The following is a 72,089-nucleotide window of genomic DNA, read 5'->3' on the forward strand; positions in this document are numbered from 1 at the left end:
CAGGGTTAGACAGCAGCTGAGCCGGGGTTTGAGAAAGGCATTAGCACCTACATACAATATTTTCCCAAGAGCCTTTGTGGATCTAGCCTGGAAGCCTTTTTGGAAGATGCTTTAGACAAACAGAAGTTAAGGTTCAAAGCCAAGGGGACTAGCTGGCTACATTGGAGGAAACAGTCTAGTTCACGGATGTCCACCTTTCACCTTTCAAGAACCCTTTCCTCCTGTCTTTGTTTAAGGAGCAGGGTTCCTACAGAAAGCTTATGCTCAAATAAATTTGGTAGTCTCCAAGGTGCCACAAGTACTCCTTTTCTTTTTGTGAATACAGACTAAGACGGCTGCTGCTCTGAAACCTGCAGAAAAACAGTTTTTTATCTGTTCTTCGCATCCTCTAGTGGGTCTAGTGTCCCAGCTGCTTGCCCTGCTAGAACCCAGGCAATGTCCCTTGCTTAGGTTGCTAGCAGCTCTCGCACCATGGTGGGAGGAGAACATGGTGTGATGCTGTATGATTGAATATGACCATTTTTATCATTGCTACCATGGTTCCTACCACGGTTATACAATTGCAACAAATGTTGTACAAAGTATGTCCTGTCAGGTGTCAGTGGGTAAGTTATGATTTGCTAAATATGATTATCCTGTTTATATGCATGTATCACCTTTGTATCTGAAGTTATTAATATTGGCCAGAGTCTTGTATCTTATACATGTGTTGTATTCTTGGGTAAAACCCCTCACATAGAATTTATATGAAGGCCACACATCTATGTGCTGATAGCCCTTCAAGGACACTTAGCTCTCACAATGGGCCATCGAAGAAACACACTCAGCAAAAATATGGGCAACATCTGCCCCCATGAGGCACTGAAATATATAAGGACATGTGGTATGCTCAGGTGACCCTGGACTCCCTCTTGGGCCTGTAACTTTCCACAAACAGAGACAGTGATTTTTGTTTGGGACAGTAAAATTCCATGCACAGAGCAGAGGATATAAAAGGACCTCTGAGACATCCCCACCTCGCCTTAATATCCTCCTTCAGTTCTCTGGTTTGGATTTCTATCAAGGAAGTTCTGAAGAAGGACTAATGATCCCCAACCTGTTTGGGTGATTGCACAGAGACTTTTGCAAGTGAGCAGTTTATTCCTTCACTGCTGTGGTCCTGGTCTCTGAACACTGAAACATCACTTGGGTGTATCTGATCTCTCAACCATTTATAGCTCTTCTTCTTTTATTTTATTTTTAACGCTTTAATATTTAATTGCTAAGGGATTGGCAGTGTCACGATTATTGGATAAGATCTGAGTTATATATTGACCTGGCTAAGTGGTTGATCTCTTGAGGTTAGAATGAGTCTATACGTGGTGAATCTGACTACTCATCATGGAGTCCAGTATCTTTGGTGGTGAGCCGAGTGCTGGGATACCTCAGGAGACTGCAATTGTGGCTTCCAGTTAATCAGTGTGGTGAGACAGAAGTTAACATTTGTTGCCATAGGCGGCGAGTTATATGGGCCCGTGGTGCCCAGGCACCAGGAATATTCCTGGCCCTGGGGCCTGGCTCCAACAAAGTTCAGGGCCAAGAATCTCTCCTGGCCCCACCTGCCACCCCTCGCACGTTCCCTGGGGTGTCCCCCTAACCCACCTGCCGCCCCTGGGCGATTTAACGTGGCCCAGGATGCCCCAGCTGCCAGCACCAGCAGCGCAGTGGAGCTGAGCGGCTTCCTGCACGCTCGCTGCAGGTGGCTGCTGGCCCGTCCCTGCTGTCCGGGGGCGGCTGTGTCTCCCCGTTCTGCCCCTGCTCTGAGCACCCCTGCAGCCAGCGGGAAGCTGCGGGGAAGGTGCCTGGGGGCAGCGGTGCATGGAGACCCCCGGCCCACCCTACCTAAGAGCCGCTGCCGGAGGGGGTGCTCCAGGTAAGCACCGAACCCCCCACCCTCTTCCAGAGCCTGTACCCACATCCCCTCCCCCCACACCTCCTGCACCCCCACTTGCTCCTGACACACTCCCTCCCATCCCCAAATTCCCACCTGCACGCTCACCCCCTCCCTCCCACCCTTCTTGCACCCAAACTCCTTCCCAGAGCCTGCACTCCTCACCCCCTCCTGCATTTCCACCCCTACCCAGAGCCTGCAACCAGCACCCAAATTCTCTCCTAGAGCCTGCACCCCAGAACCCCTCCCTGACCTAAAGTCCCTCCCGGAGCCTGACCTCTCCCCCCTTCTGCACCCAAACTCCCTCCCAGAGCCTGCACCATGAACCCCTTGTGCACCTCAATTCCCTGCCCCAGCCCAGAGCCTGCACCCCAACTCCGTCCCAGAGCCTGCATCCTCCTGCACCCAAACTCCCTCCCAGAGCCTTAGGAAGTTGGTGGGGAGAGCTTGGAGGGGGGCAGGCTCTGGGCATTCTGGGCACCACCACAATTTGTACAAACCTGCCACCCCCATTTGTTGCGGGCTTGGTAGAATCTGTGGATAGAACAATCACCAGTCCAGGGTGGGGCTGCCCCATTTCTCAGCAGGTTGCCTGAATCTGGCATCCTCAGCTGCGTCCCACTGAAGCACGGTGACATATGGGCACCACTGACACAGACTATTGCTCACTAAGAGCTGTTTGGACGCGTCTTTCCCCCCCAAAATACTTCCCAAAACCTTGCACCCCACTTCCTGGACAAGGTTTGGTAAAAAGCCTCACCAATTTGCCTAGGTGACTACAGACCCAGACCCTTGGATCTTAAGAACAATGAACAATCCTCCCAACACTTGCACCCCCCCTTTCCTGGGAAATGTTGGATAAAAAGCCTCACCAATTTGCATAGGTGACCACAGACCCAAACCCTTGGATCTGAGAACAATGAAAAAGCATTCAGTTTTCTTACAAAAAGACTTTTAATAAAAATAGAAGTAAATAGAAATAAAGAAATCCCCCCTGTAAAATCAGGATGGTAGATATCTTACAGGGTAATTAGATTCAAAAACATAGAGAACCCCTCTAGGCAAAACCTTAAGTTACAAAAAAGGTACACAGACAGAAATAGTTATTCTATTCAGCACAATTCTTTTCTCAGCCATTTAAAGAAATCATAATCTAACACATACCTAGCTAGATTACTTACTAAAAGTTCTAAGACTCCATTCCTGGTCTATCCCCGGCAAAGACAGACCCACAGACCCTTTGTTTCTCTCCCTCCTCCCAGCTTTTGAAAGTATCTTGTCTCCTCCTTGGTCATTTTGGTCAGGTGCCAGCGAGGTTACCTTTAGCTTCTTAACCCTTTACAGGTGAGAGGAGCTTTCCCCTGGCCAGGAGGGATTTCAAAGGGGTTTACCCTTCCCTTTATATTTATGACAGTCCTGTTTAAGAAGGACAGCAACGCCACTGATCATGACACACAAATAGCCTCAGTGCGTCTATCACAACTAAGAGGAGGGGTGGGGTATGGGTCAGGATTCCCTATTCTCACCTCTACCACTGACTTATTGTGTGGCTTTGGGTAAATCAGTTTATCACTATGTGGCTCAGTCCCTCCAAGACACGGGGATAATACTGCCTAGCAGCCTAGCTAAAGAGCTTCTAGATGTAGTAACCAGAAGTGTCATGCAGAGCGTATGTAAGACTCAGCTTCACAGTTCAGCTTCAGCCCCGGGCAATGGGTGTACCTGTCGTTCCAGGTAAGGTGCCGTGTACATGTGTAAATACCCGGCTAATGGCAGGTGGGCTGTTTATCTCCCTCCCTATGACCTACCGCATCCACCCCGGCCTCTGCCCAGCATCCCACCTTCCCAGCTAACGCGAGGGCTTACCCTTCCACCTCTCTCAGCTGTTGTCCTCCTAGCTTCAAAGCTGATTCCTTGCCTTGCCTGACCGTCCAGTCAGTGCTTCAGGCCAGCTCTGCACAGAGCTTGGTCTGAGAGCCAGGGCACCAGGAGACAACTTTAGGTCTCTTTTTGAGTAAAGAGCAGGAGCACCCTGTCCCGGATCTGTTTGGTCCTAACCCCGTAAATGATGGGGTTTAGCATGGGGGGCACCAGGAGATACACGTTGGCAATGAAAACATGGAAATGCAGATCCACATTATGCCCAAACCGGTATGTGAGGGAGGAGAAGAGAGCTGAGATGTAAAAGGCTAAGATGGCACAGAGGTGGGAGCTGCAGGTCCCCAAAGTCTTCAGCCGGGCGTCCTTTGTGGGGAGGCTGAAGATTGCTCTGAGGATCTGGGTATAGGACACAGTGATAAAAAACACATCCAGACCAATCACAGAGAATAGCACAAAGAGGCCGTAGTAACTACTGAGGTGGGTGTCAGCACAGGCCAGCTTCACCACGGCCATGTGCTCACAGTGCGTATGGGGGATGATTTTGTTACTGCAATATGGCCACCGCCTCGCCAGGAGGAGATAAGGCAACACAAAGAAGCCTCCGCGCAGCACCACGGCCAGACAGATCTTGGCTATCATGGGGTTTGTTAGGATAGTGGAATGTCTCAGGGGATGGCAGATGGCCACGTAGCGATCCAAAGCCATGGCCACAAAGATCCCAGACTCCATCACTGAGAAGCAGTGCATAAAGTACATCTGGGTGAGGCAGGCATTGAAATCGATCTCCCTGGAATTGAACCAGAAGATGCTCAGCGTTTTGGGCAGGATGGACGTGGACAGGACCAGGTCGGTGACGGCCAGCATGCAGAGGAAATAGTACATGGGCCCATGGAGGCTCGTCTCCCTCTTCACAATGAACAGGATGGTGAAGTTCCCCAAGATGGCTATGATGTACATGGTGCAGAAGGGGATGGAGATCCAGACGTGGGCTGCCTCCAGGCCAGGAATGCCCAGCAGGATGAAGGTGGAGGGGTTGGTGAAGTCGGTTGTGTTGGAATCTGACATGGAGTAGGGGAGCAAGTGTCCAATGCTGAGGCAGAGCAATATATCTTGCATGTACTGTACGTTCTCCTGACTTCTTGTATGTGCCCAGGGTCCAGGGTGATGGTCTCAGTACAAGTGCCTGGGGGGAGAGACAATGTGAATCTGAGACACTGCATGCATTACTGGGGCTCTTCTCATGTATGAAGCAGACTGGTCACTCGTCACACACTGAAAAATGGCATTTTCATTATTCAGAGAAATGAATTATGAAGCACTAACCCTACTAATGCCAATTCCATACTTCATGGTGCTACATGTGTCAGTAATTCCTACACATCTTGATATGAGAAACCTTAATAGGCACTAGCAGGAAAAACGAGTGTGGATACTAGTTATCCATCATTGTTTCTTAATACAATGAAAGCCAGGCTAGAGAGTCCATCATGGAGGGAGTTCCCTATTCTCCCAGTTGCTCAAAATCTGAGAGTGGAAACAAACCCCAAACCTTTGTCAAGATATGTGCTGGGGGATACACCCCATCTAGAACAAACTTCAGGGAAAAGATCGGGGCGTCACCGATAGCAGCTCCATGGAAACAACTGCTCATTCGCAGCAGAGGCCAAAACAAAGACAATGTTCAGATGCCTGAGGAATGGGAAGGAGAATAACCTGCTCTGGACACACACTCAGTTTTGGTCACACAGTCTCTGTAAAGGATATAAAAGATCAAAAGGAGTTTTACGAGACAGGTTATAAGAATGGGAGAGGCTGTCAGTCATGGACAGAATGAAAAGTCTGGGACTCTTTAGTTTAGAGAAAAGACAAAGAAGGGGGTATATGACAGAGGAGAGGAAAATAAAAGAATGTAAGTAATTATACTCATATGGACAAACAGAACATTTACCAACCAGTAATATCTATAGACACTTTGTGCTTCAAAAGGGATAAATATCAGCAAAACTCTTGGGAAGGAAAAATTTGGAGAGAAACATGGGAATGAAACTGGGAGTTCTTTAAGAAGAATTTATTAGACAGCTAAAAAGCCACAATACCACAGTCAAGACAGCGGACCACATGGGTAAAACCCCGGTCTGACACTACACCCCATATTATGCTTTGATCTGTTTGACATCCCTTATAATGACTTAAAATCTATCTTTTCTAGTTAATAAATTAGCTTTTGCTTTATCACAAACCAGCGTATGAGAGTGATAACTTGGGGCAGATCTATGCAGAGCAAGACAATATAATATTGTTTTGCACTCCAGATGGAGCAGCTGGGCACTTCCTTAGCGGTAGTCTCCCCATGTGCAGGCGATCACAGCAGTCTGTAAGTTCTGCAGCTGGGTGTGTCCCTACCTGTGTGCTTGCTGGTGAAAGAGCAGGCTTGGCGACTTAGCACAGAACCACAGTGTGAGAGGGAGCCCAGCCTGGGGGGTCGGGGGGGCTCAGTGGCACCGCAGCTGAATGCAGCAACTGGGGGCGGGGGAAGCGACGTATGAAAAATGGGGGAGAAGACAGCAAGCAAAACATAATGGAATTCATGAAAATGGATAAAGTACGTTAAAGACATCAGGGAAAATCCATGCAGGGCTAAGGATGAGAAAAAGAAGATTATTAAGTATATTAAGAACAAAAGAAATGCTAGGAAAGGTTTAGGTCAATTCCTAGAGGGATAAAGGAAATTTATTAATATTGCAGAAAAAATAGATGTGTTCAAGAGGTATTTTTGTTCTGCATTTGGTACTCCTATTCCAGGCGATGATGAAATACTTTCCAGCCCTTTAGCAGTCATGGAGGATATTAAACAGCATCTATAGTAGAACCGTAGAGTTACAAACACCAGAGTACACACGTATCTCATCATTCGGAACCAGAAGTGTGCAATCAGGCAGCAGCAGAGCAAGAAGAAAAAAGGGCAAATACAGGACAGTACTGTGTGAAAGCAGTTATCAACTGGCCATTGTCAGTGATTGGGGCTGTTTCTAGCAAGGTTCTTCAGGGATCAGTTCTGGGCTTGAGGCTATTCAATATGTTCATCAATGATCTGGAAGCCAATACAGAATCACTACAGATAAAATGTTCAGGCAACCTAAAGATTTGCAAAAAGTTTAACAATGAGGCAGCCAGGGCAGGCATACCGATGGATCTGAATTTAGGAGTCATTGTATACACCCAACTCATTGTGAGCTTCCAGTGTGATGCTGAGGCCAAAAGGGCTAATGCAATCCTTGGATGCATAAACAGGGTAGTAATGAGTTGCAGCAGGGGAAGGGTTTTACCTTCGCAAACGTCACTGGTGAAAACTGATTGTGTGAATTTCCAGGGTCCACATTTTAAAAAGGAGGTTGAAAAACTGGAAAGGGGCAGAAAGGAGCCACAAAAAATGATTGCAGACAGGAGATAATGACTGAGAAAGAGAGAGAGAGAGGGAGAGAGAGAGAGAGAGAGTTGAAGAGCTTCCTCAATTTATTTCATCAAAAAAATGTCCAAGCTGAGATGTTCCTTGCGAGAAAACCCTGGGTAATAATGGGTTCTTTAATCTAGTGGAGAAAGGCAGAGCAAGGCCCAATGGGTGGAAGCTGATGCCAGGCAAATTCCAATCGGAAATAAGGGCCAAATGTTTAGCACTGAGGGCTATTAACCATTGGGATAAACTGCAAAGGGAAGTGATGGATTGTCCATCACCTCATCTCTGGATGAAACATATGCTTGAAGGCTTGTCTATATTTAAAACACTACAGTGGAATTGCCGTACAACTTCAGTGTGAACACTACTTATACAGATAGCAGGGTTCTCCTGAGAGTTGGTAGCTAGGTTGAGGGAAGAATTCTTCCCTGAACCTCATGCTTTCTACCCTGGGGTGAGGTTGATATTGCTACATTGCTGAGGAGGGTGGATTTGTTTGCTACTGCAAATACAATTTTGGTTGTATTAACAGAGGCATAGCTTGCAAGTCCTGGGATGTATAACTACCACTCTATTCAATGCTGGTTAGACCTCAGCTGGACTATTGTGTCCAGCCTGGATTACCAATGTATTGGAAGGATGTAGATAAGCTGGAAAGGATCCGGAGGTGAGAGACAAAGAGGATCCAAGGGATGGAATTCAAGCCATGGGAACAAAGGCTAAAGAAACTGGGTATGTTTAGTTTGGAAAAATGGAGATTAGGTGAGGACAGACTAGCGGTCTTCAAGTACTTGAAAAGCTGCTATAAAAAAGATGGAGAATGATTGTTCTTTCTTGCCAAGGAGGAGAGGACAAGAGGCAATGGGTTCAAACAGCAGCATAGAAGATGTAGATTAAATCTCACTGTAAGAACAGGATAACAATGGAACAGACACCTCAGAAGGTTGTGGAAGCTCCTTCGCTGGAGGTTTTCCAAGGGATATTGGACAGCCATCTGTCTTGGGTGGTTCAGACACAACAAATCCTTCCTTTTTTGGTAGGGGGTTAGACCGGATGACCCTTGTGGTATCTTCTAACCCTACAGCTCTATGATTCTGTGATGCAAAACACCAGTATAGACCAGGACTTAGTCACACACAAGTTTCTGGGCTCAATGTAGGAGTAACTGGGTGAAATTTAATGGCTTGTGTCATACAGGAGATCAGGATGGATGACCTTAAAAACTTTCTAATAGTCCATATGAATCTATCAATAAAGAAAGTAGATCAGGCATTTATATTTACTGTGTCTCATGACACACAACAGGGAGCATTCAATGATACTGAAAGTCTGAACATACAACACTGATACAATAAAATTGTAAAAATAATATATATTTGGCCTGTGGAATCCATTGCCAGCGATATTATGGGAGCAAAGATTTTAGCCGAATGGGATTCACACATAGATTGGCCATTGTAGTTCAGCCGACTTCTCCAGTGAAGCTAGGAGAAAATATGTCTTGCTCATGTTGAATAAAGATTTTTTTTTTCATTGAGAAGCCCTAGCACCTTCATGCATTCCAGTAGATAAAGGTCAGGTAACAGCCCCCTGTTTACAGCCATAGCCCTGAAATGCAAGAGAAGGAGGTGACAGTATCTGTGCATTAACACACAGTGGGTTCGTGGGGTCTTTTCTCCTACTCCAAGGGGAGTTTTGCCTGAGTGGTTCCTGAGCAAACTATGGGGTATGACCTCAGAATTTGTCCTCATACTGTACATCTACTAATAGCTTTCATCCTGAAATTCAGCCACCTTGGGGATGAAGACCATCAGTTGTGGGGCAGGGAGGGCAGCACAGCATACAGGGAAATTTTGGCCCATGGTACTGGAGGAAATTCATCACCTGTGGCCAGGGCCTGGGATGTTTAATGGGTGTGCAGAGCATAAAGGACCACAAAATTACTCTCTATCCCATCATTCCCAAGTTATAATAGGTTTGTCGAGAAGGTGAGCTCCTCAGCAAGAGATGGGTACCTGTGAATCCTGAGAAGGAAGTGTCTTTCCTGGGAATCCCCCTCAGGTAGCCGTGTCCCATACTGCTCTCAGCCCAGCATCTGCAGAAGTGTCCCACGTTGAGATCTGACACAGGGGTGTGCACCATTTATAATAGAGCTCCGTGCAATCCCAGAGAGGCTTGCTCAGCCTCTAGGAAGCAGTGGGCATCTGAATGTAAACTGGGTGGAGACAAGCCTCTCTGTGCTTCTGTGTTCCTTATCCACCTTTAGGAGTAAACAATAATTAAGGGACCTTCCCAAAGGGAGCTGAGAACTGTGGGGCTCTGTGCTGAGTCAGAAATGAATTGGCTGCTCCGTGTATTTCTGATATTAAAAATTATAGTTGATTGATAAGAAAACTAGGGATAATGCCTAGATCTCCAAATGGTCTGATACCATGTAAATGCTAAGGAGGTCTGGGTAGATAGTAGATAGAGAGCTCTGGAGAAAGATGGCTGAGGGAAGACACAAACACTTTCTGCAGACACACGGGGCTGTTGCTAAGAGATCAGAGATCAGTAATTCTCACCAGTAAAAATCATCATACTGTGCAGCACTTTCTATTGAAGGATCTTCAAAAGACCTAGCAAGGGAAAGTCACTATGAGCATATCCCCATTGTACAGATAAGTAAACTGAGGCACAGGGAGATGTGACTCGGCCAAGGTCACACAGAGAATGACAGACGGAATCCAGGAGTCCTGACTTCCCTGCCATAACCACATTCTCTCCATCAGTAACTGAGTGCATGAGAAGAGGGAAACGGACTCATGCTCTAGCAGGGCCTATTTATTGGGTGGAGGTGATGGACTTCTCCATGGTGCAACCACCAACTGGGGTACTTCTGACCCCTCTGGAATTCCAGTCTGGGTCCCTCTCACACTGTGAGGCTGTGACAAGCTGCAGTCCTCTCCATGTCTTGAACATACACAGTCAGAAACACACTCAGCTGCAGTTACATGAATTAGTTCACTAGCCACTCATGAACCAAAAATAGAGAGGCTCCAGCCAATTCCCCCAGCTCCCCCGCCAAGGACCCAAACGCTATACCGTCTTGCCCTGGTCGAAAGCCTGACCAGTGTAATTTTATTATCCATTCCCCCTCTCTCTCAAGGGGAGAGGACAATGCACCAGCTCCATTTCCTGAGCAGATTTCTCTTTTACATTTCAAACAACACACTATATTGGCGGGAGGTGTATTTCGTCAGTTGGACAATGACTTTTTCATGCTATCTCTTTTTGCAGATTCTGGAGTCAAAGTGTAAAGCGCATACTCATGAACAGCTTGGGCAGACAAAGTCAGCCATGAGCGCCTTGGTATCTATTGCAGTATGATGCTTTTCCTTGGCAGCTAACAATCGATTAATTCTCTCCTCTTCAAAGGTTTGAAAAGCTCTGAGTGTTATATGTTGCCATGCAGATCTATTGACAATAATAAAACAGATTTATTAACTAGAGAAATATAGGTTTTAAGTGATTATATGTAATAGCGAACCGATCAAAGTTGGTTATCTAAAAAATAAACAAAATCACAGTGTAAGTTTTATACATTAGACAGGATTTGAATCAAGCAGTGTGTCACCCTGATGGGACAAACAGCCCACCAGTCTTCCATACACAGGCGAGAAATCCCTTCAGCCTGGGACCCCATCCCCAGTTCAGTCCTCGTTCTTAATGTGATTCCAGGCGTTGAGCTGTGGGGGAATAGGGGCCATGTGATGATGTCACTTCTCTATTTCATAGCTTTTGCCATGTGATGGTAATATCATTTTTCCAAGTGGAAGTCCTCCCCGTACAGTTAGTGGAAAAGTACCGGAACAAGATGGAGTCCAGTGTCATATGAGCTGGCCACATGCGCTTGCATGCTTCTATGAGCCATAGCAAGGGCCATTACCCATATCTGGGCTAGAACGTTCACAGGAAACTCCATCAGGTGGAATATGCTTCTTCTAAGTCCTATCGTATTTCTTAAGGAGCCATTACCATGAATGGTTCATCCACAGTGTGCTAGCTAGACTGCACGTAAACTATCTTGTGTATGTTAAGGAGCAAACACATTTGGAATACTGGTATATAGTTAATATTCATAAATTTAGGTACAAAAATTGTACATGCATGCAAATAGGGTAAGCTCTGGGTTGTTATAGAGCACCTCTCTTTGTATCTGTGCAGTATTGTTAAGTCATTGTGTTTTTACAACTGGTGATAACCCAATACAAATATTCATGAATGCCATGAGTTGGCGTGCCTCAGTTTCCCCCTACCACACAGCAGACCAGGTTTATTATGGTTTCCCTGCTGTGACAAGCTTTGAGCCTGTTTACGGGTGTTAGCTGAGAAGCAGTATCCCAAAAGGGATTCTTGTTTACTATTCCTAGCATGTCCAAAAGCCTTTCCCAACAATCATGCATGTTACATCTTGTCATGGGAATTAGCATCAGTACCAAATTATTTCTTTTAAAAGATATAAGAATGTTCTTATCTTAGCAACAAACTTTCCATCGTGAGATTTAACAATGACACCAAATCTTCTATCACAGGTAGGTGTTTCCAAATATTTTTTATTATTTCATGCCTTCTGCTTGGACAGTTCGGTTTGTCAATACCCACTGTGTCTTTAAACTCCTCCCTGAACCTGAACATGTGTTAAATTTACTCGTTTTCCTTTCCCCTCAGTATCCCCTTCAGAAGGGATCTCAATCAAAGGTCATTTTACGGATCTTGGTATGACAGGGTCTGGTGAGGTAAGTTTGTTTAATAGCCCTATTAAACTTTAACATGTAGGTAAGTTTGTAGCATGAACTGTTCTGTCCTTCCAATATATTTTGTACTCTGGTATTACTCTGTCCCATTGATTATCCTCATTCCACCAAGTTTCTGTGATGCCTCTTATATCAATATCTTCATTTAAAATGAGGCACTCTAGTTCACCCATTTTATTATTTAGACTTCTAGCATTTCTATATTAGTACTTTCAAAGTTGTCACTTTATTAGCTGTCTGCCATTACAGGATGTATTTGAATGGGAGTCTTCTTCATTTGTTTCTCATCAGAGCCTACCCATATTTTATCATCTTCCATCCTCTCCTCCTTACTACGAGAATCTCCATGACTACAGCCTCCCCTAAGGGATGACTCTGTTTGAACCATGTGCTTTTCCGCACATGTTGGCTTTCACTCAGCCCTTAGTTTAAAAAATTCTCTCTGTGCTATGTTAATTTTGAGTGCCAGCAATCTGGTTCCATGTTGGTTTCGGTGGAGCCCAGCCTTCCTGTGTATGCTCCCGCATTCCCAAAAGTTTCCCCAGTTCCTGATAAATCTACCCCCCCACTCACCGTCTCAGCCACGCATTGATACCTTGCAGTTCTGCCTGTCTAATGGGCCCTGTGCGTGAAAGTGGAAGTAGTTCAGAGAATTCTACCATGGAGGACCTGGACTTCAATCTCTTTCCTAGAAGCCTAAATTTGTCCTGCAGGACCTCACAAGAGATCTGCAACCTTCGCACAAGGCAGCCAAGTCACCATGCAGTTCTCCCAGTCATCACAAACCCAACTATCTATATTTCGAATGATCAAATCCCCCCTAACAATTACCTGTCTCTTCCTAATAACTGGAGTTCCGTCCCCTGGAGAGGTATTCTCAGTATGACAGGAGACCATCACATCATCTGGAAGCAGGGTCCCAGATGCTCTAGTTTGACATTCTTTTTCCTTGAGACTTTCATCATCCTCAAAAGCACAGAGGCTGTCAGACTGGGGATGGGACCATTCTGCTCTGTCCCGGAAAGATCATCTGTGTATCCCTCTTTCTCCCTTAGCTCTTCCAATTTAGCCACTCTGGTCTCCAAAGCCCATACACAGTCCTCTAGCACCTAACACCCAGTAATTGGGGTGTGTAGGGGCCTGGCTAAGGAGCTGGAGAGAGGTGCGTATTTCCTCATGGGACTGTCATCTGTGATCCCTCTCCTGGAGCGAGGTGCCCAGGACAGGTCAGCACTTTCTAGTGACAGATCTGATAGAGTGTTGGGTGACTCAGATTCAAAATCTCTGCTCTACCTGATTTGGACCAGGGACTAAAACACATGTCTCTCGTGTCCCACATGAGTGCCCCGAGTACCAGGCAAATGGCAATTCTGTGTGGGGCATTGAGTCTGTCTGTCTGGAGCTCTTCCACTTTGTACAAATAAACCTTCAGAGGAGCAGGGATTTGAATCTGGGTCTTGCAGACTCCAGGTGAGGGCGCTAAACTGCGAGCTGGGGGTGCACACACATGCAAGCACTCACATGGACCCATGTGCACGCTCACACACACATACACCTATGCACACATACACACACAGATACCCAGGTGTGACGGGTTGGATCACAGAAACCCATGGGGGGAGGGATAGCTCAGTGGTTTGAGCATTGGCCTGCTAAACCCAGGGTTGTGAGTTCAATCCTTTGATGGGCCATTTAGGGATCTGGGGAAAAATTGTTTAAGAAGTGTTCCTGTCTCCAACACTCAGATGCCTAGCTCCCAATGGGGTCCAAACCCCAAATAAATCCATTTTACCTTGTATAAAACTTATACAGGGTAAATTAATAAATTATTCACCATCTGTAACACTGAGAGAAGGATATGCGCAGCTGTTCTCTCTACCCCCCCCTCGGCAGGTATTAATACATACTCTGGGTTAATTAATAAGTAAAATGTGATTTTATTAAATACAAAAAGTAGGATTTAAGTGGTTCCAAGTAATAACAGACAGAACAAAGTGAATTCCAAGCAAAATAAAATAAAAAACGCAAGTGTAAACCTAATGTAGTAAGAAAGTGATTACAGATGAAATCTAACCCTCAGAGATGTTCCAATAAGATTATTTTACAGACTAGTCTCCTTCTAGTCTGGGTCCAGTGATCACTCACACCCTCGTGGCTACTGTTCTTTGTTCTAGTTTCTTTCAGGTATCCTTGGGGATGGAGAGGCTTTCTCTTCAGCCAACTGAAGACCAAATGGAGGGGGCTCCCAGGGGCTTAAATAGACTTTCTTTTGTGGGTGGAAACCCCTTCCTCTCTCCTATCCAGAATTCAGTTCCAAGATCGAGTTTTGGAGTCACATGGGCAAGTCACATGTCCATGCATGACTCGGTTCCTAACAAGCCAGGCCACATTCCTGGGAAAGCTCAGATGTGGATTGGCATCTCCCAGTTCATAGTAAGCTTAAGTGTTTCTTGATTGGGCACTGTCAAGGTTCCTTCCCCACTCTGAACTCTAGGGTACAGATGTGGGGACCTGCATGAACACCTCCTAAGCTTACTTTTACCAGCTTAGGTTAAAATTTCCCAAGGTACAAACCATTTTACCCTTTTGCCTCTGGACTTCCACTGCCACCACCAAACTTTATCTGGGTTCCTGAAAAAGCATAGTTTGGACACGTCTTTCCGCCCAAAATCCTCCCAACCCTTGCACCCCACTTTCTGGGGAAGGTTTGGTAAAAATCCTCACCAATTTGCATAGGTGACCACAGACCCAAACCCTTGGATCTGAGAACAATGAAAAAGCATTCAGTTTCCTTACAAGAAGACTTTTAATAGAGGTAAAAAGAGAATCATCTCTGTAAAATCAGGATGGTAAATACTTTATAGGGTAATTAGATTCAAAACACAGAGAATCCCTCTAGGCAAAACCTTAAGTTACAAAAAAGACACACAGACAGGAATAGTCATTCTATTCAGCACAGCTATTTTCTCAGCCATTTCAAGAAATCATAATCTAACACAGATCTAGCTAGATTACTTACTAAGTTCTAAGACTCCATTCCTGTTCTGTCTCCGGCAAAAGCATCATAATGACAGACCCTTTGTTTTTCTCCCTCCTCCCAGCTTTTGAAAGTATCTTGTCTCCTCATTGGTCCTTTTGGTCAGGTGCCAGTGAGGTTACCTTTAGCTTCTTAACCCTTTACAGGTGAAAGGATTTTTCCTCTGGCCAGGAGGGATTTTAAAGGGGTTTACCCTTCCCTTTATATTTATGACAGGCACTTACTGAGAATAGTCTTTTCTCAGGAAGCTGACCAACTGCTTCACTGAGGTTACTTAAAATTAAACAAGTACATAGCCAATGTTCATCATTTTGAATTAAAAAACGATACATGCATACAAATAGGATGAATATATTTAGTAGATCATAACCTTTACAGAGATATGTTACATGGCATACATAGCAAAAAACATATTCCAGTTATGTCACACATACATTAAAAAGCATATTCCCAGAAAGCATTATGGGGTGCAACGTCACACCAGGCACAACCACGCCTATGGACACACATGCAGACACACACACACAATCCCGATCTGCAAGGCCCCATGGGGGAGTTGTGGTCTGAGAACGCCTAATTGATTGGGCCTGACGGGGAGATGGGTGGGGGAACACCTCATTGGAGAACGCCACCGGAACTGAGGCCCGAGCAAAGACTCTGAGCAGCTTGTTATCTGTGGAGCAGCATCAGCATTCAGGCTGCTTTGTGCAGGTGACTGCCAGAACCTGAGGCTCCTGCAGGGTCAGGCAGCAGATGAGCCGGGGTTTGAGAAAGGCAGCGGTGCCTAAATTCAGTATTTACAGAAGTGCCTTTGTGGATCTAGCCCTGGACACCTTTTTGGAAGATGCTTTAGTCAAACACAAGTTGAGGTTGTTCAAAGTCAAGGGGGCTGGCTGGCTATGGTTGGAGGAAACACTCACGTTCACGGATGTCCACCTCCCACTTTTAAAGGACTCTTTCCTCAGCTATTTGTACAAGGACCAGGCTCCCTGCAGCAAAACAAGCTTTTCTCTGCTCTTCCCGTCCTCCAGTGGCTCCAGTGTCCCAGCTGCTTGTCCTGCTAGATCCAGGGAATGTCCCTTCCTCAGGTGGCGAGCAACTGTAGCAAAATTGTGGGAGAAGAACATGCTGTGATGCTGTATGATTGAATAATGACCATCTTTATCATTGTTGCTGCCACTGTTATTCAGCTGCAACAAATGTTGAACAAAGTGTGTCCTGTCAGGTGTCAATAGGAAAGTTATGATCTGCTGGGTATGATTATCCTGTCCGTGTGCATGTCTTGCCTTTGTGTCTCAAGTTATGGTTACTGGTGCTGTACTGGTACCAGAGGAGCAATTCCAGTTCATGGCCAGAGCAATGGTGCTGGGGGGTCAGGACTCCTGGTTCTTATTCTCAGCTCTACCACTGACTCATTGTTTGGCCTTGGGTAAATCACTTTACATCTGTGTGGCTCAGCCCATCCATGACATGGGGATAACGCTGCCTTGCAGCCTAGCTATAGATCCTCCAGATGTAGTGATCAAAAGCATCATGCAGAGCATATGGTAGACACAGCTTCCCTGTTCAGCTTCAGCCCCTAGGCAATGGAAGTCCTGTCGTTCCAGATAAAGTGCCCTGTACACGTGTAAATACCCAGCTCTTGGCAGGTGTGCCAGTTATCTCCCTCCCTGTGAGCTCCCGCAGCCACCCCGGCCTCTGCCCAGCACCCCAGCTTCCCAGATAAAACAGGGGCTTCTCCTTCTGCCTCTCTCCGCTGTTGCTTCAAAGCTATCCACCTAGCTTCAAAGCTGATCCCTTGCCCTGCCCACGAGACCTGGCTCAGGGCAAACAGCTCCCAGCCCATCCCCGTTGCAGGAGGAACAAAAGGGAGCCAGAAGCTAAAGAAATAAGTCACACAATGGTCTCTGCCCTCAGGATTTTGTATCTGAGCTGTAGGGCCCACAAGCTGTACGATGCATAATCCTGCCCGTCTCCCACACAACCCTCAGCTGCTTTTATACAGCTTCCTGGCTTCCCTCTCTGCTCCTAAGTGGCGTGTCGGCCAGAGCACTGTGTCCTCACTGTACCCACTGCAGGCTCTTTGTAAGGCTGCAGCAGCTCCAGTCCCAGCCTCGGATCCTATGGAGCCCCGCTGGGGTGGTGGGAGAGGGAGGAGTTTCGGCAAGCGATGGTAGAAGAGAAGGAGAGGAGTGAGCAAGAGGGGCGGGGCCTTGAGTGGTAAAGCGCAGAAATGGTTGGAGGCTTGAGGTGAGATGTGGAGCAGGGGCTGGGCACTGAAGGAAGGAATTGGGCAGAGGGCAGAGCCCCAGGGGTCCATTTAATAGAAATTGGAAAGGTGGTATCCCGATGGGTTAAGGAGTTGAACACAGAACAATTCCCCTGTTTGTCACACTGACACAGCACAGTAAGAGCAGAAAAGAGCATTTAATGTCTTTTTGACTGTCTAAGAAGTGACTCAGGGAAGAGGGCCCCACACCATGTTACCAGCCAGCTCCAGACAGAGCTTAGTCTGAGAGCCAGAGCCTCAGCAGAAAACATTTAAGTCTCTTTATGAGTAAAGAGATGGAGCAGCCTGTCCCAGATTTCTTTGGTCCTCACCCCATAGATGATGGGGTTCAGCATGGGGGGCACCAGGAGGTACACATTGGCCATTAGAATGTGGAAATGCAGGGGCACATTCTGCCCAAACCGGTGTGTGAGTAAGGAGAAGAGAGCGGGGATGTAAAAGGCTAAGATGACCCCGAGGTGGGAGCTGCAGGTCCCAAAAGTCTTGATCCGGGCATCCTTTGTGGGGAGGCTGAAGATGGCCCTGAGGATCTGAATATAGGACATGGCGATAAAAAACACATCCACACCGGTCACAAAGAATAACACAAAGAGGCCATAGTAACTGCTGATGCGGATGTCTGCACAGGCCAATTTCACCATGACCGTGTGCTCACAGTACGAGTGTGGGATGATGTTGGTCCTACAATATGGCCACTGCCTCGCCAGGATGAGAAAGGGCAGTACAAACATGCCTCCACGCAGCACCATGGCCAGGCCTATCTTGGCCACCACAGAGTTTGTCAGGATGGTGGAATGTCTCAAGGGATGACAAATGGCCACGTAGCGATCCAAAGCCATGGCCACAAGGATCCCAGACTCCATCCCTGAGAAGCAGTGAATGAAGAACATCTGAGTGAGGCAGGCACTGAAATTGATCTCCCTGGAATTCAACCAGAAGATGCTCAGCATTTTGGGCAGGGTGGAGGTGGACAGGACCAGGTCAGTGATGGCCAGCATGCAGAGGAAATAGTACATGGGCCCGTGGAGGCTTGGCTCCCTCTTCACTATTAACAGGATGGTGAAGTTCCCCAAGATGGCTATGGAGTACACGGTGCAGAAGGGGATGGAGATCCAGACATGGGCTGCTTCCAGGCCAGGAATGCCCAACAGGATGAAGGTGGAGGGGTTGGTGAAGTCAGTTATGTTGGAATCTGACATGGAGTAGGGGAGAAGGTGTCCAACTCTGAGGCAGAACCGTGTCTTCTGCATGTACTGTACATTCACTGGAATTTCTGTTTGTTCCCAGGGTCTCAGGTGATGGTTGCAGTAAATATTCCTGGATGGAGAGACAAAGAAGGGGTGTGTGATAGAGGAGTAGGGAAAATTAAGAAATGGAGCTGATTACATTCAAATGGTCAAACAGAGCACTATTCCCAACCAGTAATATCTGTAGTGAGCTGTAGCTTACGAAAGCTTATGCTCACATAAATTTGTTAGTCTCTAAGGTGCCAGAAGTACTCCTTTTCTTTTTGTGAATACAGGCTAACATGGCTGCTACTCTGAAACCTGTAGACACTTTGTGTTTCACAAGAGCTAGTTCCTCAAAGCTGAGGCAAAATATCGGAAAAAAATAGAAACTGGGGAGGGAAAATTGGAATTCTAGAAGAAGCATTTATTAGATAGCTAGAAAGTCTCAATTCCATAGTCAAAGAAGTGGACCGCTTTGGATAAACACCTGGTTCAGTGAGAAAGTGAAAACATTTTTCGGGGGAGGGGGGTGGTAAAGTGAAGAAACACATTGACAGAGCCAGAAGGATACCCAGAAGTCACCTGCTACAAGACAGGCCCAACAAGGAAAGTAACAGAAGGCCTGTCTATCTGCTGCAGCCAAAGACCTGCTACCAAAGAGTCTCCTATTCCACCTCCTCTCTCTGTTCCCCCTTCTGGGGAGGGTTGATTTCTTCCATGTCCTCCCCTGTACAAAGACGCTGGACAAAACTGGTTTTACCAAGACTACAGTTACTTTTTTCTTTTGTCTGGACGAGATCTCTTCAGGGCTGAGAGTCTTAAACGACCAACCTATTTATAGACAGATGCCTCCGCCCCAGCCTCCTGCCCCTGAGCTCAAGGCATGTGAGTGAAGAGCTCAGGAAAAGCCCAAAGACATAAGGATACAGATGGTTCATGCAATCAAACATGAATGAATAGGTTTTCCACACATCATGGTTTTACCCAAACACTCTTGTTTTGGGCTTCTGTTTCTGGCTGCCATTTATGATTGTCAGGTAAATCAGAAAGTCTGGTCAAAAATGGAACCTGCCATTGTTCGGTTACTGCAGGGTGCAGAGAGGCATCAGGTCATTAACCCACAGCAGCCCCTGCTCAGCCATTACCACCTCCTACCTACAACCAGGATCCTTGTCGGGATTCAGTCCTAGCCCCGGAGCAGAGGGAGCCCAGGCAGGGGAAGGAAGGTGGAGACAATCCAATGAGTGATGGCAATAGGGGAGGACAAGAGCGAACAACAAGGGTTGGGTATTGGGGAAAAGGTGGAGAAGAGGGATGGGCCTAGAGGGAAGAAGTGCAGAAGGCCATGGGGACATGAAGGAAGAAGCACAGAAATAGGTGGGGACTTGAGTGAAGATATGGAGCAGGGCAGGAGTATTGGGGAAAGAAGCAGGGCAGAGGCTTCATGGGTCCAGTTACCAGCAACTAGAAATGTGGCAATCCAATGAGTTAATGAGTTGTACACAGAACAATTCCCCAGTTTGTCAGGCTAACACAGCACAGTAAGGCCAGTAAAGGATTTAATGTCGCTTTGACTGCCCAGTAAGTGATTCAGGAAAGAGGGCTCAGCACCATGTCATCAGCCAGCTCTGCATGGAGCTCGGTCTGAGAGGCAGTGCACCAGGAGAAAAATTTAGTCCCTTTACGAGTAAAGACATGGAGTAGCCTGTCCCGGATCTGTTTGGTCCTTACCCCGTGGATGATGGGGTTTAGCATGGGGGGCACCAGGAGGTACATGTTGGCCATGAGAACATGGAACTGCAGGGCCACATGGTGGCCAAAACAGTAAGTGAGGGAGGAGAAGAGAGCTGGGATATAAAAGGGTAGGGTGGCACAGAGATGGGAGCTGCAGCTCCCCAAAGTCTTAAGTCGGGTGTCCTTTGTGGGGAGGCTGAAGATGGCCCTGAGGATCTGGATATAGGACATGGCAATAAAAATCATATCCAGACTGGTCACCCAGATTGACCTTGAGTTGTAGTAACTACTCAGAGAAGCCTGTAAGATGAAAGCCTCAGTGGGCTCTCCCCAGGCAAACTCCCTCTGTTAGCCTCTCTGCTGTTCGCTGCTCCACTGGTTCGCAGCTGACTGGCTTTTTATAACAGTCAGGCCCACTCAAGGCTCACCTGGAACAAAGCACTCCCAATTCGCACTTTTCAAACAATCAATCAAGCACATGGTCAAACTGTCAAACTGTCCCCACAACAGACACTCAGATACTCACCAACACAGCCTCCCTAATGCAGCCCTTTGCGTACCTCCTCTCAAACAGATCCCAGGCAAACTCCCTCTGTTAGCCTTGTTAATATTGTTAATATGAGACACTCAATTCACTACGGGAGGCTGTTCTCATGGATGAAGCAGATTGGTCACTCTTCACACACTGAGAAATGACATTTTCATTAGTCAGAAAAATGAATTATGAACAACTGGCCCTACTAATGCCAATTATATATTTGAATATGCGCCATATGCTATTGTGCTCCATGCGTCAGTATATCCTACATGCCGTGTTGTGGGAAATCTTAATAGGCACTAGCAGGAAACCTGAGTGTAGATACTGGTTAGCCCTCATTGTTCCTTAATGCAATGAAACCAGGCAAGAGAGTCCATACTGTAGGGAGATCCCCATTCACACAGTTGCTCAAAATATGAGAAGGGAAAAAATCCAAACCTTTGCCAAAACAAAGACAACGTTCGGATTTCTAAAGAATGGGATGGGGAATAACTTGCTCTGGACATGTGCTCAGCTTTGGTCACCCAGTCTCTATCAAAGGTACAGCAGGTAGAAAAGGAATTTCTGGAGATGTGAGAATCAGGGAGGATGCCCTATGTAGACAGACTGAAAAGTTTGGGACTGTTTAGTTTAGGGAAGAGACAAAGAAGGGGGCATATGATACAGGAGAACAAAATAAAAAAATGAAACGGATGACATTCAAATAGAGAAACAGAGAACAGTTCCCAACCAGTAATATCTGTAGGTACTTAGAATCATAGAATCATAGAATATCAGGGTTGGAAGGGACCCCAGAAGGTCATCTAGTCCAACCCCCTGCTCAAAGCAGGACCAATTCCCAGTTAAATCATCCCAGCCAGGGCTTTGTCAAGCCTGACCTTAAAAACCTCTAAGGAAGGAGATTCTACCACCTCCCTAGGTAACGCATTCCAGTGTTTCACCACCCTCTTAGTGAAAAAGTTTTTCCTAATATCCAATCTAAACCTCCCCCACTGCAACTTGAGACCATTACTCCTCGTTCTGTCCTCTGCTACCACTGAGAACAGTCTAGAGCCATCCTCTTTGGAACCCCCTTTCAGGTAGTTGAAAGCAGCTATCAAATCCCCCCTCATTCTTCTCTTCTGCAGGCTAAACAATCCCAGCTCCCTCAGCCTCTCCTCATAACTCATGTGTTCCAGTCCCCTAATCATTTTTGTTGCCCTTCGCTGGACTCTCTCCAATTTATCCACATCCTTCTTGAAGTGTGGGGCCCAAAACTGGACACAGTACTCCAGATGAGGCCTCACCAATGTCGAATACTTAATGCTTCCAAAGGGCTAATTACCCAAAGATGAGACAAATTATCACTTATTGGGAGGAATATTTGTGACAGAAAAATGGGATTGGAAATTGGCAGTATATTAAGAAGAGTTCATTAGACAGCTAAAAAGTCACATTTTTTTTTAATTCAGAAGGAGGAGAAAGCTACCAGGGGAGAGGCTGTTCTAGACTTGATTATGACAAATAGGGAGGAACTGGTTGAGAATTTGAAAATGGAAGGCAGCTTGGGGGAAAGTGATCATGAAATGATAGTGTCCATGATTCTAAGGAATGGTAGAAGGGAGAACAGCAAAATAAAGACAATGGGTTGCAAAAAAGCATTCCTTAGCCAACTCAGGGAGCTGGCACATAAAATCCCATGGGAAGCAAGTCTAAAGGGAAAAACAATTGAAGACAGTTGGCAGTTTTTCAAAGAGACGTTATTAAGAGCACGAGAGCAAACTACTCCACTATGTGGAAAAGATAGGAAATGCAGCAAGAGACCACACTAGCTTTAGCATCATTTAAAAATATAAATCTATCTAAAAATATAAAAACATATTTTCAAATTAATAATAAATTTAATTATATTATGGTCACCATTACCAAGCGGTCCAGCCGTATTCACCTCTTGGACCTGATCCTGTGCTCCACTTAGGACTAAATCAAGAATTGCCCCTCCTCTGGTGGGTTCGAGGACTAGCTGCTCCAAGAAGCAGTACTTTAAGGTGTCAAGAAACTTTAACTCTGCATCCCGTCCTGAGGTGACATGTACCCAGTTGATATGGGAATAGTTGAAATACCCCATTATTAGTGAGTTTTTTTTTATTTTTATAGCCTCTCTAATCTCCCTGAGCATTTCACAGTCACTATCACTATCTTGGTCAGGTGGTCGGTGGTATATCCTACTACTACTGCTGTAGTCTTATGATTAGAGCATGGAATTTCCATCCATGGAGATTTTATGGTACAGTTTGATTAATTTACCAATTTTATTACATTTGATTCTACTCTTTCTTTCACTTATAATGCCACTCCCTCACCAGCCCGACCTGTTCTGTCCTTCCGATATATTTTGTACCCTGGTATTACTAAAAAGAAAAGGAGGACTTGTGGCACCTTAGAGACTAACCAATTTATTTGAGCATAAGCTTTCGTGAGCTACAGCTCACTTCATCGGATGCATACTGTGGAAACTGCAGAAGACATTATATACACAGAGACCATGAAACAATACCTCCTCCCACCCCACTCTCCTGCTGGTAATAGCTTATCTAAAGTGACCACTCTCCTTAGAATGTGTATGATAATCAAGGTGGGCCATTTCCAGCATAAATCCAAGTTTAACCAGAACGTCTGGGGGGGGGGGTAGGAAAAAACAAGGGGAAATAGGCTACTTTGCATAATGATTTAGCCACTCCCAGTCTCTATTTAAGCCTAAATTAATAGTATCCAATTTGCAAATGAATTCCAATTCAGCAGTTTCTCGCTGGAGTCTGGATTTGAAGTTTTTTTGTTTTAAGATAGCGACCTTCATGTCTGTAATTGCGTGACCAGAGAGATTGAAATGTTCTCCGACTGGTTTATGAATGTTATAATTCTTGACATCTGATTTGTGTCCATTTATTCTTTTACGTAGAGACTGTCCAGTTTGACCAATGTAAATGGCAGAGGGGCATTGCTGGCACATGATGGCATATATCACATTGGTGGATGTGCAGGTGAATGAGCTTCTGATAGTGTGGCTGATGTGATTAGGCCCTGTGATGGTGTCCCCTGAATAGATATGTGGGCACAGTTGGCAACGGGCTTTGTTGCAAGGATAGGTTCCTGGGTTAGTGGTTCTGTTGTGTGGTATGTGGTTGCTGGTGAGTATTTGCTTCAGGTTGGGGGGCTGTCTGTAGGCAAGGACTGGCCTGTCTTCCAAGATTTGTGAGAGGGTTGGGTCATCCTTCAGGATAGGTTGTAGATCCTTAATAATGCGTTGGAGGGGTTTTAGTTGGGGGCTGAAGGTGACGGCTCATGGCGTTCTGTTATTTTCTTTGTTAGGCCTGTCCTGTAGTAGGTGACTTCTGGGAACTCTTCTGGCTCTATCAATCTGTTTCTTCACTTCCGCAGGTGGGTATTGTAGTTGTAAGAAAGCTTGATAGAGATCTTGTAGGTGTTTGTCTCTGTCTGAGGGGTTGGAGCAAATGCTGTTGTATCACAGAGCTTGGCTGTAGATGATGGATCGTGTGGTGTGGTCAGGGTGAAAGCTGGAGGCATGTAGGTAGGAATAGCAGTCAGTAGGTTTCCGGTATAGTGTGGCGTTTATGTGACCATTGTTTATTAGCACTGTAGTGGCCAGGAAGTGGATCTCTTGTGTGGTCTGGTCCAGGCTGAGGTTGATGGTGGGATGGAAATTGTTGAAATCATGGTGGAATTCCTCAAGGGCTTCTTTTCCATGGGTCCAGATGATGAAGATGTCATCAATATAGCACAAGTAGAGTAGGGGTGTTGGGGACGAGAGCTGAGGAAGCGTTGTTCTAAGTCAGCCATTAAAATGTCGGTATACTGTGGGGCCATGCGGGTACCCATAGCAGTGCCGCTGATCTGAAGGTATACATTGTCCCCAAATGTGAAATAGTTATGGGTAAGGACAAAGTCACAAAGTTCAGCCACCAGGTTAGCCGTGACATTATCGGGGATACTGTTCCTGACGGCTTATAGTCCATCTTTGTGTGGAATGTTGGTGTAGAGGGCTTCTACATCCATAGTGGCCAGGATGGTGTTTTCAGGAATATCACCGATGGATTGTAGATTCCTCAGGAAGTCAGTGGTGTCTCCAAGGTAAAAACCTAGATTTGTGCTTGAAATGGCCCACCTTGATTTTCATACACATTGTAAGGAGAGTGGTCACTTTGGATGGGCTATTACCATCAGGAGAGTGAGTTTGTGTGCGGGGGGGAGGGGGGGGCGGAGGGTGAGAAAACCTGGATTTGTGCTGGAAATGGCCCACCTTGATTATCATACACATTCTAAGGAGAGTGATCACTTTAGATAAGCTATTACCAGCAGGAGAGTGGGGTGGGAGGAGGTATTGTTTCATGGTCTCTGTGTATATAATGTCTTCTGCAGTTTCCACAGTATGCATCCGATGAAGTGAGCTGTAGCTCACGAAAGCTCATGCTCAAATAAATTGGTTGGTCTCTAAGGTGCCACAAGTCCTCCTTTTCTTTTTGCGAATACAGACTAACACGGCTGTTACTCTGAAACCTGGTATTATTGTGTCCCATTGATTATCCTCATTCCACCAAGTTTCTGTGATGCCTCTTATATCCATATCCTCCTTTAATATGAGGCACTCTATTTCACCCATTTTATTATTTAGACTTTTAGCACTGATATATAAGCACTTTAAAAACTTGTCTCCTCTTAGCTGTCTGCCATTACACAATGTAATTGAATGGGATTCTTTTTTATTTTACTGTTTTATTTGATCTCTCAGGTGTATGGATATTTTTTATTGTTTCAAAAAAGGCAAATGAAATATTAGGTTGCATTATCAGAGGTATAGTATGACAGTCACTGTAGTTCATATTACTGGTCTACTCAGTGCTGGTTAGGCCTCAGTTGCAGTAGTGTATCCAATTTTGGTCACTGCTGTATAGAATCATACAATATCAGGGTTGGAAGGGACCTCAGGAGGTCATCTAGTCCAACTTCCTGCTCAAAGCAAGACCAATCCCCAACTAAATCATCCCAGCCAGGGCTTTGTCAAGTCTGACCTTAAAAATATCTAAGGAAGGAGATTCCACCACCTCCCTAGGTAATGCATTCCAGTGTTTCACCACCCTCCTAATGAAAAAGGTTTTCCTAACATCCAACCTAAACCTCCCGCACTGCAACTTGAGACCATTACTCCTTGTTCTGTCATCTGCTACCACTGAGAACAGTCTAGAGCCATCCTCTTTGGAACCCCCTTTCAGGTAGTTGAAAGCAGCTATCAAATCCCCCCTCATTCTTCTCTTCTGCAGGCTAAACAATCCCAGCTCCCTCAGCCTCTCCTCATAAGTCATGTGTTCCAGTCCCCTAATCATTTTTGTTGCCCTCTGCTGGACTCTTTCTAATTTTTCCACATCCTTCTTCTAGTGTAGGTCCCAAAAGTGGACACAGGACTCCAGATGAGGCCTCACCAATGTCGAACAGAGGGGAACGATCACGTCCCTCGATCTCCCGGCAATGCTCCTACTTATACAGCTCCAAATGACATTAGCCTTCTTGGCAACAAGGGCACACTGTTGACTCATATCCAGCTTTTCATCCACTGTAATCCCTAGGTCCTTTTCTGCAGAGCAGAAGGTTAATGCTCGATCATAGAATCATAGAATATCAGGGTTGGAAGGGACCTCAGGAGGTCATCTAGTCCAACCCCCTGCTCAAAGCAGGACCAATCCCCAATTAAATCATCCCAGCCAGGGCTTTGTCAAGCCTGACCTTAAAAACTTCTAAGGAAGGAGATTCTACCACCTCCCTAGGTAACGCATTCCAGTGTTTCACCACACTCCTAGTGAAAAAGTTTTGCCTAATATCCAACCTAAACCTCCCCCAGTGCAACTTGAGACCATTACTCCTTGTTCTGTCCTCTTCTACCACTGAGAATAGTCTAGAACCATCCCCTCTGGAACCACCTCTCAGGTAGTTGAAAGCAGCTATCAAATTCCCCCTCATTCTTCTCTTCTGCAGACTAAACAATCCCAGTTCCCTCAGCCTCTCCTCATAAGTCATGTGTTCCAGACCCCTAATCATTTTAATCATAACATTCATAAACCAGTCGGAGAACACTTCAATCTCTCTGGTCACGCAATCACAGACATGAAGGTCGCTATCTTAAAACAAAAAAACTTCAAATCCAGACTCCAGCGAGAAACTGCTGAATTGGAATTCATTTGCAAATTGGATACTATTAATTTAGGCTTAAATAGAGACTGGGAGTGGCTAAGTCATTATGCAAGGTAGCCTATTTCCTCTTGTTTTTTCCTACCCCCCCCACCCCCAGATGTTCTGGTTTAACTTGGATTTAAACTTGGAGAGTGGTCACTTTGGATGAGCTATTACCAGCAGGAGAGTGAGTTTGTGTGTGTGGTTTTTGGGAGGGGGGTGAGGGGGTGAGAGAACCTGGATTTGTGAAGGAAATGGCCCAACTTTATTATCATGCACATTGTGTAAAGAGTTGTCACTTTGGATGGGCTATCACCAGCAGGAGAGTGAATTTGTGTGGGGGGGTGGAAGGTGAGAAAACCTGGATTTGTGCTGGAAATGGCCCACCTGATGATCACTTTAGATAAGCTATTACCAGCAGGACAGTGGGATGGGAGGAGGTATTTTTTCATATTCTCTGTGTATAAATAAAGTCTGCTGCAGTTTCCACGGGATGCATCCGATGAAGTGAGCTGTAGCTCACGAAACATCATGCTCAAATAAACTAAGGTGCCACAAGTACTCCTTTTCTTTTTGCGAATACAGACTAACACGGCTGTTACTCTGAAACCTAATCATTTTTGTTGCCCTTCGCTGGACTCTCTCCAATTTATTCACATCCTTCTTGTAGTGTGGGGCCCAAAACTGGACACAGTACTCCAGATGAGGCCTCACCAATGTCAAATAGAGGGGAACGATCATGTCCCTCGATCTGCTGGCAATGCCCCTACTTATACAGCCCAAAATGCCATTGGCCTTCTTGGCAACAAGGGCACACTGCTGACTCATATCCAGCTTCTCGTCCACTGTCACCCCTAGGTCCTTTTCCGCAGAACTGCTGCCTAGCCATTCGGCCCCTAGTCTGTAGCTGTGCATTGGGTTCTTCCGTCCTAAGTGCAGGACCCTGCACTTATCCTTATTGAACCTCATCAGATTTCTTTTGGCCCAATCCTCCAATTTGTCTAGGTCCCTCTGTATCCTATCCCTCCCCTCCAGCGTATCTACCACTCCTCACAGTTTAGTATCATCCGCAAATTTGCTGAGAGTGCAATCCACACCATCCTCCAGATCATTTATGAAGATATTGAACAAAACCGGCCCCAGGACCGACCCCTGGGGCACTCCACTCGACACCGGCTGCCAACTAGACATGGAGCCATTGATCACTACCCGTTGAGCCCGACAATCTAGCCAACTTTCTACCCACCTTATAATGCATTCATCCAGCCCGTAGTTCTTTAACTTGCTGACAAGAATACTGTGGGAGACCGTGTCAAAAGCTTTGCTAAAATCAAGAAACAATACATCCACTGCTTTCCCTTCATCCACAGAACCAGTAATCTCATCATAGAAGGCGATTAGATTAGTCAGGCATGACTTTCCCTTGGTGAATCCATGCTGACTGTTCCTGATCACTTTCCTCCCATGTAAGTGCTTTAGGATTGATTCTTTGAGGACCTGCTCCATGATTTTTCCGGGGACTGAGGTGAGGCTGACTGGCCTGTAGTTCCCAGGATCCTCCTTCTTCCCTTTTTTAAAGATGGGCACTACATTAGCCATCGATGACCGTAGCGGTCCCTTCTCACCTTGTTGCTCTATGATTCTGTGATGTAAAATTCCAAAGTAGACCGGGACTTAGTCACACACAAGTCTTTGGGCTCAATCCAGGGATAACTGGGAGAAATGTAATGGCCTGTGTTATACGGGATGTCAGACTGTATGGTAGAATTGTCACTTCTGGCCTCATACCTTATGAATCTATTCATAAAGAAAGGCGATCAGCCATTTATATTTACTCTGTGTCATAACACACAAACAAGGAAACATTCAATTACATTGAAAGTCTAAACGTATTATATTGAGAAAAGAAAATTGTTAACATAATACTTATTTGACCTGTGGAACTCCTTGCCACAATCATTATTAGAGCAAAGACTTTAGCTGAATTGGCCATTGTAGGTGGTTCTGGTGTCACCACTATTAAGAAGACCTCATTTTCAGTTGCTTATAAGTTTGCCAGAATTTAAGAGTTTGTACTGAAATTTTCCATGCTGGGTGTCTGATTCTGGTGGAATTGTTTCTTCAAAGTTTCAGGCATAATGGTTCAGACAACTTTTCAAATGAAGCTAGGAGAAACATGTCTTGCCCATATTGAAATGATCTTGCAATAGTTCCAGTGAGGAGCTCTAGCACCTCCACGTTTTCCAGCAGATAAAATTCTGGCAAAAGCCCCCCCACTCCCATCCCCCTCACACACACTGCCCATTAACAGCCAGAGCCCTGAAATGCAAGAGGAGGGGGTGAAAGTCTCTGTGCATTAACACACAGCTGGTTCCTGAGGTCTCTGCTCTGTTCTCACTCCAGGTGGACATTTGCCTCAGAATTTGGCCTTGTTTTGTACCTCTACTAACACCTTTCATCCTGAAGGCTCTACTGTGCCACTGAAATGCAGCCACCTAAGGGCTGAAGCCATCAGCCGGGCCCTAGATGTTGACAGAAAAGAGTGATAATTTTGCGAGTGATACTGAAGCAAAATCATCCCTTGTGGCAAGGGTCCCGACATGTTTAATAGCTTCTCATAGCAGAAAGGACCAAAGACCTATTGCGTGTCCCATCACACCCACGTTGCACTTGGTTTGTCGAGCAGGTGAGCTCCTCAGCAAGAGATGTTTCAGAGTAACAGCCGTGTTAGTCTGTATTTGCAAAAAGAAAAGGAGGACTTGTGGCACCTTAGAGACTAACCAATTTATTTGAGCATGAGCTTTCGTGAGCTACAGCTCACTTCATTGGATGCATTCAGTGGAAAATACAGTGAAGACCCATTTTTTCATGTTCTGTGTTTATATAAATCTCCTCACTGTATTTTCCACGGCATGCATCTGAGGAAGTGAGCTGTAGCTCACGAAAGCTTATGCTCAAATAAATTGGTTAGTCTCTAAGGTGCCACAAGTACTCCTTTTCATTCAGCAAGAGATGGTACCTGTGAATCCTGAGTTGGAAGTGTCTTCTCTGGGAATCCCCCTCAGGTAGCCGTGTCGCACACCTCTCTCACCCCAGCATCTGCAGCAGCATCCCACGCTGAGAGCCTACACAGGAGTGTCCACCGTTTATAATAGAGCTCTGTGCAATCCCAGGGGGTTCACTCAGCCTTGAGGGGAGAAGCAGCATTTGGATGTAAACAGGCTGGACTCCGGAGGCACTGTAGCCATTGTCTCTCTTTTCCATGTCTGCGATTCTGTGTTCTTTATCCACCTTTAGGAGTAAACAGTAATTAAGGGACCTTCTGACTGGGTAATGAGAACTCTTGGGCTCTGGGCTGAGTCAGAGAGCAATTGGCTGCTTTGTGTATTTGTGTATAATTAAAATTTATAGTTGATTGGTAAGAAAACAAAGGATAATGGCTTGGTCTCCATAGAGTCTGATACCAAGTAAATGGCCAGGATGGATGAGTAGAGAGTAGACAGACAGATCTGGAGAAAGATGTCTGAGGGGAGACACTAGCAGATTTTTTAAGGTACACGGGGCTATTGCTCAGTAATTCTCATCAGCAACTGTTATCATGCTGTGCACCACCTTTCATTGAAGGATCCTAAAAACACCTAACAAAGGAAAGTCACTATGAACATATCCCCATTATACAGATAGGGAAACTGAGGAACAGGGAGACATGAGTTTGCCAAGATCACACAGAGATTGAGTACCATTATGACAGACAGAATCCAGGAGCCCTGACTTCCCAGCCGTAACCACAGTCTCTCCATCATGAAACGGGAAATGGGCACCCCCTCTGGCAGATCCCCATCCTCTCAAGGAGAATCTGAGGTTTTCAGAACCAGGTGGAGATCGTGAGTTCCCGCTCATGGGAAGTGTGAACTCTGGGACTCCACTTCTGCTCCCACTCAGAAACCTCCCAGCGCACCACAGTCACTGGGGTCACTTTGTTGAAGAGATGCAGTAAAATCAACATGGAGTTAAACTTTTTTCATTTTAGTGTAGTTCCCATTTGTGAAATTAAATTAAACCATGTTGGGTCACTCAGGTGTTTTCCCTGCCATAGGGATGTTAACCTGAATTATATGATGGTCACTACTACCAAGCGGTCCAGCTATATTCGCCTCTTGGACCAGACCCTGTACTCCCCTTCGGATTAAATCAAGAATTGCCTCTCCTCTTGTAAAAACAACGAATGTGACAGATTTTTATTACCAATTTGCCAGAGGCATCAGGTGATTAGGCTGAGGCATCAGGATTGTTAGAGGAGGAGATAAAGGAGCACACTAAGAGTTTAAATTTTAAAGCTTTATTAATAAAATAATAAAATAACAGCGGTGAGTGCTGGGAACGCTTCCATGTTACTTAGAGGAAGAAAGAAAGTCTTAGTGCCCCAGCCCTAACCCACTTTTATACTTACACAAGCATGACCCGAGGCTGGCCAAGCCTAGGTGTAACGTAAGAAGAAGGGTGGGGGAAGGGTGGCCGAGAGTTTTGTTTTGTGCACAAGCCGTTTAGGGTTTGCTGTTGATTTGTAACTTGCTTTGGCTTTTAGGAGGGTTTTTAAATTTTGGGTGTTTTGTGGGGTGTTTTGTTTAGGGACTTTTATTTTTTGTGCTTTTCGTACCAGTTTAAACTGGTTTTTGTGGCCTTTTTGCTTTCCCAAAACACATCAGCTCCAGGGACGTGAGACTTTTCTTTTCCCCTTGCTGGCCTTCGCCGTCTTACTAATTTTTGCAATTTTTGCAGTTCTGCTCAGCTTAGCTCTTCTTTCTCATGGCTGACTGGGGTTGGGTAAGATATGAACGCAGCTGCAAACTTCTTGTTGAGTGCCGTGACCTTGGATTGGGGCCAGCATCTTATCTTTGGACTAAGCTAGCCAAAGTGTCGAGTTAACCCGTTCTCTGCTTTTTTCCTCCAACTTCGGCCTCTCACAACCTGCAAAGGAATCTTCCACTTCACACTTACACCTTTAACCCTTCCCAAAATTCCTTGTGATGCCTGCAACAGAATTAGCAACATACAATGCTGATTTTCCTCCCCAGGGGACTCCCTGAGGGAGGGGGCCATTGGGTTGTAACACCCAGTGGCACCTTGGAGACTAACAAATGTATTTGGCATAAGCTTCCATGGGCTAGAACCCACTTCATCAGATGCATGGAGTGGAAAATACCAGAGCAGGTATAAATACATGAAAAGATGGGAGTTGCCTTACCAAGTGTGAGATCAATCTAATGAGACAATTCAAATAACAGCAGGATACCAAGGGAAGAAAAATAACTTTTGATGTGGTAAGGAGAGTACCACATTTCAGATAGTTGACAAGAAGCTGTGAGTAACAGTAGGGGGAAATTAGTATGGGGGAAATTAGGTTTAGGTTTTGTAATGACCCAACCACTCCCACTCTTTATTCAGGCCTAATTTGATGGTGTCAAGTTTGCAAATTAATTCCAATTCTTCTGTTTCACGTTGGAGTCTGTTTTTGAAGGTTTTTTTGTGAAGAATTGCCACTTTTAGGTCTGTTATTGAGTGACCAGGGAGATTGAATTGTTCTCCTACTGGTTTTTGAATTTTATAATTCCTGATGCCAGATTTGTGTCTGTTTATTCTTTTGCATAGAGACTGTCTGGTTTGGACAATGTACATGGCAGAGGGGCATTGCTGGCACACAATGGCATATATCACATTGGTAGATGCGCAGGTGAACGAGCCCCTGATGGTGTGGCTGATGTGGTTAGGTTCTATGATGGAGTCCCTTGAATAGATATGCGGACAGAGTTGGCAACGGGCTTTGTTGCAAGGGATTGGTTCCTTGGTCAGTGTTTTTTTGTGTGGTATGCGGTTTCTGGTGAGTATTTGATCCTGAGGTGAGATGTGGAGCAGGGGCTGGGCATTGGAGGAAGTAATTGGGCAGAAGGCAGAGCCCCAGGGGTCCATTTAACAGAAATTAGAAAGGTGGCACCCCGATGAGTTAAGGAGTTGAGCACAGAATTATTCCCCCAATTGTCACACTGACACAGCACAGTAAGACCAGGAAAGGATTTTATGTCTTTTTGACAGTCTAATAAGTGACTCAGGAAAGAGGAATCAGCACCATGTTACCAGCCAGCTCCACACAGAGCTTAGTCTGAGAGCGAGAGCACCAGGAGGAAACTTTAAAGTCCCTTTATGAGTAAAGAGATGGAGCAGCCTGTCCCGGATCTGTTTGGTCCTCACCCCATAGATGATGGGATTCAGCATGGGGGGCACCAGGAGGTACACATTAGCCATGAGAATGTGGAAATGCAGGGGCACATTGTGGCCAAACCGGTGTGTGAGTAAGGAGAAAAGACCTGGGATGTAAAAGGCTAAGATGGCACAGAGGTGTGAGGCGCAGGTCCCAAAAGTCTTGATCCGGGCATCCTTTGTGGGGAGCCTGAAGATGGCCCTGAGGATCTGGATATAGGACATGGTGATAAAAAACACATCCACACTGGTCACAAAGAATACCACAAAAAGGCCGTAATAACTACTGATGCGGATGTCACCACAAGCCAGCTTCACCATGGCCATGTGCTCGCAGTACAAGTTGGGGATGATGTTGGTTCTGCAATATGGCCACTGCCTCACCAGAAGGAGAGAGGGCAGTACAAGCATGCCTCCACGCAGCACCACGGCCAGGCCGATCTTTGCCACCACAGAGTTTGTCAGGATGGTGGAATGTCTCAAGGGATCACAGATGGCCACATAGCGATCCAAGGCCATGGCCACAAAGATCCCAGACTCCATCCCTGAGAAGCAGTGAATGAAGAACATCTGGGTGAGGCAGGCACTGAAATTGATCTCCCTGGAATTCAACCAGAAGATGCTCAGCATTTTGGGCAGGATGGAGGTGGAGAGGACCAGGTCAGTGATGGCCAGCATGCAGAGGAAATAGTACATGGGCCCATGGAGGCTCGTCTCCCTCTTCACAATGAACAGGATGGTGAAGTTCCCCAAGATGGCTATAGCATATGTGATGCAGAAGGGGATGGAGATCCAGACATGGGCCGCCTCCAGGCCAGAAATGCCCAGCAGGATGAAGGTGGAGGGGTTGGTGAAGACAGTTGTGTTGGATTCTGACATGGAGTAGCGGAGAAGGTGTCCAACTCTAAGGCAGAACCGTGTCTTCTGCATGTTCTGTACATTCACTGGACTTTCTGTATGTCCCCAGGGTCTCAGGTGATAGTTGCAGTATAAATTCCTAGGTGGAGAGAAAATGTGAATATAAGACAATACATGCACAACTGGAGGCTGGTCTCGGGGAAGCAGATTGGTCGCTCTTCAGACACTGAGAAGTGACACTTTCATTATTCAGAGAAATGAATTATGAAAAAACTGACCCTAATAATGCCACTTCCATATTTGATGGTGCTCCGTGCATCAATAATTCCTACACAAAGTGGTGTGGGAACTCTTAATAGGCACCAGCAGGAAACATGAGTATGGAAACTAGTTATCCGTCATTGTTTTGCAATGCAGTGAAACCCAGGCTAGAGAATCCATTTTATAGGGAGATCCCCATTTACCCAGTTGCTCAAAATCTGAGAGTGGAAAAAAAAAAACAACCTGTGTGAAGACATCTACTGGGAGAAATATCCCAGGTAAAACATACCTCAGGGAAAAGACTTGGCATCAGTGATATCAGCTCAATGGAAACACCTGCTGATTCACAAAAGTGGCCAAAACAAAAGCAATGTTCGGATGCCTACGGAATGGGATGGAGAATAACTTGCTCTGTACATAGCCTCAGGTTTGGTTTCCTAGTCTCTATAAAGGATATTGCAGATAGAATGGGGTTTTCCAAGAGGCTGGGAAAATGGGAGAGGCTGTGAGATGTGGACAGAGTGAAAAGTCTGGGACTGTTTAGAGAAGAGACAAAGAAGGGGGTGTGTGATAGAGGAGAGGAAAATTAAAAAAAATGGAGCTGATTACATTCCAAAAAATGGAGCTGATTTAGTTGGGGATTGGTCCTGCTTTGAGCAGGGGGTTGGACTGGATGACCTCCTAAGGTGCCTTCCAACCCTGATATTCTATGATTCAAATGGTCAAACAGAGAACTATTCCCAACCAGTAATATCTGTAGACACTTCGTGTTTCACAAGAGCTAGTTCCTCAAAGCTGAGGCAAAATATCGGAAAAAAATAGACAGAAAACTGGAAAGGGAAAATTGGAATTCAAAAAGAAGCATTTATTAGATAGCTAGAAAGTCACAATTCCATAGTCAAAGAAGTGGACAGCTTTGGATAAACACCTGGTTCAGTGACAAAGCGAAGACATTTTTGGTGGGGGGTGGCGGGGGGAAGAAGAGCAATATATAACGCATGGAAAAAAGAGAAATAAATAGCAAATAATACAAAATTGAAGTTGTGAATATTGATCATGGACATTAAAGACATGAGGGAAAAATTCATGTGTGGCAGGTCTCACAATAACAAAGGAGGTTGTTCAGTATATTAAGAACAAAAGAAATCCTAGAAAAGGTTTAGGCCAGTTCCTAGAGGGAGAAAGGAAAAGTGTTAAAGTTGCAGAAAAGGTAGATGTGTTCAATAAATATAGTTGTTCTGCATTTGGAAAGAAGCAGTATGAGGGACTCATATCACGTGAGGTGATGAAACACTTTCCAGTCCATTAGCAGGCAAGGAGGGAGTGAAAGAGCATTGACAATAGAACCTTAGAGATACGAACACCAGGGTTACGAACTGACCGATCCACCACAAATCTCATTCGGAAGCAGAAGTAAACAATCAGGCAGCAGCAGAGCCAAAAAAGAGAGGCAAATACAGGGCAGGTCTGTGTTAAACATAAACTATTAAAAAAGAAAGGGAAAGTTTTAAAAAAAGGTTTGACCAGATTAGGAAACTTGGAAAAACTGGTCTGGGATTAGTTAAAAATAAGTCTAGGAATTTAATTAATGCAAAGCAACAACAGAGTTGATTAACTTGTTTATCGCTTAATGAGAGGAGAGGTTTGGTTGATCAAAGGGACCACTTTGATCAGATGCATAAAGTTTGATTTCTCTAAAGCATTTGATTTACTAGGGGACAACATTCAGATAAAAAAATGAACAGTATCATATCAGTAGAGGGTATGTAAAATGGACTAAAAACTGCCTAACTGACAGATCTCAGAAAGCTGTTGTCAAAGGGCCATGGTCAGCGGAGGGGCAGGGGGCGTTTCTAATGAGGTTGTGCAGAGATCATTTCTAGGCCCGATGCTATTCAATATTTTCATCAACTACCTGGAAGCAAATAGGAAATCTTTGCAGACCAAATTTGTGGACAACCCAAAGATTGGCAGAGTGGTTACAATGAGGTAGCCAAGGCAGGCATACGGGTTGATCTGGAGCCTTTGGTGAGCTGCAGTCACGCAAATAAAATGCTTTAATACAGACAAATGCGAAGTTATCCTCTCTGAGCAGGGAACACAGGCTCGACCCACAGACTAAGGCATTGTATTATGGAACGCAGGGCCTCTGAAAGGAATTTAGGGGTCATTGTGGACACCCAACTCACCGTGAGGTGCCAGTGTGATGCCAGGCAGGAAGATAGATGGGTTGTGACTCTATCCCTTCTGGCTGACACAAGCCTCAAAGGCCAGAGGACCCAGTGAGGGGTCGGGCGGGCACTGGTGTTGTGGGGGAATTGGGAGTGTACAGGCACTGTAAATAAAGAAACACGGATGACGCACCTGCAAGAGGGTTCTGAGACCCTTTCTTTTTGCTGTTCAAGCACAAGACACAAGGACAAGGGGGGAAGAAATCTGGGCCACCCTGTGACAGGAAGCCATAAAAAAGGATGGAAAAAATATTCTATTTTCCCATTGAAGGGAGGACAAGAGGCAATGGGTTCAATTACAGAATAGAAGTTTTAGATGAAATCTGCTGAAAAACTTCCTAACAGGAAGAACAGGAGGAAAATGGAACAAATGCCTCAGGAAGCTGTGGAAGGTGCTTTGCTAGAGCTTTTCCAAAGGAGGCTGGATGCCCATCGGTCTTGAAAGGTTTATACAGAACACATCTTGCATCCTGGCAGGGGTTTAGACTAGCTGAGCCTTGAGGTATCTTCTAACCCTTTGGCTCTATGATTCAACGATGAAAAATGCTACCACAGGCCAGGCCCCTGTTAAACACAAGTCATGGGGCTCAATACAGGGGTAACTAGGTGAAATTTAATGGCCTGTGTTATACAGGAGGTCGGACTGGATAATTGAATGGTCCCTTCTGGCCTTAAACTCTATGAATCCATCGATAAAGATAAAGAAAAGATAAAGAAAGTAGATCAGACATTTATATTTGCTATGTCTCATAAAACACAGACAAGGAAACACTGAATTACATTCAAAGTCTGAACTATAAAACTGATAAGAAAATTGTTTACTTAATACATATTTGGCCAGTGGAACTCCTTGCCACAGACATTATTGGAGCAAAGAGCTTAGCTGAGTGGGATTCAAAAATGGATTGGCCCCTGTAGGTAGTTCTGGTGGCCCCGCCGTAAGTTAAGGTTGTCTGGCACCTTAACCAAGAAGACCTCATTTTCAGTTGCTTATAAGTTTGCCAAACTTTCACCGTTTGGTCTGAAATTTCCGTCAATGGGTGTCTGCTTCCAGCTGACTTTTTTTTTGAAAGTTTCCGCCCAGACCATTCAGCCGACTACTCAAATGAAGCTAGGAGAGAAAATGTCTTGCCCATGTTGAAAAATTCATATATTTTTTCCAGTGAGGAACCGTAGCACCTCCATCCTTTCCAGCATATAAAAGTCAGGTAACAGTCATCCTGTTAAAAACCAGAGCCCTGAAATGCAAGGGGAAGAGGTGACAGGGTCAGTGCATTAACACACAGCTGGCTCCTGAGATCTCTCCTCTGCTCTTACTCCAAGGGGAGTTTGGCGTCAGTGGGGCCTCAGCAAAATAGAGGCCATGAACTTAGAATTTGGCCTTGTAGTGTACGTCTACTAATGCCTGTGATCTTGAAGGATACTCTGTGCCCACTGAAATACAGCCACCTCCGGGATAGAGGCCATCAGCCATGCTGGGGGCGGGGAAACAGCTCTGAGGGACATTTTGGCCCACTAGAGTGGAGCAAACTCATCAGCTCTGGCAAGGGACCTGGGATATTTAATGGCTGTGCAGAGGGGAAAGGACCCAGACTTACTGTCTATCGCACCATGTGCACATTTCCCTGGGTTTGTTGAGAGGGGAGCTCCTCAGCAAGAGATAGGTACCTGTGAATGCTGAGACAGAAGTGTCTTCCCTCAGGTAGCCGTGTCCCACACCTCTCTCACCCCAGCATCTGCAGGAGCATCCCACGCTGAGAGCCGAATTGGTGGTGTGCACTGTTTATAATAGAGCTCTGTGCAATCCCATGGGAGTTCGCTCAGCCTCTAGTGGAGAATCACGCAAACAGGCTCGAGACCAGAGAGATTCTAGCCAATCTCTCTCTTTCCATGTCTCTGTTTCTGTGCTCTTTATCCATCTTTAGGAGTAAACAGTAATTAAGGGACCTTCCCTAAGGGAGAGGAGAACTCTTGGGCTCTGTGCTGAGTCGGAGAGGAATTGGCTGCTTTGTGTACTTGTGTATATTTAAAAAATATAAATGGACTATGAGTAAATAGTAGACAAACAGATCTGGGCAAAGTGGAGACACTAGCAGTTATTTTCAGGTACACAGGGCTATCGCTAAGTGATCAGGGATATGTAATTCTCGTCATTAACTACCACCATACTGTGCAGCACCTTTCACTGAAGGATCTTCAAAATACCTAGCAAATGAAAGTCACTATGATCATCTCCCCATTATACAGATAGGCAAAATGAGGGAAAGAGAAATGTGACTTGGCCACACAGAGAACAAGAGATGGAATACAGGGTCCTGACTCCTTTCCATGACCACAGTTTCTCCATCAGTGACTGAGCACATGAAAAGAAGGAAATGGACTCATGCTCTAGCATGGCCTGTTCTTTGGGCAGATGCTACTGATTTACCTGGGGGTGCAACTTGAAACTGGGGTACCACCGAGTCCTCTGGCATACTAATCTGGGCTCCTTCTCATGCTGTAAGTCTCTGACAAGTGGCAAGCCTCACCAAGCCTTGCATTTACACAGCCATACACAGACAGGGATACACCAGCTGAACTTATAGGAATGCTTTCACCACTCATGAACCAACAGTAGAGAGAGTCCAGCCAATTCCTCCCATCTCCCCAGCCTAGCACCTCAGAGCTGTCTCGTCTTGCCCTGGTCTGAAGCTTGAACAGTGTAATTTTATTACCCAATCTGCCCCTCCCTCAATGAGAAGAGGACAATGAATTAGTGTTAATATTCCTGAGCATATGCTATTTTGCATTTCACACATTCAAGTGTTGCAAACATTGTAGTGTTATCTACAGGCATTCTTGGAAAGTGCTATGTACCTTTTAATACTTTGTACATCAGCCTATTGATATTACAAGTCAGTAAATGTGCCTTCTCTGGGTCGCTAGGAAACCTCTCTTTGTATCTGTCATAAATATAAAGGGAAGGGTAACCACCTTTCTGTATACAGTGCTATAAAATCCCTCCTGGCCAGAGGCAACATCCTGTTACCTGTAAAGTGTTAAGAAGCTGAGCATACCTGGCTGGCACCCAACCCAAAGGACCAATAAGGGACAAGATGCTTTCAAATCTTGGGGGGAGAGGGAAAGGAAGGCTTGAGGTGGGGTGCTTCAGTTTCTCCTTCCACATAGCAGACTATGTTTATTAGGGTTTCCCTACTGTGAGAAGCTTTGATCCTGTTTACAGGTGCTAGCTGAGAAGCAGCATCCCCATAAGGCTTCTTGTTTACAACTCCAACCATGTCCAATAGCTTTCCCCCAAAATCATGCACATTATACCTTTTTATAGGAGTTACCATCAGTATTGAATTCTTTGTTATAAGGTTTATTGTTAGCAACAAACTTTGTATCATGAGATTGAACAATAACACAGAATCTTTTGTCAGAGGTACACTTTTCTCAGACTTTTTATTTTGTCACACTTTCTGCTTGGACAGTATGTTTCTTCAAAATCCACTGTGACTTTCAACTCCCCTCTGAACCTCAGCATGTGTTTAGTAAGTGGTTTTCCTTTCCCCGCAGTGTCCCTCTCAGAAGGGTTCTCTAATTTCTGAGTGAACATACCCAAACACACTTGCCCCGCTCCTTCTCCGAGGTTCCACCCCTCTCACTCCATCCGACCTCCCTTGGTCACTAGGTCTCCCCCTCCCTCGCTCTCTCATTTTAACCAGGCTGGGAGGGCTGGAGAGGGTCCCTTTTCGACCAGGTGTTCAGTTGAAAACTGGAGACCTTGTAACCCTGCCTGTCGGTGGGTATCTCAGTCAAAGGTCATCTTTGGGGTCCTGGTATACCGGGATCTGGTGGGGTTAGGATGTAAAGAGAAATTGAGTGTTGGCTAGCCCTCTGTGGAGCTGCTTCCCAAACCCAGGGTTATGCATGCAAAACAAAACATGCAAAAATATCCACCTCCCCTTTGGGCTTTTCCTGTGATCCCCACTCTAAGCACTGGGACTCCCCACCCAGTTCATAAAGGGTGGGGATCTGTGCTCTCTGGGCTAAGAGGTGTGTCTTGTGCCAGCAGCTCTTTCCCAAATGCTCTCTGTGTCTTACCAGCCCAGGGAATTTCCTTCTCCCCTGTGTCAGGTGGGTCATTAGCATTTCCACAGACAACTGTTTCTAAAGTGAGATCCACACCCTGTCTTAAAGAGACACAGTTAGTTTTCACAAGCACATCAGGAACTAATTCCTGAATAATCAGGACCTGGATTGAGGTGCCCTCCCTCACCCCTCTCTATCCCCAGGAAGTCTGTGGTGTGATTGCTCCCTCAGGAAGTCAGTTACACAGTTTCCTCTCAAAACCTGAGCCATGGGTTGAGTGCCTGAGTACACAGATGCTTAACCAGCCATTTTGTCTTGGGCATCCTCCCCTATGCGATGAGTGAGAAAACAATTCCTGTTCGCCCACTATTCCTCCCGCAGTTTCCTACTCTGGGCCCCCTCTAAGACACAGACCCCAATGCTCTCTAGGGTGGGACCTATACCCCAGTTAGCCATAGCTGCCTCAGATCCAACAGCATGGACAGTTGTCTCCGTGAGAGGCGCTACACACTTCTCCCTCTGTGGGGTGGTGTTACCTCCTGCTGAGTGTTAAGGGAAATCTCACCCACCTCTGTAGGGGTTTCATAGAATCATAGAATATCAGGGTTGGAAGGGACCCCAGAAGGTCATCTAGTCCAACCCCCTGCTCAAAGCAGGGCCAATTCCCAGTTAAATCATCCCAGCCAGGGCTTTGTCAAGCCTGACCTTAAAAACCTCTGAGGAAGGAGATTCTACCACCTCCCTAGGTAACGCATTCCAGTGTTTCACCACCCTCTTAGTGAAAAAGTTTTTCCTAATATCCAATCTAAACCTCCCACACTGCAACTTGGTTTCTATGATTCCATCACCCTTCCCTGGGATCCCCTCCAGGACAAAGCTTCCTAAGCTCCCTAGCATTTGGGTTTGTTCCCTGTTTAGCGGCAACCTGGACATTTGGGAATAGACTCTCCTCCTTCCCTGAGGAGATGTTGCCTTCAGCTGCCGGGCAGGAGCTGGTCTCAGCCACCCCCACCCCTGGAAGCATTCAGCTTCCCACTGCTGCAAAGGAATAAAGAAGACTTACTCCCAATTCCTCAGAAGTTGCTAGGACTTTCCCCTTTCCCTCTGGGGTCCCAGCAGAATGCTCCTTCTTCCTGCAGGTGGATATTTTAACAGCTTGGTTAAACAGAAGAAATCATTACTGATTAGCATATCAGCAGTGTTATTATCTCCTACACACACTGATTATACAACTTCCACACCCTCAGTTTCTATGCGCATTTTAGCCAAAGGCACAAGGATTTGGTAACAGCCTGAGAACATAAGAACACTAATATCATAGTAATAAAGTCTCTGCCATCTGTCCTGTCAGTATGTCACCCTTTTGAACGATACGCTACGTAAGCTCAGACATTTCTGCCCCTGTATCATCCCACCCAACGTGTTCCGTGCCATTAATCCTGATGGCCTCGATGGTTTTCATGCCTGGGTGTGCAGAGGCTAATTTTACAATCCCAGTATCATATGTGACAGGTGCCTGAGGAACATCTGTGCTCAGGGTCGCAGCATTTGCATGGGCTACCTGCTGCTGGCTTTTGCCCAGCACAGGGCTTTGATTCCTCAGGTGATCAGTGGAATTATACTGGTTGCACCTTCTGGATTGTTCTGTTTTTACCAGTGATTTGGGTCGGGGATGAGGGGAATGGGGTAAAATGGAACCCTGCTTCCCACCAGGTTTAAACCCCTCTGTTTGTGCTTTATTCAAATTAAATACTTGTGTCTGTCAAAATCATCAATTAGACCACTCACCTCATCCACAGGTTTCAACGTTTTGTCCCACAGACACTGTTTAACATCATCTTCACATCTGTTAAAGAAATACTTCTCAGCAAGAAGGTCAAACATTCATTTTTAAATATATTTTCTATTGTTCATACCAGCACCATATTGAGGATTCCACTCTGTATGTTTCAGGGACAATCTGACATTTTTCAGAACCATTTCTTTGCATTTACAATAAGCTACAGCATCCTCAAATGTCATTTTACTGAGTATATAGAATCATAGAACTGGAAGGGACCTCGTGAGGTCTTCAAGTCCAGTCCCCTGCACTCCTGGCAGGACCAGCAACATTTAGACCACCCCAGACAGGTGTTTGTCTAAGTTACGCAGAGCTGTACTAGTTATCTTTGCAACCAAAGTGAGCATCTTCTGGTCATCAGGAGTCTGATGAATCACACAGAGCCTCTCAAAGGTAGTGAAGTATTCAACAATATCACCTGCCTCTTTGTATGCAGAACACAACTGTTCCCAGATGATCCCTCTGGCATACAAGCCTGTTCCCCCTTCCCACTGTAAGGTAGTGACAAGGAGAAGAGCCCTCCATGTACTGCACTTACACAAACATTCACAGGCAGGGACACACCCAGCTCAGTTACATGAATACTTTCACCAGTCACTCATGAACTAAGAGGAAGTTCCAAGCTCTGCGATACAACCGCATTTGCTCCAACCCCTCAGACAGAGACAAACACCTACAAGATCTCTGTCAAGCTTTCTTACAACTACAATACCCACCTGCAGAAGTAAAGAAACAGATTGATAGAGCCAGAAGAGTTCCCAGAAGTTACCTACTACAGGACAGGCCTAACAAAGAAAATAACAGAACGCCACTAGCCGTCACCTTCAGCCCCCAACTAAAACCCCTCCAACGCATTATTAAGGATCTACAACCTATCCTAAAGGATGACCCAACACTCTCACAAATCTTGGGAGAGAGGCCAGTCCTTGCCTACAGACAGCCCCGCAACCTGAAGCAAATACTCACCAACAACCACATACCACACAACAGAACCACTAACCCAGGAACTTATCCTTGCAACAAAGCCCGTTGCCAACTGTGCCCACATATCTATTCAGGGGACACCATCACAGGGCCTAATAACATCAGCCACACTATCAGAGGCTCGTTCACCTGCACATCCACCAATGTGATATATGCCATCATGTGCCAGCAATGCCCCTCTGCCATGTACATTGGTCAAACTGGACAGTCTCTACGTAAAAGAATAAATGGACACAAATCAGATGTCAAGAATTATAACATTCATAAACCAGTCGGAGAACACTTCAATCTCTCTGGTCACGCAATCACAGACATGAAGGTCGCTATCTTAAAACAAAAAAACTTCAAATCCAGACTCCAGCGAGAAACTGCTGAATTGGAATTCATTTGCAAATTGGATACTATTAATTTAGGCTTAAATAGAGACTTGGAGTGGCTAAGTCATTATGCAAGGTAGCCTGTTTCCTCTTGTTTTTTCCTACCCCCCCCCAGATGTTCTGGTTTAACTTGGATTTTAACTTGAAGAGTGGTCAGTTTGGATGAGCTATTACCAGCAGGAGAGTGAGTTTGTGTGTGTATGGGGGTGGGGGGGATGTGAGAACCTGGATTTATGCAGGAAATAGCCCAGCTTGATTGTCATGCACATTGTGTAAAGAGTTGTCACTTTGGATGGGCTATCACCAGCAGGAGAGTGAATTTGTGTGGGGGGGTGGAGGGTGAGAAAACCTGGATTTGTGCTGGAAATCACTTTAGATAAGCTATTACCAGCAGGACAGTGGGGTGGGAATAGGTATTGTTTCATATTCTCTGTGTATATATAAAGCCTGCTGCAGTTTCCACGATATGCATCTGAGGAAGTGAGCTGTAGCTCACGAAAGCTTATGCTCTAATAAATTGGTTAGTCTCTAAGGTGCCACAAGTACTCCTTTTCTTTTTGCGAATACAGACTAACACGGCTGTTACTCTGAAACCTAAGAGGAAAGAGTCTCCAGGCAGTTTCCCACAGCTCCTCAGCCTAGGACCCCAGAGCTATACCATCTTGTCCTGGTCAGAATCCTAACCAGTGTTAGTTTATTATTCAGTCTTCCCCGCCCTGAATGTGGACAGGACAATGTACAAGCCCCTGTTGCTGAGCAAATTTCCCTTTATGCCATGTGGAGGGAACTTCATTTTTTGAAGCAAAAGTTTCCAGCACAGTCAGTGGAAAAGTGCAGGTACAAAATGGAATCCAGGGTCACATGAGCTAGTCACATAACTTTGTATGCGTCAGTGAGTCATAGCAGGGGCCATAACCCACATTCTTGTTAGAATGTCCACAGGAAAGTCCATCAGGTGGGGATGAGCTTTTTCCATGGCCTATTGTGCTTATGGATGGGCCATCAAGTTGAATAGTCCATTCACAAAGTGCTGGATAGATGGTATGTAAAGTACCCTGTGGGAGTTACCACAGGAGCAAACACATCTGAAATACAGGTATAGTCAATATTCGTAACTTCAGATCCAAAGAAGAGACATGCGTACAAATAGGATAATCATATTCAGAAAACCATAACTTTTCCATAGACACCTCACATGACATATTTTGGACTAGATTTGTTGCAATTATATAACAGTGGTGCATACGGGGGTGCCAGGGAGTTGCTTTTGGGTACAGCATGTTACAGCAATACATCTACCAAATTAAAGCTCTCTGAAATCTAATTTTGTATTTTTATATAAGACATGCATCCATGTCCTGAAAAAGACTGCATTATAGCCTTACTGTAGGAGAAAAGCAAATGGAGGTACAGAGCAAAGGAAAATGAAAGACTGTTTTTCCCGTTACCTATCGCATGTGCAATATGTGACCCCCTGAAAATGTCCCTCTCACTTTGCTTGTTCAGCAAGTGTCACCTGCATTTTCTGTTTGGCAGACCTCAGCCTCACACACATTATTGGATCAACAGAAATTTTGCCACAGTATCTGGGGAGCCATTCGTACTGTCAGTCATCATCAGCATCATCATGGCTAATCCCAAATGAATGTAGCCTCCTTGCAAACCCCGGACTGTCCGGACCTGTCTCTTGGAAGGTGATGAAGCAGGTCTGGCTATATATTCACGCAGTGGCAGTCTTGTTGTGCCTCTGAAGTTTTCGGCACCCACGTGATCACTGGCCATGCAGTAACATTTCTTGGTATGCTCACTTCAGTAACTGCTGGTCATTTACTCTAGTAATGTGTCCCCAGCAAGAGAGCTGCCAAAACTGCCACCATTTATGGGAGTAGTTCTGGGTTCAATACATACTCAATATATACTCACTCCTGATTTTGTGCTTCCCCTTGATATGGAGCAGATATTAGAGACTATTGACAACTTCAGCCCAGATTTCTTCAGCCTCCCTCAGCCCCAAATTTTGCTTCCATCCACTGGAGCTTTGGCATCCATTGTTCTATAGATCTGCAGTTTTGTAGTAAGGCTGCGGTCCTGACATCCCCACAAAGGTCATGGAAGGAGGAGGGCAGTAGTTGCTGCTCTACGAGCACCCACATCTTTCGAGCAGCCTCCAGCCCTGTCTATGAAGCTGCCACCTCCCCAGCAATTCCTCCAGAAGGGTTAATATTTTCTGTACTTATGCTGAATGAGCACCAGCCCTCCAAGGAGCCAGGGGGCAAGGGTGATGTACTTGGGGGTCTGGGAGGCAAGGGGGGATAATAGGGAGAAGGGAAACCTCCCCCTGGGGTGGGCCCTTTTCCTCCCCCATCAATGGCCCTGTCACCCTCTCCTCCTTGGGCCCCACTAGACTGCATCTGACACAGGCCAGGCCCACCTGCTCATCTGCACATGACGGGGGGCTTGCCCCCAGGGCTGGAGCAGTAGTGGTGGCAGAAGGGTTCTGTTAGTAAGGGGGTTGGATGAGATGACCTCCTGAGGTCCCTTCCAACCCTGATCTTCTATGATTCTATGAAGGAAGGAGGGGCGAGTACATGGAAAAGTCCACCAGGGTCACCGGCAATGGCAGGGCATGTATTGTCCTGGTTCTTGGGGGTCCCAGATGCCCCTCCATGCTGGGGCAGGGGGACAATCCCTCTGCACATCCCCCATCAGAGGTAACACCAGGCCTCCTCCGAGAAGTAATGCACCAGGTAGTGGACCCCTTGTAGGCACCAGTCGGACTCCTCCAGTGCCACTCCATCACTCGCCACGGGATGCAGTTTGATTTGGATCTGCTGGTGGAAGGACAGGATGTGACGGAGGATAGGGTCCTTACAACCCAATGGGAGTGGGCTTATTATAGATATCAGCTTACTTCGGGGTGGAGAGGAATGACAGAAGGGTTCTGTTAGTAAGGAAGGGAGGAATGGAGGTAAAAACCACACATACACCCACGTCCTCAAGGGGCTGAATAGGGACAAACTCCCCACACTGCCAGTCCCTTCTCCTCTGCCTCCTGGAGGATGGCCTCCGATGCCAAGAAGACCACCTTCCCATACATCATGGAGATCGCCACCATAGACATAGGCTGCACCACCCTTGCCAATGTCTGCACCTAGGTCTCCACGTGGGGCAAGGCAAGCACCAGGAGGCAACAGACACCATGCTTCTTGGTCAGGGTGGGGAAGGGACTCCGGCCACCAGGGATGGAACTGGAGGTGGCAGTTGGGGCAGATGACGTGGTGGTGCATGGAGGGGCTGCGGGCACCTGGGCGTTTACTCTGGGATCCAAGGGTGGAATGTCTCTAGAGCTGGTGGGAGGAACTACAAGGGAAGGGGCCTGCAGCTAACAATCTAACAAACACTGAGTTGGGGTAAGCAAACTAAGAGGAAAGAAAAACTCCCAAAGGGCCAAAGCAGCAGACGGGGAGAAAACAGGCAAAAAGGGGCGGGCGGGGCAGGTGGCAGGCGGAAGGAGCCAACTGCTGCAGGAGGGCTGGTGGGCAAAGCAGAGGGAGGCCCACCATCCAAATGAAGCTGGGAGGGTAAGTCCAAAGGGGGATGGGAGGCATGTGTCACTCAGCGCCTGTGTCACTCAGTCTTTTTTCCTGCCGCTGGAACAGTCCCAGATGGCGTAAAGGGTGAAGCAGATGGCCGCATCAAGGGGTGAAGAGCAGGTCCAGTTGGTCAGTGGGTGGGGGAGTTCTGGAACCGGTTCTGTTCAACGTCTTCATCGGTGATTTAGATAACGGCATTGAGAGTACACTTATGAAGTTTATGGATGATACCACACTGGGAGGGGTTCCAAGTGCTTTGGAGGATATCATTATAGTTCAAAATGATCTGGACAAACTGGGGAAAAGGTCTGAGGTCAATGGGATGAAATTCAATAACGACAAATGCCAAGTACTCCACTTAGGAAGGAACAATCCGTTGCACACATACTAAATGGGAAATGACTGCCTAAGAAGGAGTCCTGAGGAAAGGGATCTGGGGGTCACCATGGACCACTAGTTAAATATGAGTGAACAGTGTACCGCTTTCATGAAAAAAGCAAACATCATTCTGGGATGTATTAGCCAGGGTGTTCAAAGGAAGACACAAGAAGTAATTCTTCCACTCTACTCCACGCTGATTAGGCCTCAACTGGTGTATTGTGTCCAATTCTGGGTGCCACATTTTGGGAAAGATCAGGACAAATTGGAGAAAGTCCAGAGAAAAGCAACAAAGATGATGATTAGAGGTCTAGAAAACATGACCTATGAGGGAAGATTGAAAAAATTTGTTTTTTTTTAGTTTGGAAAAGAGAAGACTATTGGCTTGTCTACATTTACATTTTATAGCGCTCTAACTTGCTGGCTCAGAAGGGGTGAAAAATCATGCCCCCTGAGCTCAGCAAGTCTGAGCACTTTAAAGCTCCAGTGTAGACAGGCTCCCAGCATTCGGAGCTAATCCCCTCATGGAGGTGGATTACCAGGAGCACTTCAAAGCGCTGCCATGGGAGCGTTCCTGCAACTGCGCTTTGAAGTTTCCAGTTTACACATGTCCTGTGAGAGGGACATGATAATAGTTTTCAAGTAATTGTTCTTCTTAACCTCTGCGGATAGGACAAGAAGCAAAGGGGTTAAATTGGAGCAAGGGTGGTTTAGGTTGGACATAAGAAAAAAAATCCTAAATGTCAAAGTGGTTAAGCCCTGACATAAATTGCCTATGGAGGATGCAGAATCTCCATCATTGGGGATTTTTAAGAGCAGGTTGGGCAAACACCTGTCAGGGATGGCCTAGATAATATTTAGTCCTTCCATGAGGGCAGGGAACTGGACTAGATGACTCTCAAGGTCCATTTCAGTCTTATAATTTTATGAAAATGAGAGATTTGATGGAAAAGTGGGTAAGGAATTCGTAAACATACGCAAAGATGATTTAAAACAGTGTCTATGTGATAAAAAAGTGAAAACTATGCATGAGATGGCTTCTCTAGCAGAGGGGGTGTAAACTTTGTGGGAAGCAGGATTCCATTTTACCTCATTCCAATAATCCCAGACCCAAATCTCTTGTAAAAACAGAACAGCGCGGAAGGTGCTATCACTGTAATTCCACTGATCACCTGGGGAATCAATGCCCTGTGCTGGGAGGAAGCAGGCAACAGGTATCTCATGCAAATACTGAGACCCTGAGCACAGAAGCCTCTCAGATGCCTGTCCCGTCTCAAACTAGCCTCTGCACAACTAGGCATGAAGCACAACAAGGCTGTCGGCATTAACTGCAGGGAACACCTTCGGTGGGAAGATAAAGGGGCAACAATTTCTGTGGTTAGGAAAAAGAAAAGGAGTACTTGTGGCACCTTAGAGACTAACCAATTTATAAAAAGCTGACATCCTGCTAGGACAGATGGCAGAGCTTTTATTGGTAGGAGGTGAAAAAATCTTTGTGCCTTTGGTTAAAATGCACATAGAAACCGAGGGTTTGGATGCTGTATTATCAGTAGGGCTACTAGACAATAACCCCATTGATACACTAATTGATAATGATTTCTTCCATGTAGCTCAGGCTGTTAAAGTGTCCACCTTCAACACGAAGGAACATCCTGCTGGGACCTCAGAGGGAAAGGGGAAAGTCACAGGAACTACTGAAGGAAAGAGAGAGTCTCTTTGATTCCTGTGCAGCAGGGGGAAGCTACATGCTTCCAGGGGTGGGGGTGGTTGAGACCAGCACCTGCCCTGCAGCTGAAGGCAGCGTGTCCCCAGAGAGGGAGGACAGTTTATTGCCTGTTAGGGATAAAAATGTCCAGGTTGCAGCTAAACAGGACAAACCCAATGCTCAGAAGTGTAGGAAGATGTGTCCCAGAGCAGAGGCCAGAGAAGGGTGCTGGAATCACAGAAACCACTGAGGAGGTGGGTGAGATTTCCTTTAACTCTGCAGCAGGAGGCAACCCCAACTCAGGAAGGAGAGGGGGTGCAGCGCCTGCCAGTGACACAACTTCCCAGGCCCTTCACAGCTGAACTGGGGACAGGTCCCACCCTAGAAATGTCCCTGGGTGGGCACAGAGAAAAAAACTGGGGGAGGAATAATGGGAGTACAGGAAAGTCTCCTCACTGGTCACGTGGTGGTGGGGGAGACACCCAGGACAGAATGGCTGACTCAGCATCTGTGCACCTAGATACTCAAGCTGTGGGTCAGGCTTTGAGAGGGAACCATGTAACTGACCTCCTGAAGGGGAGCAGTCACACAACTGATCTCTCGGGGACAGAGAGAGGGGTGACGGAGGATACCCCAATCCAGGTCACAATTTTTCAGGACTTTGTTCCTGATGGGCTTGTGAAAACCAACTCTCTTAAAGACAGGATGTGGATCCAAATGAATAAATGGTTGTCTGTGAAAATGTGAATGACCCAACTCACAGAGAGGAGGAGTAAATTCCCTGGGTTGGGAAGACACAGAAATCAGCTGTGAAATAGCTGCTGGGAGAAGATCCACATCTTATTGCAAAAAGCACAGATCACAACTCTCTAGGTCCCAGTGCTGAGAGTGGGGATCACAAAGAAAGCATGAGATGGGGGTGGGCAAATTTTTTTGCATGGGCATAACCCTGGGATTGGCAAGCAACTCTACAGCGGGCTAGCCAACATGCAAAGTCACCTTACATCCTTTTCTCACTTGACCCTGGCAGACAAAGACCCCAAAATGACCTTAGACTGAGATCCCTACTGAAGGGGACACAGAGGGGAAAGGAAAACCAGTAATTAAACATGTTAAGGTTCACAGTGGAATTGAAAGACACAATGGGTTTGAACAAACCAAACTGTTCAAGCAAAAGGTGAGGTATAATAAAAATACTTGGGAACACCTGCCTGTGATAAAAGATGTGGAGTTATGGTTAAATCTCATGATGCAAAGTCTGCAACTAATGGTGAACCTTATAGCAAAGAATTTGGTACTGACGGTAAATGCTATGAAAGGGTGTAACATGCATGATTTTGGGGCAAAGCTTTTGGACACACTAGGAGTTGGAAACAAGAAGCCCTATGGGGATAGTGCTTCTCACTAACACCTGTGAACAGGCTCAAAGCTCATCACAGCAAGGAAACCATAATAAACCTAGTCTGCTGTGTGGAAGGGGAGACTGAGTCACACCACCTCATGGCATTGATGAATATCTGTGTTGAGTTACCCCCAGTTGGAAAAGTGCAATGGTTAACAATGCTTCACAGATACAAAGATACGTTCTCTAGAGACCCAGAGAAGGCACACTACCTGACTTTTAATATCACTGGGATGATCTACAAAGTGTTAAAAGCTACACAGAACTTTGCAAGAACATGTGGATAATACTACAATGTTTTTCAACTCTTGGGAGCTTTATGGTCAAAACCTAAAGGGGACTTTGGACACACTGTGTCCATATTAGTCAGTGACTAACTCTGCTGCAGTAAATTAAGGGGGGAGGTGTGACATTCTGCACCCAAAACAACACCCTGGCACCCCAATACTTACCACAGTGATTTGATTATGATGTGTTTTACATACAGTATACCACGTAAGGTTTCAATGGAAAAGTTTTATTTGCTGAATATGATTACCCTATTTGTATGCATGCATCAGTTTTATACATAAAGTTATGAACATTGACTATGTACCAGTATTTGAAATGTGTTTGCTCCTCGGTAACACCCACAAGAGACTTTACATCCACTTGGATGAACCATTCAAGTTAATGGACCTTTAAGAAACATGATAGGCCTTAGAAGAAGCTTAACCCCACCTGATGGACTTTCCTGTGAATGTTCTAGCCAGGATATGGGTACTGGCCCCTTCTATGACTCACTGAAGCAAGTGTGTGTGTGAACAGTCATGTGACACTGGACTCCATCTTGTGACTGTTCTTTCACATTAACTGTGCCGGGGGCTTTTGCTTGGAAAACTGAAGTTCCCTCCATGTGGCAGAAGCTATAATGGGGAGAAGCGGCATCATCACTCGGCCTCACTCCCCCAATAATTCAAGACCTGTAAATACCTTAGAAACGTGGACTGAACTGGGGATTTGGTCCCAGGCTGAAGGGATATCTAGTCTGTGTATAGAAGATTGGTGGACTAACTGTACCATAAAGATGAGATACTGCTTGATTCAAACTCTGTCTAGTGTACAGAACTTAAGTTGTGATTTTGTTTATTTCTTAGGTAATCAGCATCGATCTGTATGCTACTACTTATAATCACTTAAAATCTATCTTTCTGTACCTAATCTGTTTTATATTTTTTTTACCTAACAGCACATTGTTTGAAATGTTAAAGGGAAATCTGCTCAGGAGCAAGGGCTGGTGCATTGTCCTCTCCACATTGGGGAAGAACAATGGTCTCAAGTTGCATTGGGGAAGATCTAGGTTGGATATTAGGAAACACTATTTCACTAGGAGGGTGGTGAAGCACTGGAATGGGTTACCTAGGGAGGTGGTGGAATCTCCTTCCTTCGAGGTTTTTAAGGCCCGGCTTGAGAAAGCCCTGGCTGGGATGATTTAATTGGGGTTGGTCCTGGTTTGAGCAGGGTGTTGGACTAGATGAGTTCCTGAGGTCTCTTATATCTCTAATCTTATGTGATTCTGTGAGAGGCAGACTGGGTAATAAAGTTAGACTGGTCAAACTTTTGATCAGGGCATGATGGTACAACTCTGGGGTCCTAGGCAGGAGAGTTGGGGAGAGTGCGCTGGAGCCTCTGTATTGTTGGATCATGAGTGTTTAGTGAAAGCATTCATGCAAGTACACATGTTCATGTCCCTGTCTGTGAATGGTTATTTAAGTGGGAGATCTGAGATGACTGCACCTTGCCAGAGTTTCACAGTGTGAGAAGGGGGCCAGATTGTTTTTGCAGAGGGTTAGGAGGTAACCACATTCCAGGTTGAACCCCAGGAAGTCCATCACACCCACCCAACAAACAGGCCCGGTTAGACCATGAGTTCATATCCCTCTTGCCTTGTGCTCAGTTAGTGACGGAGAGACCATGGTTACGGCAGGGAAATCAGGACTGATGCATTCTGTCTGTCATTCTCTGTGTGACCTTTCCCAGTTCACACCTCCCCATGCATCAGTTTACCTATCTGAATGATGGCGATGTTTTCATGGTGACTTTCCTCTGCTAGGTATTTTGAAGATCCTCTAATAAAAGGTGTTAAAGGGTGATGATAGCTACAGATGAGAATTAAAGATCTGTGATCTGTTAGTGACCTCACTGTGTGCCTGCAGAAAGTGCTCAGGTCTCCCTTCAGTTATCTATCTCTCGATCTCTCTGTCTACTACTACTCATCCCACCTGGGCATTTACAGGTGTCAGGCCCTGTGCAGATCTAGGCACTATCCCTAGGTTTCTTAGTAATCAACTATAATTTTTAAATATACACAAATGCACAGAGCAGCCAATTCTTCCCTCACTCAACACACAGCCCAAGAGTTCTCATCGCCCTTTGGGAAGGCCCCTTAATTACTGTTTACTCCAATAACAGGATAAAGAACACAGAAGCACAGACATGGAAAAATAAATACTGGCTAGAGTGCCTCCGGTGTCCAGCCCATTTCCATTCAGATGCTGCTTCTCCCCTAGAGGCTGAGTGAACCCCCCTGAGCACAGAGCTATATTATAAACGGTGCAGACCCCTGTGTAGGCTCTCAGCTTGGGATGCTGCTGCAGATGCTGGGGTGAGAGAGGAGTGGGACATGGCTACCTGAAGGGGATTCCCAGGGAGGACACTTCCTTCTCAGGATTCACAGGTACCCATCTCCTGCTGAGGAGCTCACCTGTCCGAAAAACCCAACAGAACATGGGCGGGATGGGATAGAGATTAGGTCAGCCCAGGGCCCTGGACACAGGTGGTGAGTTTGCTCCAGTGTCACTGGCCAAATTCTCCCTCTTTGCTGCACCCTCCACCCCGACTGATGACCTCCAGCCCCAATGTGTCTGTATTTCAGTGACACTGTGGATCCTTCAGCATGAAAGGTGTTAGTAGATGTCCAATACAAGGCCAAATTCTGAAAAGCCATGCCCCACGGTTTGCTAAGGCCCCACTAAGGCAGAAGTCTCGTTGGAGTTAGAACTGAGAAAAGACCTCAGGAGCGACATGTGTGTTAATACACAGACAGTGTCACCTCCTCCTCTTGCATTTCAGGGCTCGTCTGTTAATGAGTGACAGGGAGGGGAGCTGTAACCTGACTTTAATTTGCTGGAAAGCATGGAGATGATAGCACTCCTCACTGGAACAATTATACAAATTTTTCAACATGGGAAAGACATGTTTTCTCCTAGCTTCATTAATGAAGTCAGCTGAACTGCTATGCCTAAAACATTCAAAAAACAATTCAGCCAGAAGCAGACACCCAGTATGGGAATTTTTCAGTCCAAACAGTGACAGTTTGGCAAACTTATAAGCAACTGAAAATAAGGTCTTCAAATTGAACGTGCCAGACTGCCCTAACTAAAAGTCGTGCCACCATCACCACCTACAATGGCCAATCCATTAGAAAATAAGAACATAAGAAAGGCCCTACTGGGTCAGACCAAAGGTCCATCGAGCCTAGTCTCCTCTCTTCTGACAGTGGCCAGTGCCAGGTGCCCCAGAGGGAATGAACAGAACAGGTAATCATCAAATGATGCATTCCCTGTTGCTCATTCCCAGCCTCTGGCAAACAGAGACTAGAGACACCTTCCCTCCCCATCCTGGCGAATAGCCATTGATGGACCTATCCTATCATGAATTTATCTAGTTCTTTTTTGAACCCTGTTATAATCTTGACCTTCAAAACATCCTCTGGCAAGGAGTTCCACAGGTTGACTCTGCGCTGTGTGAAAAAAATACTTACTTTTATTTGTTTTAAACCTGCTGCCTATTCATTTCATTTGGTCAGCCCTAGTTCTTGTGTTATGAGAAGGAGTAAATAGCACTTCCTTATAGACTTTCTCTACAGCAGTCATGATTTTACAGCCCTCAGGCATATAGTCCCTTAGTCGTGTCTTTTCCAAGCTGAAAAATCCCAGTCTTATTAATCTCTCATCACACAGAAGTGCTTCCATACCCCTAATCATTTTTGTTGCTATTTTCTGAACCTTTTCCAATTCCAATATATCTTTTTTTAAGATGGGGTGACCACATCTGCACACAGGATTCAAGATGTGGGCACATCATGGGTTTATAAAGAGCCAATATGATATTTTCTGTCTTATTATCTGTCCCTTTCTTAATGATTCCCAACATTCTGTTTGCTTTTTTGACTGCAGCTTCACACTGAGTTGATGTTTTCAGGGAACTATCCACAATGTCTCCAAGCTCTCCTACTTTAGTGGTAACAGGTAATTTAGACCCTATCATTTTATATGTGTAGTTGGGATTCTGCTTTCCACTGTGCATTACTTTGCATTTATCAACATTAAATTTCATCTGCCAATTTGTTGCCCAGTCATCCAGTTTTGAGTGACCCTTTAATAGCTCTTCACACTCTGCCTGAGACTTAACTATCTTTCGAAATTTTGTATTATCTGCAAATTTTGCCACCTCACAAACCCCTGGGGAACATCAGGTTTTACCTCTCTACATTCTGAAAACTGACTATTTATACCTACCCTTTGTTTCCTATCTTTTAGCCAGTTACCAATGCATGAGAGGACCTTCCCTCTTATCCCATGACAGCTTAATTTGCTTAAGCGCATTTGGTGAAGTACCTTGTCAAAGGCTTTCTGAGAATCTATGTACCCTGCACCCACCAGATCCCCCTTGTCCACATGCTCATTGACCCCCTCAAAGAATTCTAGTAGATTGGTGAGGCATCATTTTCCTTTACACACGTTGACTCTTCCCCAACAAATAATGTCTTTCTACATGTCTGACAATGTTGTTCTGTACTATAGTTTCAACCAGTTTGCCTGGTACTGAAGTCAGGCTTACCATCCTGTAACTGCAAGCGTCACCTCTAGAGCCATTTTTAAAAATTGGCGTCACATTAGCTATCCTCTAGCCATGTGGTACAGAAGCTGATTTAAATGATTGGTTACAGACTACAGTTAGTAGTTCTGCAATTTGACATTTGAGTTCCTTCAGCAGTCTTGGGTGAATCCCATCGGGTTCTGGTGACTTCTTACTTGTTTAATTGATAAATTTGTTCCAAAACTTCCTCTAATCACACCTTAATCTGGGACAATTCCTCAGAATTGTCAGCTAAAAAGAATGGCTAAGGTTTGGGAATCTCCCTCACATCCTCAGCCGTGAAGACCAATGCAAAGTATTGATTTAGTTTCTCCAAAATGGCTTTATTGTCCCTGAGTGCCCCTTTTTCATCTTGATCGTCCTATGGCTCCACTGGTTGTTTAGCAGACTTCCTGCTTCTGATGTACTTAAATAAAATTTTGCTCCTATTTTTTGAGTCTTTGGGTAGTTGTTCTTAAAATTATTTTTTTCGTTTCCTAGTTATGTTTTTTGGCCTTCCTAGTTATATTTTTACACTTTAGAGAGGGATAGGTAATAAGACAGAAAATATCATATTGCCTCTATATAAATCCATGGTACGCCCACACCTTGAATAGATGCAGATGTGGTCACCCCATCTCAAAAAAGATATATTGGAATTGGAAGAAGTTCAGAAAAGGACAACAAAAATGATTAGTGGTATGGAATGGCTTCTGTATAAGGGGAGATTAATAAGACTGGGACTTTTCAGCTTGAAATGTCAATACTGGTTATCCATCATTGTTCCTGAAAACTTTCCTGCCATAGCGATTTAGTGTATCATAGAGTCATTTAGCTGTAAAATTCCTCTTCGTAGCTGTTCTTTGCTTGCTTTACCAGTACAGGGTTAAAAAATCCCCCAGGTAATGAAAAAAAAAGTGGGCACCTGAACAAAAGAGCCAATGGGAAGGTAAAACTTTTTAAAATTGGGGAAGAAACTTTCCCGTTGTCTGTTGTTCCCTGGGCTGGAGGGACAGAGCAGACATACTGTAGGCAGCTTAAGCCAGGTGTGATCATACATTATCAGACCATGCCTAGAACTACATATCTGAACTCCAGATGTGTAAGTAGATCAGAATAATTAGGGTTATTTCTTTTATTTGGCTAGTGGACTCCTTTTAAGCTGAACCCCAAGAAAGCTATTTTGCCTGCTTGATTTTTTGAATTGCTCTTTTTAAATCTTGTAAAAGCCTAAGTTTCAGATGTATTTTCTTCCTTTTTGTTTTTTTTTTTAATAAAGTTTACCTTTTTTAAGAACAGGATTGGATTTTCTTTGTTTTTGTGTCTTTTTGTAATTTAAGGTTTTGCCTAGAGGGATTCTCTATGGTTTGAATCTAATTACCCTGTAAGGTATTTACCATCCTGATTTTACAGAGGTGATTCTTTTACATTTTCTTGTATTAAAATTTTTCTTTTAAGAACCTGATTGTTTTTTTTCATTGTTCTTAAGATCCAAGGGTTTGGGTCTGTGGTCACCTATGCAAATTGGTGAAGATTTTTATCAAGCCTTCCCCAGGAAAGGGGGTGTAGGGTTTGGGTAGGATTTTGGGGGGAAAGACGTTTCCAAACAATGCTTTCCTAATAAAATAAACCCAGATAAACGTTTGGTGGTGGCAGTGGAAATCCAAGGGCAAAGGGTAAAATAGTTTGTACCTTGGGGAAGTTTTAACCTAAGTTGGTAAAAGTAAGTGTTAGGGGGCTTATTCCTTCACCCACTTACTTCCCTGGTCCTTCTCGCATGAACAGAGAGCAACAATACCCGAAGTCCAAAGGTGCAAACAATTCGATGTTTATTGGGGTGAACTTCCAGCAAGCATGATTCCAGTTTCCTTCCTTAGTATCCTCCTTCCCACCTCTGACACCACAGAGCCTTACACCTGTGTCCCTGTTCCCATTCCTACCCTTAGCCAAACATGATTCCAACTTCCTTACTCCCATTCCCTGTTCCCATTTCCTCCTTTAGCAAATCATGATTCCAATTTTCTTACCCCCATTCCCTGTTCCCATCTCACACACCCACATGCCCACCCCCCACCCACACCCCACTCACTTCCTCATTGACTACAGATTATATAGTAAAACTTGAGTTCTGCTTAGCTATACCTTAACCAATCATTTTCCTGAAATTTAACTAACCAATCCTAACATATTGTAACATGATTATGTAACCAATTATATCCCACCACCTTCATTAGTTTACACCCAGCAAAATTAATTATACCGCAGACAGGAACAATCACAGAACCAGACAGAGATTATACAGACAAACAATAGCAAAGTGGGAACTATAATGACAAGACAACACAGAAGTGAGGATTTCACATCCCAGCTATTGATAAGTGAGTTCTTGCCAGACAGGATGCTATCAAACTGTTTCCTTTTACATTTTCTAGGCACTTCCCTTTCTCTGGAGGCGACAGGCACTATCAGGACAGGATTGTATCCTAACAGCCGAATAGCACCGTCTTTCAGTGTGACTAGTTTGGAATGTGAGGAGGTGACCGTTCGCTTCCCCGCTTATGGCTGCCTCTGCTGCTTAGCCAAAGGCCTTAGCCTACGAACAGGGCCTCAGACTGTCACAGTAAGAGAAGGCCCTTACACCAGCAGACAGTGATTTTGATTCTTTCTTTTATACCTCTAGAACTAGCCAAGCTATAAGAATACACCTAAATTCTTAAAGTACAGGCCTTTGCAGACAGGCCTGAATATCTATATCCTAACTGTAAGCTTGGGAGGTTTTCATGCTGGTCCCCACATCTGTACCCTAGAGTTCAGAGTGGGGAAGGAACCTTGACACAAGCCTTAATGCAAGTATTAATTTTTAAAATCCTTATGGGTCCCACTTCTGCACTTGGAGTGACAGAGTTGGGATTCACTCTTGACAGGAACAATGATGAATAACCAGTATTGACAATCACGTTTCCTGCTGGTGCCTATTAAGGTTTCTCAGACCATGACATGTAGGAATTATTGATGCTGAGAGCCCCATACAATATGGAATTGACATTAGAGAGGTCTGCTGTTCATAGTTCATTTCTCTGAATAATGAAAATGTCATTTTTCAGTGTGTGAGGAGCGACCAATCCGCCTCACCTAGGAGAACAGCCTCCAGTTGTGTATGTAGTGTCTCAGATTAACACTGTCTCTCCATCCAGGCATTTGTACGGCCACCATCACCCTAGAGCCGGGGCACATACAGGAAGTTGGGGGAACGTATGGTACATGCAGGAGACACCGTTCTGCCTCAGAGTTTGACACCTTCTCCCCTACTCCATGTCAGATTCCAACACAACCCACCTCACCAACCCCTCCACCTTCATCCTGCTGGGCATTCCTGGCCTGGAGGCCGCCCACGTCTGGATCTCCATCCCCTTCTTCACCATGTACATCATAGCCATCTTGGGGAACTTCACCATCCTGTTCACCGTGAAGACAGAGCCGAGTCTCCATGGGCCCATGTACTATTTCGTTTGCATGCTGGCCATCACCGACCTGGTTGTATCTACGTCCATTGTGCCCAAAATGCTAGCAATATACTGGTTGAATTCCAGAGAGATTGATTTCAGTTCCTGCCTCATCCAGCTGTACTTTTTTCACTGCTTCTCAGGGATGGAGTCTGGGATCTTCGTGGCCATGGCTCTGGATCGCTATGTGGCCATCTGCCATCCCCTGAGACATTGCACCATCCTGACAAACTCTGTGGTGGCCAAGATTGGACTGGCCGTGATGCTGCGAAGTGGAATGGTCACACTGCCCTATCCCTTCCTGTTGAGGCAGTGGCCATATTGCAAAACCAACATCATCCCCCAGCCGTACTGCGCACATATAGCCGTGGTGAAGCTGGCCTGTGCCGACACCCGCATCAATAGTTACTATGGCCTTTTTGTGGTATTCTGTGTGATTGGTCTGGATGTGATTTTTATTGCCCTGTCCTACACCCAGATCCTCAGAGCCATCTTCAGCCTCCCCACGAAGGACGCCCGGCTCAAGACTTTTGGTACATGCATCTCCCACCTCTGTGCCATCTTAGCCTTTTACATCCCAAGTCTCTTCCTCTCCCTCATGTACCGGTTTGGCCAGAATGTGCCCCTGCATTTCCACATTCTCATTGCCAACGTTTACCTCTTGATGCCCCCCATGCTAAATCCCATCATCTATGGAGTGGGGACCAAACAGATCCGGGACAGGCTGCTCCGGCTCTTTACTCATAACAGAACCTAATTTTTTTCTCCTGGTGCTCTGGCTCTCAGACCTCCATACGGAGCTGGCAGGTGACATGGTGCTGGACAGTCAGAGAGACATTTACTCCTTTCCTAACCTCACTATGCTGAGCTGGTCTGGCAAATTAGGGAATCGGTCTATGCACAAGTCATAGAGTTGCCGCCATTCTAATTGCTGGTAATTGCGCCACCTCTTCGGCCGAGGCCACACCCCTGTGGCTTGCAAGGGAGCCATTTCAGACATTCCAAGGAATGGCAAATTTTCCAATTTTTTAGGCCTCACCTCATATTGCTAAAACCACTGAATCATTGCTTCAGCAGGGAATCATTGATGAGTGTATAACAGTATGCAACTCTCCAATCTGGCCAGTACAAAAACCAAATGGGTCATGGTGTCTTACTATTGACTATCGAAAGTTGAATCAAGTGACTCTAGCTTGTTCAGCTGTTGTATCCAAAAAGCCTGACCTGATTAAATCTATCAATTCCAAAGCAAAATGTTTTTCTACCATGTGTCTAAGGAAAGCCAACATTAACTTTCACAGTAGATGGGATTCAGTTTACATTTCAAGTCTGACCTTAAGGGGTAGATAATAATTCAGCCATTTTCCATAGGCAAATGAAATGAATTTTGTCAAGGTTTTCTAAACCATCTGTTCTATTTCAATATGTAGATGACATTTGTTTAGCAACAGAAACTCAAGAGAAACACTTGGAGTGTCTAAATGAACTTTTTCAAATCATCAAGGACACAGGATTAAAGTGTAATCCAACAAAGGTATGACTCATGGTTCCAGAAGTTTCCTTTTTAGGCATCACATTGTCTCAAGGAGGTCGATCACCTGCACAGCAAAAGGTGAATGCAATTTGGGAATTACCTATGCCCACTACCATAGCTTCTTTATATTCTTTCTCAGGTTTAGCAGGATACCATCGAGGCTTCATCCCTAACTTTGCTCACATTGCAGGTCCACTCTATAATCTCTTGAAAAACAGAGTTGCTTGAATTTGGACAAACAAGCATGCAAAGCTAGGCAAATTATCTATTTGGTACATGCCATACCATCAAGGGGTGGAAAATACCATGCAGCGCCTCCCCCCGATAGGTTGGGGGTGGCCATGCATGAAGGCAAGTGTACACCAGTACTGTAAAAATTGTTTGGTTTGCACTCAAAATAATCCTATCCCCACAAAAAAAGAATGCTCCTTTAAGATCCCAGGTATATGAAGGTCCATAGCAGGCGATGCAAATTGATTTTTTGGAACCTTTACCAAAAAGTCAATTTTTGCATTTCCTTTAAAAGCAGAGGTTTTAATTGAACAAGTATTTTCTCACTGGGAACTCCCTGCTAGGGTAGAGTCAGACAGAGGAACACACTTTACTGAACAAGTGTTCAAAAAATGCCTACTATTGTTAGGAGTGCATGAAACATTGCATAATCCATACAGACCTCAATCATCAGGGATGGTAGAGCGGACAAATCGCACCATCAAATGTATGCTGCCAAGTGTGGTAGATGCTAATGGATACAATTGGGACACCCTGATTCCTCTCATGTTAATGGCATTCAGGGCAACTCCAACTGTCTCCACAATTGTACACCCTTTGAGGTTATAACTAAACAAACTATGCACATGCCAGAGCATCTTTTATGGCATGCCAGTGGCACACAGCTAAAGGGACTAAAGCTTGAAACCGATCTGTAAGCATTACAAAAACATCAGAACCGGCTCTATTTGCAGGTAGCTGCCAAATTGGAAAAATCTAGATGAAAAGCAAAAGCCTATTTTGACAAAAATCAAAGAAAAAAGTTCTTGGGAGGTTGGAAACCAAGTTATGATTTTATCTTATGGTGTAACCGAACACAATTTATGTAACCCATAACCTGGGCTATATATTGTTGTGGACAGATTAAGTGCCTCTGTGTATCAAATTAAAATTGTACAAAGTAACAAAAAAGTAGATAAATATTACCATGCAAATGAGCTAAAGTGGTATTGCGAGGGAAATATCTCCACAGGCACAATAACCAAAGATGGTGATTGTGCAAGAAAGCCAACACAAAACAGCTCAGTGACAGAAACAGTAAAAATGCCACTCACAACCACACTAATACTACACTTCTGCTTGTTTGCTGCAGTTCAAACTGAGTCACAGGCGGGTTTGTCGCAAGAGACACAAATTATTGCAATAGATCAAAATGTTATGGCGGGACTAAACTCAGACTTGCCTATAAAGGCTAAAACTTCACAGATAACAGTGACTTGGGTACAAGAAAGAATAAAAGCAGGTCAAGAACCATTTAAAATACCACGCCTGTCAACTGCAATTTTCTTTAAATGGAATTACCAACCAGACCAAAAATAATTCATATCTAAAATTTGGAACAGGACACTGTTTACCACATGGACTAATGATAGAACTGTGACAATGTATACGGTACAGAATCATATGTCGGTTTTGTATAGACTAGGGTTACATGTAACATTGAGAGATAAACAAAACTTTTATTATGGAAAAATCTCGCACTGAAGGCAGAGAAACGTAAAAAAGGTACATACACCATTTCCCTAAGACATTACATAGTGTGACAGGGCAAGGCCAGATGGCTATAGAAAAGTAGTGGGAGATAGATATATTAGTTCCAGGCTAAACAAATCCCTGGTACCAGGATAAGTGAAATGGCAGCTGCTCCAGGTCAATTAAGACACCTGGGGCCAATTAAGAACTTTCCAGAAGGCAGGGAGAAGGCTAGGTTGATTGGGACACCTGAAGGCAATCAGGGGCTGGCTGAAACTAATTAAAAGCCTCCCATTTAGTCAGGTGGGTGTGCATGTCAGGAGCTGTGGGAGGAAGTTGCGCTGTTGGAGAGGCTGAGTAGTACACACCATATAGGTCATTCTATAGAAGTTTTTAAGGTCAGGCTTGACAAAGCCCTGGCTGGGATGATTTAATTGGGGATTGGTCCTGCTTTGAGCAGGGGGTTGGACTAGATGACCTCCCGAGGTCCCTTTCAACCCTGATATTCTATGATTCTATGATTCTATATCAGGCACAAGGAAGGAGGCCTTGAGGTAAGGGTGAAATGGAGCTTGAGGAAGTGAGGGCTGCTGTGGAGGAAGTAGCCCAGGGAATTGTACATGTCATGTTTCTAAAAGGTCAGCTACCATAGCTGATACTATTAGGGTTCCTGGGCTGGAGCCCGGAGTAGAGGATGGGCCCAGGCTCCCCCGCACCTTTGCCCTCTGCTTAATCACTGAGACTGGTAGACAACAGAGACTGTGCAAGGAAGGATAACTTCTCCTCACCTCCCTCACTGGCTTATGATGAAAATGGCTCAGTAGACTGTGACCCTTGTCTCTAGAGAAAGAAGGGTTACATGCAGGGTCATGGTGAGCCTCTGAGGCCAGCGAAATCCGCCAGGAAACGCGGGACCCACAGAGGCAAGAACAGAGCTTTGTCACAATAGCCAAATGCCTCATAAAAGCTTTTATCAACAACGCAAAGGAAAAGTAGGGAAACGAATAGTTCTTGCATATGATACAGAAGAAAATAAATAAAAGCCTTATGTAGATTGGAAAAAAAGATCTTTCCCTTACTGAAGATGGGATAGTCAAGGACCAAGGACAATTCATATCTAAAATTTGGGACAGAACACTATTTACTGCATGGACTAATGATACAACTGCAAAAATTTTCAGAGTAGCAGCCGTGTTAGTCTGTATCCTCAAAAAGAAAAGGAGGACTGGTGTCTCCTTTGAGACTAACAAATTTATTTGAGCATAAACTTTCATGACCTACAGCTCACTTCATTGTAGCTCACGAAAGCTAACTGTAACAATGTAAGGTACAAAATCATATGTTGGGTTTGTATAGACTAGGATTACATGTAACATTGAGAAATAACCAAAAGTCTTATGTAGACTGGAGAAAAAAAAATCTTTTCCTTACTGAAGAAATCTAGGGTAGAGGGGGAGAATGTAAAACATATATCCCAGGAGAAACTCACTCTTTACCAGTCAGTGATGGAATTCCAAATGGATCATGAGAAAACAGAACCAGATGTTGAAGCTCAGTAAAAGGTGGAGCAATGGCTATTCATGGTATGGGAGGAAAAATTAAAACAATATGTACATGACGGGCTAACCCCTTACCACGTACATTTCCTATTCCCTTACCTATCTGATCAACTGATTCTATCTCAACTTTCAGTTGTGGAGGTTTAGGTTGGGTATTAGGAAAAACTTTTTCACTAGGAGGGTGGTGAAGCACTGGAAAGAAACCTCAGTTTTTTCAGGTACAGGAGGCTATTGCCAATGGATCACAGATCTTTAATTCTCATCTGTGACTATCATCATACCCTGTAGAATCTTTTATTAAAGTATCTTCAAAATACCTTCCAGGGGAAAGTCACTATGAACATATCCCCCGGGAATGAGTTACCTAGGGAGGTGGTGGAATTTCCTTCCTTAGAGGTTTTTAAGGCCTGGCTTGACAGAGCCCTGGCTGGGATGATTTCGTTGGGCATTGGTCCTGCTTTGAGCAGGGGGTTGGATGAGGTGAACTCCTGAGGTCCCTTCCAACCCGAATCTTCTATGAGTCTATGAACTGTCACAACACCAGCAACAGCCAGATGCAATATGAGAGAACGGTATAAAGATGTTGAGACTTAGGAGGAAATACAGAGCATAAGTCCACATCAAATTCCAGAAGCAACCTATGACTACAGTCACATACCACAATGCAGAGGGGTAATTACTTCAACAATTGAAAGAGTCCCCAAAGAAGGAACTAAACCCTAGTAATAATGTAAATTAATGGTGTGTGGGTAAAATTAAGTTACATATAATCTTTTAGGCATAAATTTTAAGTTATATATAAGATTTGATTATCATTGCTATATGTTGTCATATGTATGTGACAGGGCACTTTGTATCTAATCATCATTTGATAATAAGATAACTCACACCCAGTGTAGCCAATCAGTTTAGTTTAGTATTCATTTATTGTCTGGTACTTAATTAATCAACACGTTATATTCGGTGTACTCACTATATGCTAATCAAAATTGATTTACGGAATTCTAGAAGTATAAGATTAAGTAAAACAGAAGAATGAGCAATATTTAATGGAACTAGGTGAGAAATCAGACAAGCTGAAACACAAGGAAACTGTAGGCTAAAACCAGCAAGACCTAGCTTAACTATTTTAGGCCTTAGATACAAGAAATGGCCCAGGAGTGACCTCATGCCCTAAAATTCTGGTGACATTGCAAAAGCAAATTCAGAAAAGCTTAGAATTAAACACAAGATTGCTGCAACGCTGTCCGTAACACGTGCCTTAACCGCAAAGCGAAGGTGGCGCATCACGTTACGCCGCCTGTGGAATCCGGGGTCCCTCATGACTCCAGGGGCCGACCAATAAGAAAGAGAGGGACAATGGCAGCATGTACAGGCATAGAAGTAGGTCTAGTCAAAATCACTGTATAAAAAGGGGTGCCCAAGAATAGCAAATTCAGCTCCCTTTGGGATACTCCAGCGGAAACCCGTACTGACAATCACTCCACGCAAGGGCCAAGAGACTTTGAGAGGGCCGACACACTGTACCACCACCTAGGAGGATGTGAGTGTGTCTATAGTTACAGTTAGTCCACGGTACATGTACGTGTTTGGAATTATATATGCTGTTGCGTTCATGATTGGATTGGTATCTTTAATAAAATTACTAAAAGATAAATGCTCTTGTAATTGTCTGTGTTGTTTGCTTGTGGTTTACTGTATTCCTATGGGCTCTGGATCTAAAACAAACTGAGATGACTCCACTGAATGCATCTGATGAAGTGAGCTGTAGCTCAGGAAAGCTTATGCTCAAATAAATTGGTTAGTCTCTAAGGTGCCACAAGTCCTCCTTTTCTTTTTGCGAATACACACTAACACGGCTGCTACTCTGAAACCTGAGATGACTCTGTTGAACTTAAGACTGTAGCCGCCAGAGCTGAACCCAGGGAAGTGTGATTAACTTTAAATAGAATAAAAGGAAACAAATCTAAGACTTGAACACATTACTTAGGATTCGAATGAGCAATCTCTCACCCTGACTGATGATACAAGTGGGCTCACACATTCCTGAAGCACAGGGTGCATCTGCCTTACAGCCTGGTTCCCCTTCCCCATTCAAAATCCTTTGTTTTCCAGACATTCTTTCAGTGTCGAGCTGTGGGGGAGTGAAGACAAGTGAGGATGTCACTCCGCATCTTTTATAGTTTCTTCCAGCTTGCTGGAAAGTCTGCGCACGTGACATGGGAGGTCCACTCCCATTGGCCAAATTTTCTCCATTGTATCCATGCTCCCTCTGAGGAGGCTTCCTTATTCAGATTCCTGTGTTAGTGGATTCTTCCCTGGATAGATGTAAATTACAGAAATTAACACTGTCTGGCTACTCTATTGATACGCCAAATGCCTGCTTTGGAGTGATCCCAGCCTCATGTCACACATAGCAAGATTTCATAATGTCACATACGTTGATAGCAATGAGCTATTAATATTTAGCAGATCAAGACTTTTAGAATGATATCTCCCAAGACATACTTAGTACAAAACTTATAATTCCATTGCTATGAGAAATATGACGAGATAACTGGCTCTGTGGATGGGGGAAAGCACTGGACGTGTTATTCCTTGACTTTAGCAAAGCTTTTGATAGGGTGTGCCTGCAGAAAGTGCTCAGGTCTCCCGTCACTTATCTATCTCTCGGTCTCTCTGTCTACTACTACTCATGCCAGCTGGGCATTTACAGGGTGTCAGGCCCTATGCAGATCTAGGCATTATCCCTAGTTTTCTTAGTAATCAACTATAATTTTTAAATATACACAAATGCACAGAGTAGCCAATTCCTCTCTCACTCAACACAGAGCCCAAGAGTTCTCATCTCCCTTTGGGAAGGTCCCTTAATTATTGTTTACTCCAATAACAGGATAAAGAACACAGAAGCACAGACATGGAAAAAGAAATATTGGCTAGCATGCCTCTGGTGTCCAGCCTGTTTCCATTCAGACGCCGCTTCTCCCCTAGAGGCTGAGTGAACCCTGCAGGGATTACACAGAACTATATTATAAACAGGGCACACCTCTTTGTCAGCTCTCAGCGTGGGATGCTCCTGCAGATGCTGGGGTGAGAAATTTGTGGGACACGACTACCTGAGGGGAATTCCCAGGGCAGACACTTCCTTCTGAGGATTCACAGGTACCCATCTCCTGCTGAGGAGCTCACCTCTCTGACAAACCCAGTAGAACTTGAGTGGGATGGGATAGAGATTAGGTCTGTCATCCTTTTCTGCTCTGCACAGCCATTAAACATCCCAGGTCTCTGGACGTAGGTGGTGAATTTGCTCCAGTTTCCCTGGCAAATTATCCCTCTTTGCTGCACCCTCCACCCCAAGCTGATGACCTCCAGCCCCAATGTGTCTGTATTTCAGTGACACTGTGGATCCTTCAGCATGAAAGGTGACAGTAGATGTCTGATACAAGGCCAAATTTGGAGGCCATGGCCCATAGTTTGCTAAGACCCCACCGAGGCAAAAGTCTCCTTGCAGGTAGAACTGAGAAAAGACCTCAGGAGCGAGAAGTGTGTTAACACACAGACAGTGTGACCTCCTCCTCTTGCATTTCAGGGCTTGGCTGTTAATGAGTGACAGGGAGGGGAGCTGTTACCTGACTTTAATTTGCTGGAAAGCATGGAGGTGATAGCACTCCTCACTGGAACAATTAAACAATTTTTTCAACATGGGCAAGACATGTTTTCTCAGAGATTTATTAATGAAGTCAGCTGAACTGTTATGCCTGAAACTTTCAAACTTGAAGCAGAAACCCAGTATGGGAATTTTTTAGTCCAAACAGTGACAGTTTGGCAAACTTATAAGCAACTGAAAATAAGGTCTTCAAATTGAACATGCCAGGCTGCCCTAACTAAAAGTCGTGCCACCATCACCACCTACAATGGCCAATCCAGAAAAAAATAAGAACATACGAATAGCCATACTTGGTCAGACCAAAGGTCCATCGAGCCCAGTCTCCTCTCTTCCGACAGTGGCCAGTGCCAGGTGCCCCAGAGGGAATGAACAGAACAGAGAATCATTAAGTGATCCATCCCCTTTGCTCATTCCCAGCCTCTTGCAAACAGCGGCTAGGGTCACCTTCCTGCACATCCTGGCTAACTGCCATTGATGGACCTATCCTCCATGAATTTATCTAGTTCTTTTTTGAACCCTGTTATGGTCTTGGCCTTCACAACATCCTCTGGCAAGGAGTTCCACAGACTGTGCGTTGTGGGAAGAAATACTTCCTTTGATTTGTTTTAAACCTGCTGCCTATTAATTTCATTTGGTCACCCCTAGTTCATGTATTATAAGAAGGAGTAAATGGCACTTCCTTATCGACTTTCTCTACACCAGTCATGATTTTACAGCCCTCAGGCATGTCCTCCCTTAATCATGTCTTTTCCAAGCTGAAAAGTCCCAATCTTATTAATCTCTCATCACACAGAAGTGCTTCCATACCCCTATTCATTTTTGTTACCATTTCCTCAATATGAGGCACTCTAGTTCACCCACTTAATTATTTAGAATTTTAGCATTGGTATAGAAGCACTTAAAAATCTGGAGTCCTTTTAGCTGTCTGTCATTACATGATGTAGTTGAACGGGACACTTTTTCATTTCATTGTTTCTCATCAGATCCTACCTGTATTTTATCATTTTCCATCATCTCGTCCTCACTAGGACTTAGAGAATCTCCATTAATAGAGCCTCCCCTTCGTGATGTCTCTGTCTGAACCATGTGTTCCTCTGCACCTGTCGGCTTCCCCCAACCCTTAGTTTCAAAACTGCTCTGTGACCTTTTTAATGTAAAGTGCCAGCAATCTGGTTCCATTTTGGTTCAGGTGGAGCCCCTGCTTCCTCTATAGGCTCCCCTTTTCCCCAAAGTTTCCCCATTTGTGAATCCCATTCAGCTAAACACTTCAATCTAATATGTCAGTGCCAATGAGTTCCACAGGTTAAATATGGATTCTGTTAAGAATTTTCTTTTCTCACTGTTATATGTTCAATGCAATTGAATGTTCCCTTGCTCATGTTATGAGGTACAGTAAACATTATTGCCTGATCTAGTTTCTTAATTAATAGATTCACAGTGTTCAAGGTCAGAAGGTTTCAGAGTAGCAGCCGTGTCAGTCTGTATCCATAAAAAGAAAAGGAGGACTTGTGGCACCTTAGAGACTAACAAATTTATTAGAGCACAAGCTTTCATGAGCTACAGCTCACTTCATTGGATGCATCAGAAGGGACCATTAAATCATCCAATCTGTCCTCTTGCATAACACATGCTATTAAATTTTACCCAGTTTCCCCAGTATTCATCTCCATGATCTGTGTTTGACTAAGTCCTGCTCCTCACTAGATTACATTGTAGAATCACAGAGCCATAGGATAAGAAGGGCCCTCAAGGGTCATCTAGTCTAACCCCCTGCCTGATGCAAGATTTATTATGACTAAACCATTCCCGACAGATGACTGTCCCTTCTCCTTTAGAAAACCTCCAGTGAAGGAACTTCCACAACCTCCCTAGGCATCTGTTCAATTGTTCTCCTATTCTTACAGTTAGAATTTTTTTTCCAGATATTTCATCTAAATCTGCTATGCTGTAGTTTGAACCTATTGCCTCTTCTCCTGCCCTCTGTGGCAAAATAGGACAACTTTCCTCCAGCTTTTTATGGCAGCCCTCCAACTATTTGAAGACTGCTATCATGACCCCCACTTAATCTCATCTTTTTGAAAGTAAACATGCCTGGTTCCTTCTGCCTTTGCTCATATGGCTTGTATTTCCTCCCTTTGATCATCTTTGTCACTCACCTCTGGATCCTCTCCAGGTAATCTACATCCTTTCTATACAGAGTGCCAAAATTGGACTCACCACTCTAACTAAGGCCTAACCAGTGCTGAATAGAGCGGTACTATATCCTACTGTGACTTGCATTTTATGCCTCCGCTAATACAATCTAACATTGCATTTGCCTTTTTTTTTGAAGCATCAGAAAGAATCCAAAGCTCTGAAAGATGTAGTTATATCAACCTAACCCCTGAGTAGACACCATGAGGTCTTCCCACAACCTAGCTAGCACTTCTCAAGGAAGTGGATTACATACACTGATGGGAGAACCCCAGCCTTCAGTGTTAGTATCTACACTGAATCACTACGGAAATGCCACTGTAGCTTTCTAAGCGTAGAGAATCCCTCAAACAGATCTTCTAGAAAAGGATCCAGTCTGGATCTGCAGACATGGGGAGTTGGAGAATCCACCACTTCCTATCGCAGTTTGTTCCAACGGTTAATCACCCCAGCTTCCAGCCATTGGTTCTTGCTCTGCCTTTCTCTGATAGATTACAGAGCCCGTTATTATTATTTAAGATGAATAAATGAAGTTCTTTAAGTCTTTCTCTGTCCAGCATTTTCTCCTTCCTCCAATAATTTTGTGGCTCTTTTCTGCACCTCTTCAATTTTTCAACATCCCTTTTGAAATATGGACTCTGTGGTTCGACGAGTGAATTTCTCCATGTGCAGAGATAAAATCCTTCCCCTGCTCAAACTCACGACTCCCTTGTTTATGCATACGAGGATCGCATCAGCCCTTTTGGCTGCATCATCGCACTGGGAGCTCACGATGAGTTGGTTGCCCACAGGGACCCCTAAATTCTTTTCAGGGTCCCCGCATTCCTTAATACAGTGCCCTAGTCTGTGGGTCAGGCCTGCATTCCCTGTTGAGAGAGGATCACTTTGCATATGACTGTATTAAAACATTTTCTTTGCATGGGCCCAGCTCAACAAAACACACCAGATCAATCAGTATGCCTGCCCTGGCCTCCTTATTGTAACCATTCTGCCAATCTTTGGGTCATACACAAATTTTATCTGCAGTGGTTTTCTATTTGCTTCCAGATCATTGATGAAAATATTGAATAGGATCAGGCATAGGACTGATCCCTGAAGAACCCCACTAAAACATCAAAATTTGCTGACAATGGCCCATTGACAACTGCTTTCTGGGATCTGTCAGTTAGGCAGTTTTAAGTCCATTTTACATGTGCTCGATTGATATTCTACAGTGTTCTTTTTTTAATCAGGATGTTTTCCCCTACTAAATCAAATGCCTCAGAGAAATCAAAGTCTATTGCATCCACATCATTCCTTTGATCAACCATATACACGTTCTCCCATTAAAGGATGAAATTACACTGCTTCTTTCCAAATGCAGAACAAATTTTTTTTTAACACATCTCCTTTTTCTGAAAGATTAACATTGCTGCCTTCGGTTTGCCACTGAACTGAGGTTTGTCCAAAGTTCTGTATTTTCTTGACTAAGGAATCGTGACTTTTTGAATATCTAATGAACTCTTCTGAAAGAACTCCCAATTTTCATTCCCGTTTTTCTGTCTATTTTTTTCCTCCCAATCAGTTTTGCTGTGGGGAATTAACCCATTTGAAGCAAAAAGAAAAGGAGTACTTGTGGCACCTTAGAGACTAACCAATTTATTTGAGCATGAGCTTTCGTGAGCTACAGCTCACTTCATCAGATGTTTACCGTGGAAACTGCAGCAGACTTTATATACACACAGAAATCATGAAACAATACCTCCTCCCACCCCACTGTCCTGCTGGTAATAGCTTATCTAAAGTGATCAACAGGTGGGCCATTTCCAGCACAAATCCAGGTTTTCTCACCCTCCACCCCCCCACACAAATTCACTCTCCTGCTGGTGCTAGCCCATCCAAAGTGACAACTCTTAACATAATCAAGTCGGGCTATTTCCTGCATA

At 45.0% G+C, this 72,089-nt stretch overlaps 3 protein-coding genes and 1 pseudogene across 3 annotated transcripts; 1 reads left to right on the forward strand and 3 right to left on the reverse strand.

The window, feature by feature from the left end:
- Nucleotides 1-3,928: 3,928 nt before the first annotated feature.
- LOC140912530 (olfactory receptor 52R1) lies at nucleotides 3,929-4,927 on the reverse strand. Its single transcript, XM_073347089.1, has one exon. It carries the CDS (start codon nucleotides 4,925-4,927, stop codon nucleotides 3,929-3,931), a length of 999 nt encoding a protein of 332 aa, XP_073203190.1.
- Nucleotides 4,928-17,639: 12,712 nt separating this feature from the next.
- On the reverse strand, nucleotides 17,640-18,638 carry LOC140912576 (olfactory receptor 52R1). Its single transcript, XM_073347224.1, has one exon. The coding sequence runs from the start codon at nucleotides 18,636-18,638 to the stop codon at nucleotides 17,640-17,642; it is 999 nt and encodes a 332-aa protein (XP_073203325.1).
- Nucleotides 18,639-33,225: 14,587 nt separating this feature from the next.
- LOC140918301 (olfactory receptor 52R1) lies at nucleotides 33,226-34,293 on the reverse strand. Its single transcript, XM_073362351.1, has one exon. The coding sequence runs from the start codon at nucleotides 34,291-34,293 to the stop codon at nucleotides 33,226-33,228; it is 1,068 nt and encodes a 355-aa protein (XP_073218452.1).
- A 24,933-nt stretch (nucleotides 34,294-59,226) lies between these two features.
- LOC140912624 (olfactory receptor 52R1-like) lies at nucleotides 59,227-60,225 on the forward strand (annotated as a pseudogene).
- The last annotated feature ends 11,864 nt before the right edge of the window (nucleotides 60,226-72,089 follow it).

This window comes from Lepidochelys kempii, chromosome 1 (assembly GCF_965140285.1).
Source record: "Lepidochelys kempii isolate rLepKem1 chromosome 1, rLepKem1.hap1, whole genome shotgun sequence".
Taxonomy (NCBI): domain Eukaryota; kingdom Metazoa; phylum Chordata; order Testudines; family Cheloniidae; genus Lepidochelys; species Lepidochelys kempii.

Excerpts from the sequence above, each read along its gene's own strand:
- LOC140912530 (XM_073347089.1), bottom strand. The coding sequence starts at position 4,927 with ATGCAAGATATATTGCTCTGCCTCAGCATTGGACACTTGCTCCCCTAC.
- LOC140912576 (XM_073347224.1), bottom strand. The coding sequence starts at position 18,638 with ATGCAGAAGACACGGTTCTGCCTCAGAGTTGGACACCTTCTCCCCTAC.
- LOC140918301 (XM_073362351.1), bottom strand. The coding sequence starts at position 34,293 with ATGCAGAAGACACGGTTCTGCCTTAGAGTTGGACACCTTCTCCGCTAC.